Here is a 72,089-nt window from a genome sequence, read left to right on the forward strand (position 1 = left end):
GCCGGCAAGGCAGCAGGTTTGGATGGTATTGCAGTGGAGTTTATTTAAAAAGGGGGTGACTGTATTGTTGACTGGTTGGTAAGGTTATTTAATGTATGTATGATTCATGGTGAGGTGCCTGAGGATTGGCGGAATGCTTGCATAGTTCCATTGTACAAAGGCAAAGGGGATACGAGTGAGTGCTCAAATTACAGAGGTATAAGTTTGTTGAGTTTTCCTGGTAAACTATATGGGAGGGTATTGATTGAGAGGGAGAAGGCATGTACAGAGTATCAGATTGGGGAAGAGCAGAGTGGTTTCAGAAGTGGTAGAGGATGTGTGGATCAGGTGTTTGCTTTGTAGAATGTATGTGAGAAATACTTAGAAAAGCAAATGAATTTGTATGTATCGTTTATGGATCTGGAGAAGGCATATGAGAGAGTTGATAGAGATGCTCTGTGGAAGGTTTTAAGAATATATTGTGTGGGAGGCAAGTTGTTAGAAGCAGTGAAAAGTTTTTATCGAGGAGGTAAGGCATGTGTAGGAAGAGAGGAAAGTGATTAGTTCTCAGTGAATGTAGGTTTGCGGCAGGGGTGTGTGATGTCTCCATGGTTGTTTGATTTGTTTATGGATGAGGTTGTTAGGGAGGTGAATGCAAGAGTTTTGGAAAGAAGGGCAAGTATGCAGTCTGTTGTGGATGAGAGAGCTTGGGAAGTGAGTCAGTTGTTGTTCGCTGATGATACAGCTCTGGTGGCTGATTCATGTAAGAAACTGCAGAAGCTGGTGACTGATTTTGGTAAAGTGTGTGAAAGAAGAAAGTTACGATTAAAGGTGAATAAGAGCAAGGTTATTAGGTACAGTTGGGTTGAGGGTCAGGTCAACTGGGAGGTAAGTTTGAATGGAGAGAAACTGGAGGACAGTATGAATTATGTACATGTGTATATATGTATATGTCTGTGTGTGTACATATATGTGTACATTGAGATGTATAGGTATGTATATTTGCGTGTTTGGACGTGTATGTATGTACATGTGTATGTGGGCGTGTTTGGCCATTCTTTCGTCTGTTTCCTTGCGCTACCTTGCTAACGCGGGAGACAGCGACAAAGCAAAATAAAATGAATAAATATAAATATATATATGTTTTTTTTTTTCATACGATTCGCCATTTCCCGCGTTTGCGAGGTAGCGTTAAGAACAGAGGACTGGGCCTTAGAGGGAAAATCCTCACCTGGCCCCCTTCTCTGTTCCTTCTTTTGGAAAAAAAAAAAAAAAAATATATATACAGACATATAAATATGTACACTTGTACATAATTCATACTTGCTGCCTTTATTCATTTCCGCCACCCCTGCAAACATGAAATGACACCCCCATGCCCCAGCACGCGCGAAGTAGCGCTAGGAAAAGACAAGAAAGGCCACATTTTTCACACTCATTCTCTAGCTGTCGTGTAAAATACATCTAAACCACAGCTCCCTTTCCATATCCAGACCCCACAAAGCTTTCCATGGTTTACCTTAGACGCTTCACATGCCTGGCTCAATCCATTGACAGCACGTCGATCACGGTATACCACATATTTCAAATTCACTCTATTCTTTGGACGCCTTTCATCCTCCTGCATGATCAGGCCCCGATTGCCCAAAGTCTTTTTCATTCCATCCTTCCACCTACAATTTGGTCTCTTTCTTGTTCCCTCCACCTCTGACACATATATCCTCTTTGGCAATCTTTCCTCACTCATTCTCTCTATGTGACCAAAGCAAAACTTGGTATTTGTAGTTATACTCCATTTAAATGCAAAAATCAATCAAAATTTTTTATCTATGAACATACTACCTCATATTAGATTTCATACACTTTCTGATAAAGAAATCAAATTTCTATTCATCTCTACAGTACCCCTTCCATGAGAATGTTAAATGGTTTCTGAATAACGTCTATCAACCCGCCAATCTCAGGTATATTGTACCTAAGGAAGTCACATATCTCAATTCTTAACATTTTGGTTATTCAAGCGTTAACGTTAAGAAGACGTTAACAATGGCTTTGTATTTATCTTACCCTCAAACTGATCATAGAATTATCTTTACTGACTGCTTCTCGATCGACTCGTACTTTAAACATAGAAAGATGATGCTCTCTCATTGACCAACAATGATTGTATATAATCATAGGTGTACCAGCTACATTGCTACATACATTGGAAGCTTACAGCTCCAATTCAAAGTCAGAGTGGATCAAAACCTCTGTGTATTATCACGCACCATCTCTCCGCTGAAAGATGCGAGTTTTACAGCTGTCAGATATCAATTCTGATGCATCCACCAATTAGAGAGGATTTTGTGGTTGTTTCCAAGTGTACTAATAAGGTTGAAATTCAAACAATGTAAACTGCTTTGACAGTGAATAGAAAATCAGCTGTAGATGATAAGCCAGCATCAACAAAATTAAATTTGTTGTGTAATTGACTTCAAAGGTTTATGTTTTATATTGTTACTATCTTTGAAAAAATAATACCCACTTTAATCTGTATAACTCTATTTTGTGGTTTTATATCTTGCATGTATCTTATATATTAATGTAAATTGCATATATGTTATATGTATTCAATCAGATCATTTAGTGTATTTGTAATTGCAGATACTGATCATGAGATGAGCATATCTCGAAAAGTTAATACAGAAAAGTGATAATGGTGTTTGTGTATCCGTTCCTGATATAAACACATATCGTCTTTTTTTTTTTCTCTCATATTTGTTCTCTGTTTCCTGCGTCAGCGAGGTAGCGCCTGAAAAATACGAAGATAAGGTCTCATTCGCTCATTTCCATTCTCTAGCTGTCATGAGTAATGCGATGACACCACAGTCCCCTTTCCAAAACCAGGCCCCACAGACCTTTTGTGGTTTTCCTAGGCTGCATCATATGCTCTCGTTCAGTCCACTGAAGGCATGTCGCCCCTGCATACCTTATCTATTTCACTCTATCCCGTGAACGCCTTTCACCCTCCTGCAGGTTCAGACCCCGATCATTCAAAATCTTACTCATTCCATCTTTCAGTTTCGGTTCGGTGTAACTCTTCTACTTGTCCTCTCCACTTTTGACGCATTTATCCTCATTGTCAACCTCTCCTCATCCATTCTCTCCATATGTCTAAACCACTTCAACACGCCATCTTTAGCGCTCTTAACCACACTCATCTTACTTCCACACCTATCCTTAATCATACCATTACTTAATAGATCAACCCTCCAGATTCACTCTCTACAGAGCCTCGAATCCATACGACACTGTCGGAGCTATATGCCTTCATTGTTTTTGCTCTATCAGACAATGAACTTTCCACACATTTTCATTGCTCCTGGAACATTCGCCCTCTCACCCACCCTTTGACCCATTACATCTTCAATTTTTCCATTTACTGCCATGTCCATCCCTATGTATCTAAAAGCTTTCACCTCCACTTCCTTCCCTTCCTTCTTTTCCGTCTTTACCAATAACTATATAGGATCTGGCACAGTTCAAAAGAGCAGGTTTTTCACTTCCTACAAAATCCGTAAATACTTTCCCTCGTCTCTTCTTCTTCCGTGCCATAATCCTCCATAAACCTCAACTAAGGCCCCATCTTGATGTGGACTTGAGTCCGTGACTAGAGCTTCCAGCGTAACAAAAACGGAAAGGTTCTTTCCATTCGAACTCACACCCCAATTGACTTACTTCTTTGCACTCCTTAACCAAATAGCCTTATTTTCCTTTACATTTACCCCCCCACTTCCATCTCTCATACGTTCCTTGAAACTAAGTCACCACCCTCAGCGTCTGATTCAGATGTGCTTCTAGCGCCTCGTCATCAGCAAACAACAGATGACTTACGTCCCAGGTCCCACACCCACCCATGACAGAATGCATGCCTACCCCTTTCTGCAGAACTCTGCATTTACCTCCTTCACCCCTATCCGAAAACAAACTAGACAGCCATGATGTCGTCATACTCCCCTAACGCAGAGCCACCTTCACCTGGGACCACTCGCCCTGGTGTCTACATATGCTTTACTCTCTTGATGAAAACACCTCACTGCTTCCCATACCGTATATTCATAACACATTCCACAAAGCATCTTTATCAACCTTTTCATATTCTTTCTCCAGATCCATATGGCCACATATGAATCCTTCTGTTTTTTTATCACTTACACGCATTCTTTAAAGCAGACACTTGATTCACACATCCTCTACTGCTCCTAAAACCACATTGTTCCGCACCAATCTGATGCTCTGTGCATGCCACCAACCTCTCAACCACCCTACTTCCAGACTACTGACAGGGTACCCTCGAACACTCGCCTTTGTACCTGTTTTCTTTACACAATAGCACTACGCATGTATTCCGCCAATCCTCAGGTACCTCACAATGACCCATACATACAGTGAAAATCCTCACAAAACAAACAACACAGTCACTCCCGTTCTTAGGAAATTCAATTGCGATAGCTGACTTGCCTTACACCACCTTATGCAATGCTTTCATCAACTTTTCTCCTGTCACCACAACAGTCCCTATTAGTCTCCCACTTCACTTACCTCCACGATACAAACACCTTAGATCTGGCGTCCTGTCATCAAACAGATTCAACAGTATCTGAGTAATCACTCATCACTAACTGTTATCGCTCCTCCCTTTACTCCATTCGCTGACATTCCCCCTCTTTTTATATCTCACACTATTGATCTCCTTCCAAAACATCTTTCAAATTCTCCCCGAAGGTTGCAAGTACTCGCTCATCCTTACTCTTATTTGCCCTCTTTTTCAACCCACACACTTACCTCTTGACCTACCGCTTTCTATTGTACATCTCCCGGTCACTCGTACACCTTCCCTGTAAGTACCGCCCATACATCTTTTTTTTTTTCTTTCACCAGCAACTTAGCTTCGTTATCCCCCCACTCACTACCCTTTCTAATCTGCCTACCTTCCCCCTTCCGCATGTTACATATTTGTCTCGCACATGCCAACACTGCTTCCATACTTCCCTTCCTAAACCACTTCCCTAGCTTCATTTACTCAACTTTTATACTCACACTCTCTCGGCATTTCTTCTCTTGGGTCTCTTTTCCGAGCTCACTTTCTTTGATCATCCTTTTCTCGACCACATCATTTCCTCTCTCCGAACATACTTACAAACCTTCACCCTCATCTCCACCTGGTACTAGTTCAAACATCCCCTGAGCAATCCTTCTGAGGGTATTCACACTCAAGGGTCTCTCTTTTGCACGTCTATCAAAATGCACATAATCGAATAATGCCAACTGACCATCTTTCAAGTTCACCCACATACACGTCTGAAAGTTACTCTTTTTAAACCAATTTTTCCTAGTCACAGGTCTTTTTTAGCTCACAACTCCGCACGCTATTCACCATTTCTTTATATTTCTTTCCACCATAAAGAATACTATTGCCCCCTTAGAGCAAAACCCACTTCCACATTCAATCACTAATATAATGACCAATCTTGACATCAAAACTGCTTACACATTTGTTCAGTTGTTCCCAAAACTCCTACCTCTATTCATTTTTCTTTTCAGGTCCAGCTTTATCTTAACTCAGATCTAGAACAATTAGGTTCCTGCCCTGAACCATACCACCAATGTTTTCTTTCTTCTCATCTTCGTTATAACAACACACATTCAGACACCCCGGCCTGTGCTATCGAGGATGATGAGTATTTCTCGCTTGGCTATCAGCTCTCTCCCTCACATCGCTCTTAGTCGTCCTCTACGACACGCAGGGAGCAAAAATACATATATATATATATATATATATATATATATATATATATATATATATATATATATATATTTTTTTTTTTTTTTTCTTCTTTCACACACTTTACCAAACTCAGTCACCAGCTTCTGCAGGTTCTCACACGAATCAGCCACCAGCGCTGTATCATCAGCGAACAACAACTGACTCACTTCCCAAGCTCTCTCATCCACAACAGACTTCATACTTGCCCCTCTTTCCAAAACTCTTGCATTCACCTCCCTAACAACCCATCCATAAACAAATTAAACAACCATGGAGACTTCACACACACATGCCGCAAACCTACATTCACTGAGAACCAATCACTTTCCTCTCTTCCTACACGTACACATCCCTTACATCCTCGATAAAAACTTTTCACTTCTTCTAACAACTTGCCTCCCACACCATATATTCTTAATACCTTCCACAGAGCATCTTTATCAACTCTTTCATATGCTTTCTCCAGATCCATAAATGCTATATACAAATCCATTTGCTTTTCTAAGTATTTCTCACATACATTCTTCAAAGCAAACACCTGATCCACACATCCTTTACCACTTCTGAAACCAGACTGCTCTTCCCCAATCTGATGCTCTGTACATGCCTTCACCCTCTCAATCAATACCCTCCCATATAATTTACCAGGAATACTCAACAAACTTATACCTCTGTAATTTGAGCACTCACTCTTATCCCCTTTGCCTTTGTACAATGGCAAAAATCGTCCAAATGCCTCTCTCTTCTCTTTCACTAATAATCTTACTTCTTCATCCATCACTCACTACCCTTTCTAATCAACCCACCTCCCACGCTTCTCATGCCACAAGCATCTTTGGCGCACTCCATCACTGATTCCCTAAATACATTCCATTCCTTCCCTACTCCCCTTACTTCCATTGTTCTCACCTTTTTCCATTCTGTATTCAGTCTCTCCTGGTACTTCCTCACACAAGTCTCCTTCCCAAGCTCACTTACTCTAACCACCCTCTTCACCCCAACATTCATTCTTCTTTTCTGAAAGCCCATACAAATCTTCACCTTAGCCTCCCCAAGATAATGATCAGACATCCCTCCAGTTGCACCTCTCAGCACATTACCATCCAAAAGTCTCTCTTTCGCGCGCCTGTCAATTAACACGTAATCCAATAACGCTCTCTGGCCATCTCTCCTTGCGTAAGACAAGGGAACAAATGGAAACTTCAGTGGAGGGCCCTAATGGGGAGGTGATAACAAGTAGTGGTGATGTGAGAAGGAGATGGAGTGAGTATTTTGAAGGTTTGTTGAATGTGTTTGATGATAGCGAGGCAGATATAAGGTGTTTTGGTCGAGTTGGTGTGCAAAGTGAGAGGGTTAGGGAAAATGATTTGGTAAACAGAGAAGAGTTAGTAAAAGATTTGCGGAAGATGAAAGCCGGCAAGGCAGCAGGTTTGGATGGTATTGCAGTGGAATCTATCAAAAAAGGAGGTGACTGTATTTTTGACTGGTTGGTAAAGTTATTTAATGTATGTATTACTTATGGTGAGGTGCCTGAGGATTGGCGGAATGCGTGCATAGTGCCATTGTACAAAGGCAAAGGGGATAAGAGTAAATGCTCAAATTACAGAGGTATAAGTTTGTTGAGTATTCCTGGTATATTATATGGGAGGGTATTGATTGAGAGGGTGAAGGCATGTACAGAGCATCAGATTGGGGAGGAGCAGTGTGGTTTCAGAAGTGGTAGAGGATGTGTGGATCAGGTGTTTGCTTTGAAGAATGTATGTGAGAAATACTTAGAAAAGCAAATGGATTTGTATATAGCATTTATGGATCTGGAGAAGGCATATGATAGAGTTGATAGAGATGCTCTGTGGAAGGTATTAAGAATATATGCTGTGGGAGGCAAGTTCTGAGAAGCAGTTAAAAGTTTTTATCGAGGATGTAAGACATATGTACGTTAAGGAAGAGAGGAAAGTGATTGGTTCTCAGTGAATGTAGGTTTGCGGCAGGGGTGTGTGATGTCTCCATGGTTGTTTAATTTGTTTATCGATGAGGTTGTTATTGAGGTGAATGCAAGAGTTTTGGAAAGAGGGGCATGTATGAAGTCTGTTGTGGATGAGAGAGCTTGGGAAGTGAGTCAGTTGTTGTTCGCTGATGATACAGCGGTGGTGGCTGATTCATGTGAGAAACTGCAGAAGCTGGTGACTGAGTTTGGTAAAGTGTGTGAAAGAAGAAAGTTAAGAGTAAATGTGAATAAGAGCAAGGTTAATAGGTACAGTAGAGTTGAAGGTCAAGTCAATTGAGAGGTAAGTTTGAATGGAGAAAAACTGGAGGAAGTAAAGTGTTTTAGATATCTGGGAGTGGATCTGGCAGCGGATGGAACCATGGAAGCGGAAGTGGATCATAGGGTGGGGACTGGGCGAAAATCTTGGGAGCCTTGAAGAATGTGTGGAAGTTGAGAACATTATCTCGGAAAGCAAAAATGGGTATGTTTGAAGGAATAGTGGTTCCAACAATGTTGTATGGTGGCGAGGTGTGGGCTATGGATAGAGTTGTGCGCAGGAGGGTGGATGTGCTGGAAATGAGATGTTTGAGGACAATGTGTGGTGTGAGGTGGTTTGATCGAGTAAGTAATGTAAGGGTAAGAGAGATGTGTGGAAATAAAAAGAGCTTGGTTGAGAGAGCAGAAGAGGGTGTTTTGAAATGGTTTGGGCACCTGGAGAGAATTGGTGAGGAAAGATTGACCAAGAGGATATATATGTCTGAGGTGGAGGGAACGAGGAGAAGTGGGAGACCAAATTGGAGGTTGAAAGATGGAGCGAAAAAGATTTTGAGTGATCGGGGCCTGAACATGCAGGAGGGTGAAAGGCGGGCAAGGAATAGAGTGAATTGGATCGATGTGGTATGCCGGGGTTGACGTGCTGTCAGTGGATTGAATCAGGGCATGTGAAGCGTCTGGGTAAACCATGGAAAGTTGTGTGGGGCCTGGATGTGGAAAGGGAGCTGTGGTTTCGGGCATTATTGCATGACAGCTAGAGACTGAGTGTGAACGAATGAGGCCTTTGTTGTCTTTTCCTAGCGCTACCTCGCACACATGAGGGGGGAGGGGGATGGTATTCCATGCGTGGCGAGGTGGCGATGAGAATGAATAAAGGCAGACAGAGTAAATTGTGTGCATAGGTATATATGTATGTGTCTGTGTGTGTATATATATGTGTACATTGAGATGTATAGGTATGTATATTTGCGTGTGTTGACGTGTATGTATATACATGTGTATGGGTGTGGGTTGCGCCATTTCATTCGTCTGCTTCCTTGCGCTGCCTCGCAAACGCGGGAGACAGCGACAAAGCAAAATAAATGAATGAATAAATATATATATATATAAATATATATATATATATATATATATATATATATATATATATATATATATATATATATATATATATATATATATATATATATATATATATATATATATATATATACGTCCACACACGCAAATGTACATACCTACACAGCTTTCCATGGTTTACCCCAGACGCTTCACATACCCTGATTCAATCCACTGACAGCACGTCAACCCCGTTATACCACATCGATCCAATTCACTCTATTCCTTGCACTCCTTTCACCCACCTGCATGTTCAGGCCCCGATCACACAAAATCTTTTTCACTCCATCTTTCCACCTCCAATTTCGTCTCCCACTTCTCCTCCTTCCCTCCAACTCCGACACATATATTCTCTTGGTCAATCTTTTCTCACTCATTCTCTCCATGTGCCCAAACCATTTCAAAAAACCCTCTTCTGCTCTCTCAACCACGCTCTTTTTACTTCCACACATCTCTCTTACCCTTACGTTACTTACTCGATCAAACCACCACACCACACAGTGTCCTCAAACATCTCATTTCCAGCACATCCATCCTCCTGCGCACAATTCTGTCCATAACCCACGCCTCGCAACCATACAACATTGTTGGAACCACTATTCCTTCAAACATACCCATTTTTGCTTTCCGAGATAATGTTCTCGACTTCCACACATTCCTCAAGGGTCCCAGGATTTTCGCCCCCTACCCCACCCTATGATCCACTTCCGCTTCCATGGTTTCATCCGCTACCAGATCCACTCCCAGATATCTAAAACACTTTACTTCCTCCAGTTTTTTTCCATTCAAACTTACCTCCCAATTGACTTGACCCTCAACCCTACTGTACCTAATTACCTTGCTCTTTTTCACATTTACTCTTAACTTTCTTCTTTCACACACTTTACCAAACTCAATCACCACCTTCAGCAGTTTCTCACATGAATCAGCCACCAGCGCTGTATCATCAGCGAACAACAACTGACTCATTTCCCAAGCTATCTCATCCACAACAGACTTCATACTTGCCCCTCTTTCCAAAACTCTTGCATTCACCTCCCTAACAACCCCATCCATAAACAAATTAAACAACCATGGAGACATCACACACCCCTGCCGCAAACCTACATTCACTGAGAACCAATCACTTTCCTCTCTTCCTACACGTACACATGCCTTACATCCTCGATAAAAACTTTTCACTGCTTCTAACAACTTGCCTCCCACACCATATATTCTTAATACCTTCCACAGGGCATCTCTATCAACTCTATCATATGCCTTCTCCAGATCCATAAATGCTACATACAAATACATTTGCTTTTCTAAGTATTTCTCACATACATTCTTCAAAGCAAACACCTGATCCACACATCCTCTACCACTTCTGAAACCACACTGCTCTTCCACAATCTGATACTCTGTACATGCCTTCACCCTCTCAATCAATACCCTCCCATATAATTTACCAGGAATACTCAACAAACGTATACCTCTGTAATTTGAGCACTCATTCTTATCCCCTTTGCCTTTGTACAATGGGACTATGCATGCATTCCGCCAATCCTCAGGCACCTCATCATTAGTCATACATACATTAAATAACCTTACCAACCAGTCAATAATACAGTCACCTTCTTTTTTAATAAATTCCACTGCAATACCATCCAAACCTGCTGCCTTGCCGGCTTTCATCTTCCGCAAAGCTTTTACTACCTCTTCTCTGTTTACCAAATCATTTTCCCTAACCCTCTCACTTTGCACACCACCTCGACCAAAACACCCTATATCTGCCACTCTATCATCAAACACATTCAACAAACCTTCAAAATACTCACTCCATATCCTTCTCATATCACCACTACTTGTTATCACCTCCCCATTTGCGCTCTTCACTGAAGTTCCCATTTGTTCCCTTGTCTTACGCACTTTATTTACCTCCTTCCAGAACATCTTTTTATTCTCCCTAAAATTCAATGATACTCTCTCACCCCAACTCTCATTTGCCCTCTTTTTCACCTCTTCCACCTTTCTCTTGACCTCATGTCACTTTCTTTAATACATCTCCCACTCAATATATATATATATATATATATATATATATATATATATATATATATATATATATATATATATATACATATATATATATATATATATATATATATATATATATATATATATATATATATATATATATATATATATATATATATATATATATATATATATATACATACATTCTTTCTCATTGGAAAAGAAATACTTCCCACGCATTCCTCACGTGTCGTAGAAGGCGACTAAAGGGGACGGGAGCGGTTGGGCTAGAAACTCTCCTCTCCTTATATCTTAACTTTCTAAAAGGGGAAACAGAATATGGAGTCACGCGGGGAGTGCTCATCCTCCTCGAAGGCTCAGATTGGGGTGTATAAATGTGTGTGGATTTAACCAAGTTGAGAAAAAAGGGAGAGATAGTTTGTATGCTTCAGGAAAGGAACCTGGACGCTTTAGCTCTGAGTGAAGCGAAGCTCAAGGGAAAGAGGAAGAGTGGTTTGGGAATGTCTTGAGACTAAAGTCATGGGTTAGAGAGAGGATAAGAGCAAGTGAAGGAGTAGCACTACTCTTGAAACAGGAGTGGTGGGAGTATGTGATAGAGTGTAAAAAAGTAAACTATAGATTAATATGGGTAAAACTGAAAGTTGATTGAGAGAGATGGGTGATTATTGGTGCATATGCACCTGGGCATGAGAAGAAAGATCATGAGAGGCAAGTATTCTGGGAGCAGCTGAATGAGTGTGTTAGTAGTTTTGATGCACGAGAACGGGTTATAGTGATGGGTGATTTCAATGCAAAGGTGAGTAATGTGGCAGTTGTAGGAATAATTGGAGCACATGGGGTGTTCAGTGTTCTAAATGGAAATGGTGAAGAGCTTGTAGATTTATGTGCTGAAAAGGATTGGGAATACCTGTTTTCAAAAGAGAGATATACATAAGAATACGTATGTAAGTAGGAGACATGGCCAGAGAGCGTTATTGGATTGCGTGTTAATTGATAGGGGCCCGAAAGAGAGACTTTTAGATGTTAATATGCTGAGAGGTGCAACTGGAGGTATGTCTGATCATTATCTTGTGGAGGCGAAGGTGAAGATTTGTATGGGTTTTCAGAAAAGAAGAGAGATTTGTTGGGGTGAAGAGAGTGGTGAGAGTAAGTGAGCTTGGAAGGAGACTTGTGTGAGGAAGTTCTAGGAGAGACTGAGTACACAATAGAAATAGGTGAGAACAAAGGAAGTAAGGGGAGTGGGGGAGGAATGGGATGTATTTAGGGAAGCAGTCATGGCTTGCGCAAAAGATGCTTGTGTCATGAGAAGCGTGGGAGGTGGGCAGATTAGAAAGGGAAATGAGTGGTGGGATGAAGAGGTAAGATTATTAGTGAAAGAGAAGAAAGAGGCATTTGGACGATTTCTGCAGGGAAATAATGCAAATGGCTGGGAGGAAAGAGGCAAGAGGTCATGAAAAAGGTGCAAGAGGTGAAAAAGAAGGCAAATGAGAGTTGGGGTGAGAGAGTATAATTAAATTTTAGGGAGAAAAAAAACATGTTTTGGAAGGAGGTAAATAAAGTACGTAAGACAAGGGAACAGATGGGAACTTCAGTGAAGGGAGCTAATGGGGAGGTGATAACAAGTAGTGGTGATGTGAAAAGGAGATGGAATGAGTATTTTGATGGCTTGTTAAATGTGTTTGATGATAGAGTGGCAGATATAGGGTGTTTGGGTCGATGTGGTGTGCAAAGTGAGAGGGTTAGGGAGAATGATTTGGTAAACAGAGAAGAGGTAGTAAAAGCTTTGCGTAACATGAAAGTCAGCAAGGCAGCGGGATTGGATGGTATTGCATTGGATTTTATTAAAAAAGAGGGTGGCTGTATTGTTGACTAGTTGGGAAGGTTATGTAATGTATGTATGACTCATGGTGAAGTGCCTGAGGATTGGAGGATTTTTTGCATAGTGCCATTGTACAAAGGCAAAGGGGATAAGGGTGAGTGCTCAAATTACAGAGGTATAAGTCAGTTAACTATTCCTGGGAAATTATATGGGAGGGTATTGATTGAGAGGGTGAAAGCATGTACAGAGCATCAGATTGGGGAAGAGCAGTATGGTTTCAAAAGTGGTAGAGGATGTGTGGATCAGGTGTTTGCTTTGAAGAATGTATGTGAGGAATACTTAGAAAAGCAAATGGATTTGTATACAGTATTTATGGATCTGAAGAAGGCATATGATAGATAGAACTGATATAGATGCTCTGTGGAAGGTATTAAAAATATATGGTGTGGGGGGCAAGTTGTTAGAAGCAGTGAAAAGTTTTTATCGAGGATGTAAGGCTTGTGTACTTGTAGGAAAAGAGAAAAGTGATTGGTTCCCAGTGAATGCTGGTCTGCGGAAGGGGTGTGTGTGATGTTCCAAGGTTGTTTAATTTGTTTATGAATGGGGTTGTTAGGGAAGTGAATGCAAGAATTTTGGAAAGTGGTGCAAGTATGCAGTCTGTTGTGGATGAGAGAGCTTGGGAAGTGAGTCAGTTGTTGTTCGCTGATGATACATCGCTGGTGGCTGATTCGTATGAGAAACTGCAGAAGGTGGTGACTGAGTTTGGTAAAGTGTGTGAAAGAAGAAAGCTGAGAGTAAATGTGAATAACAGCAAGGTTATTAGGTACACTAGGGTTTATGGACAAGTCAACTGGGAGGTAAGTTTGAATGGAGAAAAACTGGAGGAAGTGAAGTGTTTTAGATATCTGGGAATGGATTTGGCAGCGGATGGAACCATGGAAGGGGAAGTGAATCATTGGGTGGGGGATGGGGTGAAAGTTTTGGGAGCGTTGAAGAATGTGTGGAAGTCGAGAACATTATCTCGGAAAACAAAAATGGGTATGTTTGAAGGAATAGTGGTTCCAACAATGTTATATGGTTGCGAGGCGTGGGCTATGGATAGAGTTGTGCAGAGGGGGTGGATGTGCTGGAAATGAGATGTTTGAGGACAATATGTGGTGCGAGTTGTTTGATCGATTAAGTAATAATAGGGCAAGAGAGATGTATGGTAATAAAAAGAGTGTGGTTGAGAGAGCTGAAGAGGGTGTTTTGAAATGGTTTGGTCACATGGAGAGAATGAGTGAGGAAAGATTGACCAAGAGGATATATGTGTCAGAGGTGGAGGGAACGAAGAGTGGGAGACCAAATTGGAGGTGGAAAGATGGAGTGGAAAAGATTTTGTGTGATCGGGGCCTGAACATGCAGGGGGATGAAAGGCGCGCAAGGAATAGAGTGAATTGGAACGATATGGTATACCGGGGTCGACGTGCTGTCAATGGATTGAACCAGGGCGTGTGAAGCGTCTGGGGTAAACCATGGAAAGTTCTGTGGGGCCTGGTTGTGGAATGGGACCTGTGGTTTTAGTGCATTATACGTGACAGCTAGAGACTGAGTGTGAACGAATGGGGCCTTTGTTGTCTTTTCCTAGCGCTACCTCGCGCAAATGCGGGGGGAGCGGGTTGTTATTTCATTTGTGGCGGAGTGCCGATGGGAATGAATAAAGGCAGACATTATGAATTATGTACATGTGTATATATATATATGTGTCTGTGTGTGTATATATATATGTATACGATGAGATGTACAGGTATATATATTTGTGTGTGTGGACATATATGTATATACATGGGTATATGGGTGGGTTGGACCATTCTTTCGTCTGTTTCCTGAGCTACCTCGCTAACGCGGGAGACAGCGACAAAGCAAAATAATTGAATATGTATATATATATATATATATATATATATATATATATATATATATATATATATATATTTCTTTTTTTTTTGCTTTGTCGCTGTTTCCCGCGTTTGCGAGGTAGCGCAAGGAAACAGAAGAAAGAAATAGGCCAACCCACCCCCATACACATATATGTACATACACGTCCACAGACGCAAATATACATACCTACACAGCTTTCCATGGTTTACCCCAGACGCTTCACATGCCCTGATTCAATCCACTGACAGCACGTCAACCCCGGTATACCACATCGATCCAATTCACTCTATTCCTTGCCCTCCTTTCACCCTCCTGCATGTTCAGGCCCCGATCACATAAAATCTTTTTCAATCCATCTTTCCACCTCCAATTTGGTCTCCCACTTCTCCTCGCTCACTCCACCTCCGACACATATATCCTCTTGGTCAATCTCTCCTCACTCATTCTCTCCATGTGCCCAAACCATTTCTAAACATCCTCTTCTGCTCTCTCAACCACGCTCTTTTTATTTCCACACATCTCTCTTACCCTTACGCTACTTACTCGATCAAACCACCTCACACTACACATTGTCCTCAAACATCTCATTTCCATCACATCCACCCTCCTGCGCACAACTCTATCCATAGCCCACGCCTCGCAACCATACAACATTGTTGGAACCACTATTCCTTCAAACATACCCATTTTTGCTTTCCGAGATAATGTTCTCGACTTCCACACATTCTTCAAGGCGCCCAGGATTTTCGCCCCCTCTCCCACCCTATGATCCACTTCCGCTTCCATGGTTCCATCCGCTGCCAGATCCACTCCCAGATATCTAAAACACTTTACTTCCTCCAGTTTTTCTCCATTCAAACTTACCTCCCAATTGACTTGACCCTCAACCATACTGTAACTAATAACCTTGCTCTTATTCATATTTACTCTTAACTTTCTTCTTTCACACACTTTACCAAACTCAGTCACCAGCTTCTGCAGTTTCTCACATGAATCAGCCACCACCGCTGTATCATCAGCGAACAACAACTGATTCACTTACTAAGCTCTCTCATCCACAACAGACTTCATACTTGCCCCTCTTTCCAAAAACTCTTGCATTCACCTCCCTAACAACCGCATCCATAAACAAATTAAACAACCATGGAGACATCACACACCCCTCCCGCAAACCTACATTCACTGAAAACCAACCACTTTCCTCTCTTCCTACACGTACAAATGCCTTACATCCTCGATAAAAACTTTTCACTGCTTCTAACAACTTGCCTCCCACACCATATATTCTTAATACCTTCCACAGAGCATCTCTCTATATATAAGTGAGTGAGCTTGGGAAGGAGACTTGTGTCAGGAAGTACCAGGAGAGACTGAGTACAGTATGGAAAAAGGTGAGAACAATGGAAGTAAGGGGAGTGGGGGAGGAATGAGATGTATTTAGGGAATCAGTGATGAATTGCGCAAAAGATGCTTGTGGCATGAGAAGATTGGGAGGTGGGTTGATTAGAAAGAGTAGTGGGTGGTGGAATGAAGAAGTAAGATTATTAGTGAAAGAGAAGAGAGAGGCATTTGGACGATTTTTGCAGGGAAAAAATGCAATTGAGTGGGAGATGTATAAAAGAAAGATACAGGAGGTGAAGAGAAAGTTGCAAGAGGTGAAAAAGAGGGCAAATGAGAGTTGGGGTGAGAGAGTATCATTAAATGTTAGGGAGAATAAAAAGATGTTCCTGAAGGAGGTATATAAAGTGCGTAAGACAAGGGAGCAAATGGGAACTTCAGTGAAGGGCGCAAATGGGGAGGTGATAACAACTAGTGGTGATGTGAGAAGGAGATGGAGTGAGTATTTTGAAGGTTTGTTGAATGTGTTTGATGATAGAGTGGCAGATATAGGGTGTTTTTGTCGAGGTGGTGTGCAAAGTGAGAGGGTTAGGGAAAATGATTTGGTAAACAGAGAAGAGGTAGTGAAAGCTTTGCGGAAGATGAAAGCCGGCAAGGCAGCAGGTTTGGATGGTATTGCAGTGGAATTTATTAAAAAAGGGAGTGACTGAATTGTTGACTGGTTGGTAAGGTTATTTAATGTATGTATGACTCATGGTGAGGTGCCCGAGGATTGGCGGAATGCGTGCATAGTGTCATTGTACAAAGGCAAAGGGGATAAGAGTGAGTGCTCAAATTACAGAGTATTGAGTATTCCTGGTAAATTATAGGGGAGGGTATTGAATGAGAGGGTGAAGGCATGTACAGAGCATCAGATTGGGGAAGAGCAGTGTGGTTTCAGAAGTGGTAGAGGATGTGTGGATCAGGTGTTTGCTTTAAAGAATGTATGTGAGAAATACTTAGAAAAGCAAATGGATTTGTATGTAGCATTTATGGATCTGGAGAAGGCATATGATAGAGTTGATAGAGATGCTCTGTGGAAGGTATTAAGAATATATGGTGTGGGAGGCAAGTTGTTAGAAGCAGTGAAAAGTTTTTATCGAGGATGTAAGGCATGTGTGCGTGTAGGAAGAGAGGAAAGTGATTGATTCTCAGTGAATTTCGGTTCGCGGCAGAGTTGTGTGATGTCTCCATGGTTGTTTAATTTGTTTATGGATGAGGTTTTTAGGGAGGTGAATGCAAGAGTTTTAGAAAGAGGGGCAAGTATGAAGTCTGTTTTGGATGAGAGAGCTTGGGAAGTGAGTCCGTTGTTGTTCGCTGATGATACAGCACTGGTGGCTGATTCATGTGAGAAACTGCAGAAGCTGGTGACTGAGTTTGGTAAAGTGTGTGAAAGAAGAAAGTTAAGAGTAAATGTGAATAAGAGCAAGGTTATTAGGTACAGTAGGGTTGAGGGTCAAGTCAATTGGGAGGTACGTTTGAATGGAGAAAAACCGGAGAAAGTGAATTGTTTTAGATATATTGAAGTGGATCTGGCAGCGGATGGAACCATGGAAGCGGAAGTGGATCATAGGGTGGGGGAGGGGGCGACAATCCTGGGCGCCTTGAAGAATGTGTGGAAGTCTAGAACATTATCTCGGAAACCAAATATGGGTATGTTTGAAGGAATAGTGGTTCCAACAATGTTGTATGTTTGCGAGGCGTGGGCTATGGATAGAGTTGTGCGCAGGAGGGTGGACGTGCTGGAAATGAGATGTTTGAGGACAATGTGTGGTGTGAGGTGGTTTGATCGAGTAAGTAACGTAAGGGTAAGAGAGATGTGTGGAAATAAAAAGAGCGTGGTTGTGAGAGCAGAAGAGGGTGTTTTGAAATGGTTTGGGCACATTGAGAGAATGAGTGAGAAAAGATTGACCAAGAGGATATATGTGTCAGAGGTGGAGGGAACGAGGAGAAGTGGGAGACCAAATTGGAGGTGGAAAGATGGAGTGAAAAAGATTTTGTGTGATCGGTGCCTGAACATGCAGGAGGGTGAAAGGATGGCAAGGAATAGAGTGAATTCTATCGATGTGGTATACCGGGGTTGACGTGCTGTCAGTGGATTGAATCAGGGCATGTGAAGCGTCTGGGGTGAACCATGGAAAGCTGTGTAGGTATGTATATTTGCGTGTGTGGACGTGTATGTATATACATGTGTATGGGGGTGGGTTGGGTCCTTTTCTTCGTTTGTTTCCTTGCGCTACCTCGCAAACGCTGGAGACAGCGAGAAAGCAAAAAAGAAAGATATATATATATATATATATATATATATATATATATATATATATATATATATATATATATATATATATATATATATATATATATATATATATATATATATATTTCTTTTTCTTTTAAACTATTCGCCATTTCCCGCATTAGCGAGGTAGCGCTAAGAACAGAGGACTGGGCCTTTTTTGGAATATCCTCAACTGGCCCCCTCTGTTCCTTCTTTTGGAAAATTTAAAAAAAAAAACGAGAGGGGAGGATTTCCAGCCCCCCGTTCCCTCCCCTTTTAGTCGCCTTCTACGACACGCAGGGAATACGTGGGAAGTATTCTTAATCCCCTATCCCCAGGGATAATATATATATATATATATATATATATTTATATATATATATATATATATATATATATATATATATATATATATATATATATATATATATATATATATATATATATATATATATATATATATATATATATATATTTTACTTATTTATTTTGCTTTGTCGTTGTCTCCCGCGTTAACGAGGTATCGCAAGGAAACAGACGAAAGAATGGCCCAACCCGCCCACATACACATGTATATACATACACGTCTACACACGCAAATATACATACCTATACATCTCAATGTACACATATATATATACACACGCAAACATATACATATATACACATGTACATAATTCATACTGTCTGCCTTTATTCATTCTCATCGCCACCCCACCACAAATGAAATAACAACCCCCTCCCCCCTCATGTGTGCGAGGTAGCGCTAGGAAAAGACAGCAAAGGTCCCATTCCTTCACACTCAGTCTCTAGCTGTCACGTAATAATGCACCGAAGCCACAGCTCTCTTTGCACGTTCAGGCCCCACACAACTTTTCATGGTTTACCTCAGACGCTTTACATGTCCTGGTTTAATCCATTGACAGGACGTCGACCACGGTATACCACATCGTTCCAATTCACTCTATTCCCTGCACGCCTTGCACCCTCCTGCATGTTCAGGCCCCGATCACTCAAAATCTTTTTCACTCCATCTTGCCACCTACAATTTGGTCTCCCACTTCTCCTCGTTCCCTCCACCTCTGAGACATATATCCACTTGGTCAATCTTTCCTCACTCATTCTCTCCATGTGACCAAACCATTTCAAAACGCCCTCTTCTGCTCTCTCAACCACACTCTTTTTATTTCCACACATCTCTCTTACCCTTACGTTACATACTCGATCAAACCACCTCACACCACATATTGTCCTCAAACATCGCATTTCCCGCACATCCACCCTCTTGCGCACAACTCTATCCACAGCCTACGCCTCGCAACCATACAACATTGTTGGAACCATCATTCCTTCAAACATACCCATTTTTGCTTTCCGAGATAATGTTCTCGACTTCCAGAATTTTCGCCCCCATCCCCCACCCTATGATTCACTTCCGCTTCCATGGTTCCCTCCGCTGCCAGATCCACTCCCAGATATCTAAAACACTCCACTTCCTCCAGTTTTTCTCCATTCATACTTACCACCCAATTGAATTGACCCTCAACCCTACTGTATCTAATAACCTTGCTCTTATTCACATTTACTCTTAGCTTTCTTCTTTCACACAGTCACCAGCTTCTGCACTTTCTTACATGAATCAGCCACCAGCGCTGTATCATCAGCGAACAACAACTGACTCACTTCCCAAGCTCTCTCATCCACAACAGACTGCATACTTGCCCCTCTTTCCAAGACTCTTGTATTCACCTCCCTAACAACCCCATCCGTAAACAAATTAAACAACCATGGAGACATCACACACCCCTGCCGCAAACCTACATTCACTGAGAACCAATCACTTTCCTCTCTTCCTACACGAACATTTGCGTTACATCCTCGATAAAAACTTTCATCTGCTTCTAGCAACTTGCCTCCCACACTATATATTCTTAAAACCTTCCACAGAGCATCTCTATCAACTCTATCATATGCCTTCTCCAGATTCATAAATGCTACATACAAATCTATTTGTTTTTCTAAGTATTTCTCACATATATTCTTTAAAGCAAACACCTGATCCACACATCCTCTACCACTTCTGAAACCACACTGCTCTTCCCCAATCTGATGCTCTGTACATGACTTCACCCTCTCAATCAATACCCTCCCATATAATTTACCAGGAATACTGAACAGACTTATACCTCTGTAATTTGAGCACTCACTCTTATCCCCTTTGCCTATGTACAATGGCACTATGGAAGCATTCCGCCAATCCTCAGGCACCTCACCGTGAATCATACATACATTAAATAACCTTACCGACCAGTCAACAATACAGTCATCCTCTTTTTTGATAAATTCCACTGCAATACCATCCAAACCTGCTGCCTTGCCGGCTTTCATCTTCCGCATAGCTTTTACTACCTCTTCTCTATTTACCAAATCATTTTCCCTAACCACCTCGACCAAAACACCCTATATCTGTCACTCTATCATCAAACACATTCAACAAACCCTCAAAATACTCACTCCATCTCCTTCTCACATCACCACTACTTGTTATCACCTCCCCATTAGCCCCCTTCACTGAAGTTCCCATTTGCTCCCTTGTCTTACGCACTGTATTTACCTCCTTCCAAAACATTCTTTTATTCTCCCTGAAATTTAATGATACTCTCTCACACCAACTCTCATTTGCCCTCTTCTTTACTTCTTGCACCTTTCTCTTGACCTCCTGTCTCTTTCTTTTATACCTCTCCCACTCACTTGCATTTTTTCCCTGCAAAAATCGTCCAAATGCCTCTCTCTTCTCTTTCACTAATAATCTTACTTCTTCATACCACCACTCACTACCCTTTCTGATCAGGCCACCTCCCATGCTTCTCATGCCACAAGCATCTTTTGCGCAAGCCATCACTGCTTCCCCAAACACATCCCATTCCTCCCCCACTCCCCTTACCTCCTTTGTTCTCACCTTTTTCCATCCTGTAGTCAGTCTCTCCTGGTACTTCCTCACACAAGTCTCCTTCCCAAGCTCACTTACTCTCACCACTCTCTTCACCCCAACATTCTCTCTTCTTTTCTGGAAACCCCCACAAATCTTCACTTTCGCCTCCACAAGATAACGATCAGACATCCCTCCAGTTGCACCTCTCAGCACATTAACATCCAAAAGTCTCTCTTTCGTGCGTCTATCAATTAACACGTAATCCAATAACGCTCTCTGGCCATCTCTCCTACTTACATACATATACTTATGTATGTCTCGCTTTTTAAACCAGGTATTCCCAATCACCAGTTCTTTTTCCAGACATAAATCTAGAAGCTCTTCACCATTTCCATCTACAACACTGAACACTCCATGTATACCAATTATTCCCTCAACTGTCACATTACTCATCTTTGCATTCAAATCACCCATCACTATAACCCGGTCTCGTGCATCAAAACCACTAACACACTCATTCAGCTGCTCCTAAAACACTTGCCTCTCATGATCTTTCTTCTCATGCCCAAGTGCATATGCACCAATAATCACCCATCTCTCTCCATCAACTTTCAGTTTTACCCATATCAATCTAGAATTTACTTTCTTACACTCTATCACATACTCCCACAACTCCTGATTCAGGAGTAGTGCTACTCCTTCACTTGCTCTTGTCCTCTCACTAACCCCTGACTTTACTCCCAAGACATTCCCGGATCACTCTTCCCCTTTACCCTTGAGCTTCGTTTCACTCAGAGCCAAACATCCAGGTTCCTTTCCTCAAACATACTACCTATCTCTCCCTTTTTCTCATCTTGGTTACATCCACACACATTTAGGCACTCCAATCTGAGCCTTCGAGTAGGATGAGCACTCTTCGCGTGACTCCTTCTTCTGTTTCCCCTTTTAGAAAGTTAAAATACAAGGAGGGGAGGGTTTCTCGCCCCCTGCTCCCGTCCCCTCCAGTCCCCTTCTAAGACACGTGAGGAATTCGTGGGAAGTATTCTTTTTCCCCTATCCCCAGGGATATATATATATATATATATATATATATATATATATATATATATATATATATATATATATATATATATATATATATATATATATATATATATATATATATATATATATATATATATATATATATAAGTTACTCGAACCTGAAGCATTTGCGGAGTAGCTAGGAACGCTAACTGCTCGGATATGATCGCCCCTAATATAGAAATGACTAACTGTTTTTAAGTAATCGAATACCCTTCGTCTCACATCCATGAGCAACGAGTCTACACCTGTCAAATCCCATCGGGCTCACATCAACAGTAGTCAGCAATTTCACAGAATTTACTGTCATACGCGGAGGTATATGAACACGAATATAGTGCATATGAACGCGCAATTATATGTTCTATGAAACCAGGTTCTAGAATGACGCCAGGACCATATCAAGATAGGAGTCCTGGAGCAATCATATATTAACAAATACTCAGACCATAGAAGCAGCTCACATAATAAATACGTCGAAGGTCATGAGGACATTGAGGCACTTCCGCTTATGGTAGCCACTCACACCTGCCGCTTTAGGTTTATATATACTTTTGGTATATTTCATGTTCGAAGTTATATACAGACTCTGGCGTAATGATTTTTGGTCATGGTAGCCGTCAAATTCAGCACCATATATAATGATACTTTGCTCTAGGCATATTTTCTTTTTTTTTTTTCGTTAAATGATCATATCTATGGGCTATATTTTTCCCATCAGTAATCCAGATCTGCATTCAAATACTATCTTAGCCTAACACTGAGATTTACATTTGTCCACTTGTCATCTCGCTCCCCTCCAGCCTCTAACTGTTCCCAGCAAAAGATTAATTACTATATGTTTTCCTGTATGAGAAACATGGAATTGCTGGTCAGTGTACAGACGACACAAATGGACAGAACTGAGCTTAACAAATCATTCTAGCCTTCAACGTATCACCACATGCGTATATTCTATATAGTCATATTACTGTCCTGTCAATCATTTATCCACATCTAATGTGGAAAGTGTAAAAGAAAAGGCTTAGACCCTGGAGATCACCACACAAACATGATTGACCTGGGTTCGAATCCTGGGCGCGGCGGTTAGCTCACATTCAACTTAGCTATTTATCTTTTCATCCTCGGTTGGTTGTCGATAAATGGGTACCTGGCAAAGGCTGTTGTGTATGTACACTTAAGAGTAAAGATGTGGCAGTTATATACAAGACGGGCAACACGAGTGCAAAACTCTCTCCCTGTAACACACACACACACACACACACACACACACACACACACACACACACACACACACACACTAGCTTGTTATCAAAGCCAACCGACGAAATCAACAAAAAACGGAACCCAAGATTACAAAGCAAAATAAGGAATATTGGAACTTAATTATCCCTGTTGATTATTCTCTTATCAGGATGATGATCGTGGGCAGAGGCCGGTCTGACTGAGCCAAACATGAGAAGCTTAATACGGTGCTCCAACACCACCAGCACCACCAGCACCACCAGCACCACCAACACCACCAGCACCACCAGCACCACCAACATCACCTGCATTACTAACATCAGCACCAACAGTACCACCAACACTCTTCTTTGAGTCTCATTTTGACTCCCGCTGTTGGGGGAACTCTCTCATTCCCTCATACACGTCGTGTCAGTACTTCAGCAAAGATGGGTGTAAGAATGTTTGGCTATGTTATCGAGACCCATCTTACAATGGTTAGGTATGATACGGTATATCCCATTGAATGTCAATTGCCTTTGCGTATATCGCAATCAACAGCCATCTATCTTAAGAAGGGAGTTCGTAGGAGTTAATAATCATCAATATCTCAAGGACAATTGATATTTGAAGCAATGTGGCAACATTCTCTGGTAGTCTATATCAGTTAACGGGCCGTTCATTCCTAACCATTGGTACCTCTCGATCCTCCTCGTTAACCACAATTTAACGTTGTTACGTGAGGCAGTAATCATGGCTGTGTGTTTAGTCGAGATTCTAATGGTCATTATTTGCCAATTAATAAACATGCTGATAGAAATGATGTTATCTCTGTAATGAAGCAAGGGAACATTAATTACTATTTACCAATCAGGAACACATGGTCGCGCAGTCTGCTTCTAATATATGTTCCAGTGGCTCCAGGCAGATCTGGCGAGTACCTAGAATTGTTTACACTATCACATGTTCCTTTAGGCGTCACCAGACTCCACCAGCTTGTGGATACACAGCGAGCGAAAAGCCGTCTTTGTCGAGGTTTTATGAACGGGATGCAATCTCGTCAAAGACCCTCTCTCTTCAAAGAACTGTATCTTTTTCCTGCTCCTGTCTGTAACGCAGCCTTAAAGCTATAGAAATCCCAGGAGAAGGTTTCCTTGGGTTATATAACAATGAGCATAATAATGATAATGATAATAGTGATAATGATAATAATAATGATGATAAAAATAGTAATAAAATGATAATATCATAATAATGATAATGAAATAAAAATGATAACAATAATGAATTTTCTTTATTTGTTCACCTTATGCATGTGGATTGCCTAGAGAAAGTTAACTGGGTAATAAAGTTGTTGAAGGGACTTCATGCAACAATTTTTTTTTTCTTTTTTTGCAGCGATGTCATCAGGTAAGTGTTCACTGTTAACTCTCTTCTAGTGAACCAAACATCAGTATTTATCTTATCTCTGTTCAAAGTCTACTGCAAAACACCTGAGAATCTTTTCGTCTTGTGGTCAGGGAGAGTCGAGGACTTAGACCTAACAGGCTCTTACTGTATCAGACAGGTTCAGGAGGTACTGGAGGAGGGAGATGATCTCTGCCCACCTCAGAGGGAATTTGTGGTCGATACGCCGGCCATAGTCGTGTACCGTCGAGTCATTATCATCATATTATGCCACCTTTGCCTCTGCACATAATCATCAAGCCTACTGGCCAGAAACAACTGGAATACATACATCCACCAAAGACACTCATTTCATAACTTTCGTTTTAAAACCAATTGTCATTTACCTTTGCTTCAGCTGATGAGGATATTTACCTCAAAGACCCTGACATATAAACTGGCTAATGTTTTGTCGCGGCACAACGTCAAGTCATGAATAAGGATGCCTGATATCAGGTCCAACGAGTCAACCAACCAGTGGTTTGAGAGCAGTTGTTCTCACTTCATTATCTGCTACTTTACAATAAGCTGGTCGCCTGAAACACCAGGTTAGGAAGGATATCTTCACCAAATAACAAGTCTAACCATCGACCAAAGACAGGATTCAGCAACGTAACAAATGTAAACACATCAAAATTCAATCATATCAAATTACATTTACAAGGATGAGGTTAAGATGGGTAATGATGGGTCAGAATTATCAAGGGTCGTACCGATTACATCTGGGTTATGTTGGGACTGGAGTCTGGCAATTGCAAGCTCCTAGTTACCTTGATCTTGTCTAATGTACTAGACGAACATATGCTCTGATATGCTAGATTAAAGATGCTCCACACATATTGAGGAGCTACCCGCCTTGAGGAGGAGCAAACCTGATTTAGAATATGGATCAACACGACGTTACTCTTTTCTCACTGTTCATAAAAATTGTGTTGTTAAGTGGTTGGTAAAGGTTTTCAGCGTATAAATGGATCATGGTGAGGTGCCTAAGGATTGGCGGAACACATGCATAGTGACTGCATAAATTTAGGCAACAGAGATGGTGTGTTCCAACTACAGAGGCATAAGTTTGTTGAGTATACCTGGTAAGTTGTAAGGGAAGGTAGTAATTGAGAGGGTGAAGGCACGTACAGAGCATCAGATTGTAGAGGAGCAGTGTGGTTTCAGAAAAGGTAAAGGATGTGTGGATCAGATGTTTTCTTTAGAGACTGACATACCTACAAAAATAGACGGATTCGTATGTCGCATTTATGGATCTTGAGAAGGTATGTGATAGTATTGTTGACGATACTTTGTAGAAGGTCTTAAGAATATACGGTGTGGCAGAAAAATTGCTAGAAATGGTAGTTTTATGAAGGGTGTAAGGCTTTTGTGCGAGCAGGGAGAGAGAAGATTGACTGGTTCCAAGTAAAGGTTGGTCTAAGGCAGTGATATGTAATGTCGCCATGGTTGTTCAGCTTGTTTATGGATGGAGTGGTGAGGGAGGTAATGTGAGAGTCTTGGAGAGAGGGGCGAGTATGCAGTCTGTGGGGGATGAGAGGGCCTGGAAAGTGAGTCAGTTGTTGTTTGCTGATGATACAGCACTGGTGGCTGATTCGAGTGAGATACTGCAAAAGTTGGTGACTGAGTTTAGAAGAAAGTGTGAAAGGAGAAAGTTGAACGCAAATGTTTATTAAAGCAAAAAGGTCCAGCAAGGATGAGGGACAGGTTAGTTGAGGTGAGTTTGAACTAATATATACTGGAGGCAGTGAAGCGTTTAAGATATCTGGGAGTGGATAAGGAAATGAATGGAACTATGGAAGTGGGAGTGAGTCAGAGGGTGGGGGGGAAGGGTGAAGGTCCTAAGAGCCCTGGAGAATGTGTGGAGAGAACGATATGTGGGAGGGCAAAGATGGCTATATTTGAAGGAACAGTAGCCCCAACAATATCATAAGGATGTGAGGCTTAGGCTATAGTTAAGATTATGCGGATGTTGGATGCATAAGAAATAAGATGTTTGAGGACAATATGTGATGTGAGGTGGTTTGATCGAGTGAGAAATGAAAGGGTAAGAGAGATATATGGAAACAGAAAGAGCGTGGTTGAGAGAGCAGAAATGTTTGCACATATGGAGAGAATGAGTGATGAAAGACTGAAAACGTGGATATATGTTTCAGAAGTTCTTGGAACAAGGGGGAAGGAGAGACCAAATTGGAAATGGAATGATAGAGTAATAGACGTGCAAGGGGTAGAGTAAATTAGAACGATCCGGTCTCTAGGGGTCGACGTGCTGTTAGTGGACAGAACGAAGGCATGTGAAGCGTCCAGTGTAAACCAATGAAAGGCCTTCGATAGGAAGCTTTAGTTTCGTTGCATTACAAATGACATCAAGAAAATGGATGTGAGCGGAGGTTGCGTTTCTAAGTGTAACCGTGCCGCAGTCTCTCTAACGCAGGAAACAGCGATCAAGTATGATACAGCGCTGGTGGCTTATTCGGGTAAGAACCTGCAGAAGTTGGTGACTGAGTTTAGTATAGTATGTGAAAGAAGAAACTTAAGAGTAAATGTGAATAAGAGCAAGGTTGTTAGATTCAGTAGGGTTGGGGGACAAGTTAACTGGAAGGAAAGTTTGAATGGAGAAAAACCGGAGGAAGTGAAGTGTTTTAGATATCTGGGAGTAGACATAGCAGCGGATGGAACCATGGAAGCGGAAGCGAGTCACAGGGTGGGGGAGAGGACAAAGGTTCTGGGAGCGTTGAAGAATGTGTGGGAGGCGAGAACGTTATCTAGGAGAGCAACAGTGGGTATGTTTGAAGGTATAGCTAGTTCCAACAATGTTATACGGTTGTGAGGCATGAGCTGTAGATAGGATTGTGCGGAGGAGGGTGGATGTGTTGGACATGAATTGTTTGAGAACAATATGTGGTGTGAGGTGGATTGATCGGATAAGTCTTGAAATCATAAGAGAGATATGTGGTAATAAAAAGAGCGTGGTTGAGAGAGCAGAGGTGCGCTGAAATGGTTTGGCCACATGAAGAGAATGAGTGAGGGAAAGATTGGCAAAGCGGATATATGTGTCAGAGGTGGAGAGGAAAAGGTGAAGCGGGAGGCCAAATTGGAGGTGGAAGGATGGAGTGAAAAAGATTTTGAGCAATTTGGATCTGAGCATAGAGGAGAGTAAAAGGCGTGCAAGGAATAGAGTGAATTGGAACGATATGGTATACCGGGGTCGACGTGCTGTCAAAGAATTGAACCAGGGCATATGAAGTGTCTGGGGTAAAACATGGAAAGGTGTGTATAGCCTGGATGGCGAAAGGGTGCTGTGGTTTTGGTTGCATCACAAATGACAGCTAGAGACTGATTGTGAACGAATGTAGCCTTTTTTGTCTGTTCCTGGTGCTGCCTCGTTGGATGGGGGGAATTCTATTTTCTGTATAGCGGGATGGCGACGAGAATGGATGAAGGCAGCAAGTATGGATATGTACATGTGCATATATGTACATGCTTTGTGTTTGTATATGTATGTAAACTTTGAAATGTATATGCATGCATATGTGCGTGTGTGGCGTTTATGCATATACAGTGCATTTGGGTAGGTTGTGCCATTCCTCGTGTGTATCCATGTCATACCTCGCTAACGCGGGAGACGACGGTTAAGTATAATAGATAAATGAATATATAAATTAATATATATATAGATATATGTATACATATATATATATATATATATATATATATATATATATATATATATATATATACATATATATATATATATATATATATATATATATATATATATATATATATATATATATATATATATATATATATATATATATATATATATTATTTATTTATTTATTTTGCTTTGTCGCTGTCTCCCGAGTTAACGAGGTAGCGCAAGGAAACAGACGAAAGAATGGCCCAACCCACCCTCATACACATGTATATATATGCACGTCCACACATGCAAATATACATACCTATACATCTCAATGTACACACATATGTATATACACACACAGACATATACATATATACACATGTACACAATTCATACTGTCTACCTTTATTTATTCCCATCGCCACCTCGCCACACATGAAATAACAACCCCCTCCCCCTCATGTGTGCGAGATAGCGCTAGGAAAAGACAACAAAGGCCCCATTCGTTCACACTCAGTCTCTAGCTGTCATGTAATAATGCACCGAAACCACAGCTCCTTTTCCATATCCAGGCTCCGCACAACTTTCCATGGTTTACCCCAGACGCTTCACATGCCCTGGTTCAATCCATTGAGAGCACGTCGACCCAGGTAAACCACATCGTTCCAATTCACTATATTCCTTGCACGCCTTTCACAATCCTGCATGTTCAGGCCCGATCACTCAAAATCTTTTTCACTCCATCTTTCCACCTCCAATTTGGTCTCCCACTTCTCCTCGTTCCCTCCACCTCTGACACATATATCCTCTTGGTCAATCTTTCCCCACTCATTCTCTCCATGTGACCAAATCATTTTAAAACACCCACTTCGGCTCTCTAAACCACACTCTTTCTATTTCCACACATCTCCCTTACCATTAATTACATACTCGATCAAACCACCTCACACCACATATTGTCCTCAAACATCTCATTTCCAGCAAATCCACCCTCCTGCGCACAACTCTATCCATAGCCCACGCCTCGCAACCATACAACATTGTTGGTACCACTATTATATCAAAAATAGCCTATTTTTGCTTTCCGAGATAATGTTCTCGACTTCCACACATTCTTTAAGGCTCCCAGAATCTTTGCCCCCTCCCCCACCCTATGATTCACTTCCGCTTCCATGGTTCCATCCGCTGCCAGATCCACTCCCAGATATCTAAAACATTTTACTTCCTCCAGTTTTTCTCCATTCAAACTTACCTCCCAATTGACTTGAACCTCAACCCTACTGTACCTAATAAACTTGCTCTTATTCAAATTTACTCTTGACTTTCTTCTTTCACACACTTTACCAAATTCAGTCACCAGCTTCTACAGTTTCTCATATGAATCAGCCACCAGCGCTGTATCATCAGCGAACAACAACTGACTCACTTCTCAAGCACTCTCGTCCACAACAGACTGCATACTTGCCCCTCTTTCCAAAACTCTTGCATTCACCTCCCTAACAACCCCATTCATAAACAAATTAAACAACCATGGAGACATCACACACCCCTGCCGCAAACCTACATTCACTGAGAATCAATCACTTTCCTCTCTTACTACACGTATGCATGCCTTACATCCTCGATAAAAAACTTTTCACTGCTTCTAACAACTTGCCTCCCACACCATATATTCTTAATACCTTCCACAGAGCATCTCTATCAACTCTATCATACGCCTTCTCCAGATCCATAAATGCTACATACAAATCCATTTGCTTGTCTAATTATATCTCACATACATTCTTCAAAGCAAACACCTGATCCACACATCCTCTACCACTTCTGAAACCACACTGCTCTTCCTCAATCTGATGATCTGTACATGCCTTCACCCTCTATATCAATACTCTTCCATATAATTTACCAGGAATACTCAACAAACTTATACCTCTGTAATTTGAACACTCACTTTTATCCCCTTTGCCTTTGTACAATGGCACTATGCAAGCATTCCGCCAATCCTCAGGCACCTTACCGTGAACCATACATACATTAAATAACCTTACCAACTAGTCAAAAATACAATCACCCCCTTTTTTAATAAATTCCACTGCAATACCATCCAAACCTGCTGCCTTGCCGGCTTTCATCTTCAGGAAAGCTTTTACTACCTCTTCTCTATTTACCAAATCATTCTTCCCAACCCTCTCACTTTGCACACCACCTCGACCAAAACACCCTATATCTGCCACTCTATCATCAAACACATTCAACAAATCTTGAAAACACACACTCCATCTCCTTCTCACATCACCACTACTTGTTATCACCTCCCCATTAGCCCCATTCACTGAAGTTCCCATTTGCTCCCTTGTCTTACGCACTTTATTTACCTCCTTCCAAAACATCTTTTTATTCTCATTAAAAGTTAATGATACTCTCTCATCCCAACTCTCATTTGCACTCTTTTTCACCTCTTGCACCTTTCTCTTGACCTCCTGCCTCTTTCTTTTATATATCTCCCACTTTTTTGCATTTTTTTCCCTGCAAAAATCGTCCAAATGCGTCTTTCTTCTCTTTCACTAATAATCTTACTTCTTCATCCCATCACTCACTTCCCTTTCTAATCAACCCACCTCCCACGCTTCTCATGCCACAATCATCTTTTGCGCAAGCCATCACTGCTTCCCTAAACACATCCCATTCCTCCCCCACTCCCCTTACCTCCTTTGTTCTCACCTTTTTCCATTCTGTACTCAGTCTCTCCTGGTACTTCCTCAAACAAGTCTCCTTCCCAAGCTCACTTACTCTCACCGCTCTCTTCACCCCAAGATTCTCTCTTCTTTTCTTACAGCCCCTACAAATCTTCACCTTCACCTCCACAAGATAATGATCAAACATCCCTCCAGTTGCAACTCTCAGCACATTAACATTGAAAAGTCTCTCTTTCGCGCGCCTATCAATCAACACGTAATCCAATAACGCTCTCTGGCCATCTCTCCTATTACAAACGTGTACTTATGTATATATCGCTTTTTAAACCAGGTATTCGAAATCACCAGTCCTTTTTCAGCACATAAATCTACAAGCTCTTCACCATTTCCATTTCCAACACTGAACACCCCATGTATACCTATCATTCCCTCAACTGCCACATTACTCACCTTTGCATTCAAATCATCCATCACTATAACCTTGTCTTGTGCATCAAAACCACTAACACACTCATTCAGCTGCTCCCAAAACACTTGCCTCTCATGATCTTTCTTATGCCCAGGTGAATATGCACCAATAATCACCCATCTCTCTCCCTCAACTTTCAGTTTTACCTATATCAATCTAGAATTTATTTTTTTACACTTTATCACATACTCCCACAACTCCTGTTTCAGGAGTAGTGCTACTCCTTCCCTTGCTCTGGTCCTCTCACTAACCCCTGACTTTACTCCCAAAACATTCCCGGACCACTCTTCACTTTTACCCTTGAGCTTCGTTTCACTCAGAGCCAAAACATCCGTGTTCCTTTCCTGAAACATACTACCTATCTCTCCTTTTTTCTCATCTTGGTTACATCCACACACATTTAGACACCACAATCTGAGCCTTCGAGGAGGATTAGCACTCTCCACGGGTCTCCTTCTTCTGTTTCCCCTTTTAGAAAGTCAAAATAAAAGGAGGGTACGGTTTCTGGCCCCCGCTTCCGTCCCCTTTAGTCGCCTTCTACGGCACGTGAGGAATCAGTGGGAAGTTATATATATATATATATATATATATATATATATATATATATATATATATATATATATATATATATATATATATATATATATATAATATATATATTTTTTTTTCTTTTTTTTTTTTTTTTTTTGCTTTGTCGCTGTCTCCCGCGTTTGCGAAGGTAGCGCAAGGAAACAGACGAAAGAAATGTCCCAACCCACCCCCACACACATGCACACACATACGTCCACACACGGCAAATATACATACCTACACAGCTTTCCATGGTTTACCCCAGACGCTTCACATGCCTTGATTCAGTCCACTGACAGCAGGTCAACCCCGGTATACCACATATATATATACCACATATATATATATATATATATATATATATATATATATATTTTTTTTTTTTTTTTTTGCTTTGTCGCTGTCTCCCGCGTTTGCGAGGTAGCGCAAGGAAACAGACGATAGAAATGGCCCAACCCACACCCATACACATGCCTTGATTCAATCCACTGACAGCACGTCAACCCCGGTATACCACATCGCTCCAATTCACTCTATTCTTTGCCCTCCTTTCACCCTCCTGCATGTTCAGGCCCCGATCACACAAAATCTTTTTCACTCCATCTTTCCACCTCCAATTTGGTCTACCTCTTCTCCTCGTTCCCTCCACCTCCGACACATATATCCTCTTGGGCAATCTTTCCTCACTCATTCTCTCCATGTGACCAAACCATTTCAAAACACCCTCTTCTGCTCTTTCAACCACGCTCTTTTTATTTCCACACATCTCTCTTACCCTTACGTTACTTACTCGATCAAACCACCTCACACCACACATTGTCCTCAAACATCTCATTTCCAGCACATCCATCCTCCTGCGCACAACTCTATCCATAGCCCACGCCTCGCAACCATACAACATTGTCGGAACCACTATTCCTTCAAACATACCCATTTTTGCTTTCCGAGATAATATTCTCGACTTCCACACATTCTTCAAGGCTCCCAGAATTTTCGCCCCCTCCCCCACCCTATGATCCACTTCCGCTTCCATGGTTCCATCCGCTGCCAGATCCACTCCCAGATATCTAAAACACTTCACTTCCTCCTGTTTTTCTCCATTCAAACTCACCTCCCAACTGAATTGACCCTCAACCCTACTGTACCTAATAACCTTGCTCTTATTCACATTTACTCTTAACTTTCTTCTTTCACACACTTTACCAAACTCAGTCACCAGCTTCTGCAGTTTCTCACATGAATCAGCCACCAGCGCTGTATCATCAGCGAACAACAACTGACTCACTTACCAAGCTCTCTCATCCCCAACAGACTTCATACTTGCCCCTCTTTCCAAAACTCTTGCATTCACCTCCCTAACAACCCCATCCATAAACAAATTAAACAACCATGGAGACATCACACACCCCTGCCGCAAACCTACATTCACTGAGAACCAATCACTTTCCTCTCTTCCTACACGTACACATGCCTTACATCCTCGATAAAAACTTTTCATTGCTTCTAACAACTTGCCTCCCACACCATATATTCTTAATACCTTCCACAGAGCATCTCCATCAACTCAATCATATGCCTTCTCCTGATCCATAAATGCTACATACAAATCCATTTGCTTTTCTAAGTATTTCTCACATACATTCTTCAAAGCAAACACCTGATCCACACATCCTCTACCACTTCTGAAACCACACTGCTCTTCCCCAATCTGATGCTCTGTACATGCCTTCACCCTCTCAATCAATACCCTCCCATATAATTTGCCAGGAATACTCAACAAACTTATACCTCTGTAATTTGAGCACTCACTCTTATCCCCTTTGCCTTTGTACAATGGCACTATGAACGCATTCCGCCAATCCTCAGGCACCTTACCATGAGTCATACATACATTAAATAACCTTACCAACCAGTCAACAATACAGTCACCCCCTTTTTTAATAAATTCCACTGCAATACCATCCAAACCTGCTGCCTTGCCGGCTTTCATCTTCCGCAAAGCTTTTACTACCTCTTCTCTGTTTACCAAATCATTTTCTCTAACCCTCTCACTTTGCACACCACCTCGACCAAAACACCCTATATCTGCCACTCTATCATCAAACACATTCAACAAACCTTCAAAATACTCACTCCATCTCCTTCTCACATCACCACTACTTGTTATCACCTCCCCATTTGCGCTCTTCACTGAAGTTCCCATTTGTTCCCTTGTCTTACGCACTTTATTTACCTCCTTCCAGAACATCTTTTTATTCTCCCTAAAATTTAATGATACTCTCTCACCCCAACTCTCATTTGCCCTCTTTTTCACCTCTTGCACCTTTCTCTTGACCTCCTGTCTCTTTCTTTTATACATCTCCCACTCAATTGCATTTTTTCACGGCAAAAATCGTCCAAATGCCTCTCTCTCCTCTTTCACTAATAATCTTACTTCTTCATCCCACCACTCACTACCCTTTCTAATCAACCCACCTCCCACTCTTCTCATGCCACAGGCATCTTTTGCGCAATCCATCACTGATTCCCTAAATACATCCCATTCCTCCCCCACTCCCCGTACTTCCATTGTTCTCACCTTTTTCCATTCTGTACTCAGTCTCTCCTGGTACTTCGTCACACAAGTCTCCTTCCCAAGCTCACTTACTCTCACCACCCTCTTCACCCCAACATTCACTCTTCTTTTCTGAAAAACCATACAAATCTTCACCTTAGCCTCCACAAGATAATGATCAGACATCCCTCCAGTTGCACCTCTCAGCACATTAACATCCAAAAGTCTCTCTTTCGTGCGCCAGTCAATTAACACGTAATCGAATAACGCTCTCTGGCCATCTCTCCTACTTACATACGTATACTTATGTATATCTCGCTTTTTAAACCAGGTATTCCAATCACCATTCCTTTTTCAGCACATAAATCTACAAGCTCTTCACCATTTACATTTACAACACTGAACACCCCATGTATACCAATTATTCCCTCAGCTGCCACATTACTCACCTTTGCATTCAAATCACCCATCACTATAACCCGGTCTCGTGCAGCAAAACCACAAACACACTCATTCAGCTGCTCCCAAAACACTTGCCTCTCATGATTTTTCTTCTCATGCCCAGGTGCATATGCACCAATAAACACCCATCTCTCTCCATCAACTTTCAGTTTTACACATATTAATCGAGAATTTACTTTCTTACATTCTATCAAATACTCCCACAACTCCTGTTTCAGGATTACTGCTACTCCTTCCCTTGCTCTTGTCCTTTCACTAACCCCTGACTTTACTCCCAAGACATAACCCCAATCCACTCTTCCCCTTTACCCTTGAGCTTCATTTCACTCAGAGCCAAAACTTCTAGTTTCCTTTCCTCAAACATACTACCTATCTCTCCTTTTTTCACATCTTGGTTACATCCACACACATTTAGACACCCCAGTCTGAGCCTTCGAGGAGGATGAGCACTCCTCGCGTGACTCCTTCTTGTGCTTCCCATTTTAGAAAGCTAAAAAATACAAGGAGGGGAGGATTTCTGGCCCCCCGTTCCCGTCCCCTCTAGTCGCCTTCTACGACACGCGAGGAATGCGTGGGAAGTATTCTTTCACCCCTATCCCCAGGGATAATGTATATATATATATATATATATATATATATATATATATATATATATATATATATATATATATATATATATATATATATGTATATATATTTATTTATTTATCCCTGGGGATGGGTATCCCTAGGGATGGGGAGAAAGAATACTTCCCACGTATTCCCCGCATGTCGTAGAAGGCGACTAAAAGGGAAGGGAGCGGGTGTCTGGAAATACTTCCCTCTCGCTGTTTTTTAAATTTTCCAAAAGAATGAACTATGAAGGGGGCCAGGTGAGGATATTCCCTCAAAGGCCCAGTCCTCTGTTCTCAACGCTACCTCGCTAATGCGGGAAATGGCGAATAGTAGGAAAGAAAGAAAGAAAAAGAATATGCATATATATATATATATATATATATATATATATATATATATATATATATATATATATATATATATATATATATATATATATATATAGTGGTTCCAACAATGTTGTATGGTTGTCAGGCGTGGGCTATGGATAGAGTTGTGCGCAGGAGGATGGATGTGCTGGAAATGAGATGTTTGAGGACAATGTGTGGTGTGAGGTGGTTTGATCGAGTAAGTAACGTAAGGGTAAGAGAGATGTGTGGAAATAAAAAGAGCGTGGTTGAGAGAGCAGAGGAGAGTGTTTTGAAATGGTTCGGGCTCGTGGAGAGAATGAGTGAGGGAAGATTGACCAAGAGAATATATGTGTCGGAGGTGGAGGGAACGAGGAGAAAAGAGAGACCAAATTGGATGTGGAAAGATGGAGTGAAAAAGATTTTGTGTGATCGGGGCCTGAACGTGCAGGAGGGTGAAAGGAGGACAAGGAATAGAGTGAATTGGAGCGATGTGGTATACCGGGGTTGACGGGCTGTCAGTGGATTGAATCAAGGCATGTGAAGCGTCTGGGGTAAACCATGGAAAGCTGTGTAGGTATGTATATTTGCGTGTGTGGACGTATGTATATACATGTGTATGGCGGGGGGCGGTTGGGCCATTTCTTTCGTCTGTTTCCTTGCGCTACCTCGCAAACGCGGGAGACAGCGACAAAGCAAAGAAAAAAAAAAAAAAAATATATATATATATATATATATATATATATATATATATATATATATATATATATATATATATATATATATATATATACAAATATATATATATATATATATATATATATATATATATATATATATATATATATATATATATATACAAATATATATATATATGTATATATATATATATATATATATATATATATATATATATATATATATATATATATATATATATATATATATATATATATATATATATATATATATATATATATATATATATATATATATATATATATATATAAAGATATAGATATAGATATATATATATATATATATATATATATATATATATATATATATATATATATATATATATATATATATATATATATATATATATATATATATATATATATATATATATATATATATATACATATATATATATATATATATATATATATATACAAATATATATATATATATATATATATATATATATATATATATATATATATGTATATATATATATATATATATATGTATATATATATATATATATATATATATATATATATATATATATATATATATATATATATATATATATATATATATATATATATATATATATATTTTTTTTTTTTTTTTTTTTTTTATACTTTGTCGCTGTCTCCCGCGTTTGCGAGGTAGCGCAAGGAAACAGACGAAAGAAATGGCCCAACCCCCCCCCCCCCATACACATGTACATACACACGTCCACACACGCAAATATACATACCTACACAGCTTTCCATGGTTTACCCCAGACGCTTCACATGCCTTGCTTCAATCCACTGACAGCACGTCAACCCCTGTATACCACATGACTCCAATTCACTCTATTTCTTGCCCTCCTTTCACCCTCCTGCATGTTCAGGCCCCGATCACACAAAATCTTTTTCACTCCATCTTTCCACCTCCAATTTGGTCTCCCTCTTCTCCTCGTTCCCTCCACCTCCGACACATATATCCTCTTGGTCAATCTCTCCTCACTCATTCTCTCCATGTGCCCAAACCATTTCAAAACACCCTCTTCTGCTCTCTCAACCACGCTCTTTTTATTTCCACACATCTCTCTTACCCTTACGTTACTTACTCGATCAAACCACCTCACACCACACATTGTCCTCAAACATCTCATTTCCAGCACATCCATCCTCCTGCGCACATCTCTATCCATAGCCCACGCCTCGCAACCATACAGCATTGTTGGAACCACTATTCCCTCAAACATACCCATTTTTGCTTTCCGAGATAATGTTCTCGACTTCCACACATTTTTCAAGGCTCCCAAAATTTTCGCCCCCTCCCCCACCCTATGATCCACTTCCGCTTCCATGGTTCCATCCGCTGACAGATCCACTCCCAGATATCTAAAACACTTCACTTCCTCCAGTTTTTCTCCATTCAAACTCACCTCCCAATTGACTTGACCCTCACCCCTACTGTACCTAATAACCTTGCTCTTATTCACATTTACTCTCAACTTTCTTCTTCCACACACTTTACCAAACTCAGTCACCAGCTTCTGCAGTTTCTCACATGAATCAGCCACCAGCGCTGTATCATCAGCGAACAACAATTGACTCACTTCCCAAGCTCTCTCATCCCCAACAGACTTCATACTTGCCCCTCTTTCCAGGACTCTTGCATTTACCTCCCTTACAACCCCATCCATAAACAAATTAAACAACCATGGAGACATCACACACCCCTGCCGCAAACCTACATTCACTGAGAACCAATCACTTTCCTCTCTTCCTACACGTACACATGCCTTACATCCTCGATAAAAACTTTTCACTGCTTCTAACAACTTGCCTCCCACACCATATATTCTTAATACCTTCCACAGAGCATCTCTATCAACTCTATCATATGCCTTCTCCAGATCCATAAATGCTACATACAAATCCATTTGCTTTTCTAAGTATTTCTCACATACATTCTTCAAAGCAAACACCTGATCCACACATCCTCTACCACTTCTGAAACCGCACTGCTCTTCCCCAATCTGATGCTCTGTACATGCCTTCACCCTCTCAATCAATACCCTCCCATATAATTTACCAGGAATACTCAACAAACTTATACCTCTGTAATTTGAGCACTCACTCTTATCCCCTTTGCCTTTGTACAATGGCACTATGCACGCATTCCGCCAATCCTCAGGCACCTCACCATGAGTCATACATACATTAAATAACCTTACCAACCAGTCAACAATACAGTCACCCCCTTTCTTAATAAATTCCACTGCAATACCATCCAAACCTGCTGCCTTGCCGGCTTTCATCTTCCGCAAAGCTTTTACTACCTCTTCTCTGTTTACCAAATCATTTTCCCTAACCCTCTCACTTTGCACACCACCTCGACCAAAACACCCTATATCTGCCACTCTGTCATCAGACACATTCAACAAACCTTCAAAATACTCATTCCATCTCCTTCTCACATCACCGCTACTTGTTATCACCTCCCCATTTACGCCCTTCACTGAAGTTCCCATTTGCTCCCTTGTCTTACGCACCCTATTTACCTCCTTCCAGAACATCTTTTTATTCTCCCTAAAATTTACTGATAGTCTCTCACCCCAACTCTCATTTGCCCTTTTTTTCACCTCTTGCACCTTTCTCTTGACCTCCTGTCTCTTTCTTTTATACTTCTCCCACTCAATTGCATTTTTTCCCTGCAAAAATCGTCCAAATGCCTCTCTCTTCTCTTTCACTAATACTCTTACTTCTTCATCCCACCACTCACTACCCTTTCTAAACAGCCCACCTCCCACTCTTCTCATGCCACAAGCATCTTTTGCGCAATCCATCACTGATTCCCTAAATACATCCCATTCCTCCCCGACTCCCCTTACTTCCATTGTTCTCACCTTTTTCCATTCTGTACACAGTCTCTCCTGGTACTTCCCCACACAGGTCTCCTTCCCAAGCTCACTTACTCTCACCACCTTCTTCACCCCAACATTCACTCCTCTTTTCTGAAAACCCATACTAATCTTCACCTTAGCCTCCACAAGATAATGATCAGACATCCCTCCAGTTGCACCTCTCAGCACATTAACATCCAAAAGTCTCTCTTTCGCACGCCTGTCAATTAACACGTAATCCAATAACGCTCTCTGGCCATCTCTCCTACTTACATAAGTATACTTATGTATATCTCGCTTTTTAAACCAGGTATTCCCAATCATCAGTCCTTTTTCAGCACATAAATCTACAAGCTCTTCACCATTTCCATTTACAACACTGAACACCCCATGCATACCAATTATTCCCTCAACTGCCACACTACTCACCTTTGCATTCAAATCACCCATCACTATAACCCGGTCTCGTGCATCAAAACCGCTAACACACTCATTTAGCTGCTCCCAAAACACTTGCCTCTCATGATCTTTCTTCTCATGCCCAGGTGCATATGCACCAATAATCACCCACCTCTCTCCATCAACTTTCAATTTTACCCATATTAATCGAGAATTTACTTTCTTACATTCTATCACATACTCCCACAACTCCTGTTTCAGGAGTATTGCTACTCCTTCCCTTGCTCTTATATATATGTATATATATATATATATATATATATATATATATATATATATATATATATATATGTATATATATATTTGTATATATATATATATATATATATATATATATATATATATATATATATATATATATATATATATATATATATATATATATATATATATATATATATATTTTTTTTTTCTTTTTTATTTTGCTTTATCGCTGTCTCCCGCGTTTGCGAGGTAGCGCAAGGAAACAGACGAAATAAATGGCCCAACCCACCCCCATACACATGTATATACATACGTCCACACACGCAAATATACATACCTACGCAGCTTTCCATGGTTTACCCCAGACGCTTCACATGCCCTGATTCAATCCACTGACAGCACGTCAACCCCGGTATACCACATCCATCCAATTCACTCTATTCCTTGCCCTCCTTTCACCCTCCTGCATGTTCGGGCCCCGATCACACAAAATCTTTTTTACTCCATCTTTCCACCTCCAATTTGGTCTCCCACTTCTCGTTCCCTAAACCTCCAACTCATATATCCTCTTGGTCAATCTTTCCTCACTCATTCTCTCCATGTGCCCAAAGCAATTTAAAAGACCCTCTTCTGCTCTCTCAACCATGCTCTTTTTATTTCCACACATATCTCTTACCCTTACGTTACTTACTCGATCAAACCACCTCACACCACACATTGTCCTCAAACATCTCATTTCCAGCACATCCATCCTCCTGCGCACAACTCTATCCATAGCCCACGCCTCGCAACCATACAACATTGTTGGAACCACTATTCCTTCAAACATACCCATTTTTGCTTTCCGAGATAATGTTCTCGACTTCCACACATTCTTCAAGGCTCCCAGGATTTTCGCCCCCTCCCTCACCCTATGATCCTCTTCCGCTTCCATGGTTCCATCCACTGCCAGATCCACTACCAGATATCTAAAACACTTTACTTCCTCCAGTTTTTCTCCATTCAAACTTACCTCCCAATTGACTGGACCCTCAACCCTAGTGTACCTAATAACCTTGCTCTTATTCACATTTACTCTTAACTTTCATCTTTCACACACTTTACCAAACTCAGTCACCAGCTTCTGCAGTATCTCACATGAATCAGCCACCACCGCTGTATCATCAGCGAACAACAACAGACTCACTTCCCAAGTTCCATCATCCCCAACAGACTTCATATATATATATATATATATATATATATATATATATATATATATATATATATATATATATATATATATATATATATATATTATCCCTGGGGATAGGGGATTAAGAATACTTCCCACGTATTCCCTGCGTGTCGTAGAAGGCGACTAAAAGGGGAGGGAGCGGGGGGCTGGAAATCCTCCCCTCTCGTTTTTTTTTTTTTTTTTTTCCAAAAGAAGGAACAGAGGGGGCCAGGTGAGGATATTCCAAAAAAGGCCCAGTCCTCTGTTCTTAACGCTACCTCGCTAACGCGGGAAATGGCGAATAGTTTAAAAGAAAGAAAAGATATATATATATATATATCTATCTATCTATATATATATATATATATATATATATATATATATATATATATATATATATATATATATATATATTTTTTTTTTTTTCGCTGTCTCCCGCGTTTGCGAGGTAGCGCAAGGAAACAGACGAAAGAAATGGCCCAACCCACCCCCATACACTTGTATATACATACGTCCACACACGCAAATATACATACCTACACAGCTTTCCCTGGTTTACCCCAAACGCTTCAAATGCCCCAATTCAATCCACTGACAGCACGACAACCCCGGTATACCACATCGCTCCAATTCACTCTATTCCTTGCCCTCCTTTCACCCTCCTGCATGTTCAGGCCCCGATCACACAAAATCTTTTTCACTCCATCTTTCCACCTCCAATTTGGTCTCCCTCTTCTCCTCGTTCCCTCCACCTCCGACACATATATCCTCTTGGTCAATCTTTCCTCACTCATTCTCTCCATGTGCCCAAACCATTTCAAAACACCCTCTTCTGCTCTCCCAACCACGCTCTTTTTATTTCCACACATCTCTCTTACCCTTACGTTACTTACTCGATCAAACCACCTCACACCACATATTGTCCTCAAACATCTCATTTTCAGCACATCCATCCTCCTGCGCACAACTCTATCCATAGCCAACGCCTCGCAACCATACAATATTGTTGGAAGCACTATTCCTTCAAACATACCCATTTTTGCTTTCCGAGATAATGTTCTCGACTTCCACACATTCTTCAAGGCTCCCAGGATTTTCGCCCCCTCCCCAAGCCTATGATTCACTTCCGCTTCCATGGTTCCATCCGCTGCCAGATCCACTCCCAGATATCTAAAACACTTTACTTCCTCCAGTTTTTCTCCATTCAAACTTACCTCCCAATTGACTTGACCCTCAACCCTACTGTACCTAATAAGCTTGCTCTTTTTCACATTTACTCTTAACTTTCTTCTTTCACACAATTGTATTTTTTACCTTTCTAAAATGGGAAACAGAAGAAGGAGTCACGCGGGGAGTGCTCATCCTCCTCGAAGACTCAGATTGGGGTGCCTAAATGTGTGTGGATGTAACCAAGATGTGAAAAAAGGAGAGCTAGGTCGTCTGTTTGAGGAAAGGAACCTGGATGTTTTGGCTCTGAGTGAAACGAAGCTCAATGGTAAAGTGGTTTGGGAATGTCTTGGGAGTAAAGTCAGGGGTTAGTGAGAGGATAAGAGCAAGGGAAGGAGTAGCAGTACTCCTGAAACAGGAGTTGTGGGAGTATGTGATAGAATGTAAGAAAGTAAATTCTCGATTAATATGGGTAAAACTGAAAGTTGATGGAGAGAGATGGGTGATTATTGGTGCATATGCACCTGGGCATGAGAACAAAGATCATGAGAGGCAAGTGTTTTGGGAGCAGCTGAATGAGTGTGTTAGTGGTTTTGCTGCAGGAGACCGGGTTATAGTGATGGGTGATTTGGATGCAAAGGTGATTAATGTGGCAGTTGAGGGAATAATTGGTATACATGGGGTGTTCAGTGTTGTAAATGGAAATGGTGAAGAGCTTGTAGATTAATATGCTGAAAAAGGACTGATGATTGGGAATACCTGCTTTAAAAAGCGAGATATACATAAGTATACTTATGTAAGTAGGAGAGATGGCCAGAGAGCGTTATTGGATTACGTGTTAATTGACAGGCGCGCGAAAGAGAGACTTTTGGATGTTAATGTGCTGAGAGGTGCAACTGGAGGGATGTCTGATCATTATCTTGTGGAGGCTAAGGTGAAGATTTGTATGGGTTTTCAGAAAAGAAGAGTGAATGTTGGGTGGTGAGAGTAAGAGAACTTGGGAAGGAGACTTGTGTGAGGAAGTACCAGGAGAGACTGAGTACAGAATGGAAAAAGGTGAGAACAATGGAAGTAAGGGGAGTGGGGGAGGAATGGGATGTATTTAGGGAATCAGTGATGGATTGCGCAAAAGATGCTTGTGGCATGAGAAGAGTGGGAGGTGGGTTGATTAGAAAGGGTAGTGAGTGGTGGGATGAAGAAGTAAGAGTATTAGTGAAAGAGAAGAGAGAGGCATTTGGACGATTTTTGCAGGGAAAAAATGCAATTGAGTGGGAGATATATAAAAGAAAGAGACAGGAGGTCAAGAGAAAGGTGCAAGAGGTGAAAAAAAAAGGGCAAATGAGAGTTGGGGTGAGAGAGTATCATTAAATTTTAGGGAGAATAAAAAGATGTTCTGGAAGGAGGTAAATAAGGTGCGTAAGACAAGGGAGCAAATGGGAACTTCAGTGAAGGGCGCAAATGGGGAGGTGATAACAAGTAGTGGTGATGTGAGAAGGAGATGGAGTGAGTATTTTGAAGGTTTGTTGAATATTTTTGATGATAGAGTGGCAGATATAGGGTGTTTTGGTCGAGGTGGTGTGCAAAGTGAGAGGGTTAGAGAAAATGATTTGGTAAACAGAGAAGAGGTAGTAAAAGCTTTGCGGAAGATGAAAGCCGGCAAGGCAGCAGGTTTGGATGGTTTTGCAGTGGAATTTATTAAAAAAGGGGGTGAATGTATTGTTGACTGGTTGGTAAGGTTATTTAATGTATGTATGACTCATGGTGAGGTGCCTGAGGATTGGCGGAATGCGTTCATAGTGCCATTGTACAAAGGCAAAGGGGATAAGAGTGAGTGCTCAAATTACAGAGGTATAAGTTTGTTGAGTATTCCTGGTAAATTATATGGGAGGGTATTGATTGAGAGGGTGAAGGCATGTACATAGCATCAGATTGGGGAAGAGCAGTATGGTTTCAGAAGTGGTAGAGGATGTGTGGATCAGGTGTTTGCTTTGAAGAATGTATGTGAGAAATATTTAGAAAAGCAAATGGATTTGTATGTAGCATTTATGGATCTGGAGAGGGCATATGATAGAGTTGATAGAGATGCTCTGTGGAAGGTATTAAGAATATATTGTGTGGGAGGCAAGTTGTTAGAAGCAGTGAAAAGTTTTTTTCGAGGATGTAAGGCATGTGTACGTGTAGGAAGAGAGGAAAGTGATTGGTTCTCAGTGAATGTAGGTTTGCGGCAGGGGTGTGTGATGTCTCCATGGTTGTTTAATTTATTTATGGATGTGGTTGTTAGGGAGATGAATACAAGAGTTTTGGAAAGAGGGGCAAGTATGAAGTCGGTTGGGGATGAGAGAGCTTGGGAAGTGAGTCAGTTGTTGTTCGCTGATGATACAGCGCTGGTGGCTGATTCATGTGAGAAACTGCAGAAGCTGGTGACTGATTTTGGTATATATATATATATATATATATATATATATATATATATATATATATATATATATATATATATATATATATATATATATATATATATATATATATATATATATATATATATATATATATATATATATATATATATATATATATATATATATATATATATATATATATATATATATATATATATATATATATATGTATATATATATATATATATATATATATATATATATATATATATATATATATATATATATATATATATCTTTTTTTTTTTATTTTGTCGCTGTCTCCCGCGTTAGCGAGGTAGCGCAAGGAAACAGACGAAAGAATGGCCCAACCCACCCACATACACATGTATATACATACATGTCCACACACGCACAATATACATACCTATACATCTCAATGTACACATATATATACACACAGACATATACATATATACACATGTACATAATTCATACTGTCTGCCTGTATTTGTTCCCATCGCCAACTCGCCACACATTGAATAACAGCCGCCTCCCCCCTCATGTGTGCGAGGTAGCGCTAGGAAAAGACACCAAAAGGCCCCATTCGTTCACACTCAGTCTCTAGCTGTCATGTAATAATGCACCGAAACCACAGCTCTCTTTCCACATACATGCCCCACAAACTTTGCATGGTTTACCCCAGACCGCTTCACATGCCGTGGTTCAATCCATTGACAGCACGTCGACCCCTGTATACCACATCGTTCGAATTCATTCTATTCCTTGCACGCCTTTCACCCTCCTGCATGTTCAGGCCCCGATCACTCAAAATCTTTTTCACTCCATCTTTCCACCTCCAATTTGGTCTCCCACTTCTCCTCGTTCCCTCCACCTCTGACACATATATCCTCTTGGTCAATCTTTCCCCAATCATTCTCTCCATGTGACCAAACCATAATCACATCATTAGGGGAGATACAAGAGAGAAATATAAGTCAGTTGATATGCATCGAAGAGAAGAAGCTAGGACGCCATTTGGGAAAAATGCGATTGTGCAAGACATACAACAAGTGTTCATAGACTTATCCTTTTACAAATTTTGTCAACAATAAAGTTATCTAATTTTTATAGACCATCACTAATGTTAAGATTATAATTGTTTGTGTATTTAATGATAACTGAGATGGCATTACTGCAATCAGTACAATGATCATAGCTTTTAACGTGATTATACAAGGCATTTGATCTTGTCCCGTTCTTATACTACATTTATGCTGCTTAAGTCTAACATAAAGATCCTCACAAGTCTGCCCAACATAAGATGTATCACAATTTCCACATGGCAATTTATCGGTGCATCCATGAGAATTTTCTGGTGAATTCCCGATTAAGATATTCTTTATAGTATTATTGTTGCTGAAGGCAACATTTACATTAAAGGATTTAAGCAATATGGGAATTAAAGTGAAATTATTATCAAAAGGGGAAAACTAAAAGATTCTTGGTGTCAATTTGAGGTGTGGGCTCAACTCTATGAAATAATTTTCCTGCCAACATAAGGATTTATCAATGAAAGATCTAGAGTACTTTAACTTAGACCTAATAGAATATATCTTCTCAAACTCATCATCAATAAACTCTGGACTGCAAATACGTAATGACCTAAGGAATATAGATTGAAATGATGATGATTTAAGTCTGTCATGTTGAGATGAGTAATGATGGATATATGAGCATACATTGGTAGGTTTTCTGTATATGCTGAATTAAACTTGTTTCCTTGCCTATGGATCATGCAATCTAAAAATGGTAACATACCATTATTTTCTTTTTCTACAGTAAATTTCATGGAAGGTACTAGATTGTTAAGTAAAGGGGGAAATACTTGTAAATTTCCATTTGTTGGCCAAACACAAAGAACGTCATCTACTTACCTGAACCAAATTGCATTAGAAGGTAAGATATCCTTTAGTAATATTCTTTCAAAAATATCCATGTAAAGATTACTTAGTACAGGTGAAAGAGGGTTACCCATTGTCATACCATATTTTTGAGCATAATAATGTCCATTGAATTTAATACACAGTCTTTTATACACAATTTTATCAGTTCAATGAAAACAGACTTTGAAACAGGTAAATGAATATCATCCAAGACATCAAATAATTATTCTAAAAGGTCATTAACTGGAACTTTAGTGAAAAGTGATAAAACATCAAAGCTAACTAGTTTGATCAAAATTAACATTGATATTGTTTAGCTTGTTGACTAAATCTACATTGTTCACGATACTAAAATTTGATACTTTACCCATTAAAGGGATTAATAAAGAAATTAACCATTTTCACAATTTGTATGTGATGGAGCCTACTGTACTCACTATAGGTCTTGCTGGAAAATTCTGTTTATGTGTTTTGATAAGTCCATACATATATGGCAATGAAGGGGTCAAAGATGACAAACCTTTGATGAGAGAACTATTACCTTTCAACAACAACTTCATTTCTTTATTGAAATGGGAATTAACTGCTTCTATGGGATTTTTAATAAGTTCAGATTTGTTTTGTCATCATTTAAAAGATCATTCATTTTAGATAATAGTTACTTTTGTCTAAAATCACAACAGTGTTAGCCTTATCTGCTTTAGTAATATGTATATCCTTGTCTTTTTTTAAGGTGTTAATAGCTCTTATAAATCGTTTACGGCAATCAGGTTCCACTGGTTTTGACAAACTGACATACACTAAACCCTTACAAATATTAATTTCATAATTACTTAGATAACTGTAAACTCTAAATCACAAAAAGACTGTGCATCAACACAGCTTGCTTCCCTGTTAAAGCACACAAAACTTAAACCATAGCCTATTGCACACAAGGAATCCTTATGTGGTTGTTTATTAAATAGGTTTATCACAAAAGAAGGGTTTGTGTTTTTAGTCTAGTCGCTGTTTTTAATACGATGGTCCAACTTACAATTTAGTGACATTTGTAGCCTATTGCGTTCATTCTTTAACCTATCATAGCAATAGTCTAACATCCGGTTCTTCCAGTATGTTGATATTGCCATTTGAAAGGTACGTTTCTTCTCTCATGAAATGCGAAAAGCCTCCCCCATTTCAAGTTTCTTTAATTCAATGTTTTTCTTTAAAATAGTATTTTGGAATTGGTCAAATTGTCGACCAGACAACTGCAACAATCGTTGAGGTAGGACAGATCTTGGCATCAATTGTTCATGAAGGCATTTCCTAAGAAATCCACATCGTAACTTCAGTTGGTGGGCCTTGATTACCGATATGAAGAAAGGAGTAACGAAAAGAAAAAGTCCAGGACAGCTTGTAGAGAAGTAATAGAAGAGCCGTGTGGAATGCATGTTGGAAAGGATCACAATTTTGCGCGTGATCTAGATATTCCTATGAGTCCACGGAGAAAATGAAACACGATAAGTTCCCAAGGGCACTTTCGTGTAATAATCACATCATCAGGGGAGACACAAGAGGGAAATATAAGTCAGTTGATATACATCGAAGCGAAGAAGCTAGGACGCCACTTGGTAAACATGCGATTGTCCAAGACATTCACCGAGCGTTCATAAACTTATCATTTTACAGATTTTATCAATAATAAAATTCTCAAATTTGTATAGACCATCACAAATATTAAGCTTATAATTCCTTGTGTATTCAGTAATAGAAAATCAATGATATTTCTCGTGGTAATAGAGTTAGAGTTAATAGCTGAGATGGCATTACTCCAGTCAATACAATGATCATAGTTTTTAACGTGATTAAGCAAGACATTTGATTCTTGTCCCATTCTTATACTATACCTATGTTGCTTAAGTCTAACAGAAAGATCTTTACCACTCTGCCCAACATAAAATTTATCACAATTTCCACATGGCATTCTATAGATGCATCCAAGAGAATTTTCTGGTGAATTTCTGATTAAGATATTCTCTATAGTATTACTGTTGTTGAAGGGAAACTTTACATTATAGGATTTAAGCAATATGGGAAGTAAAGTGAAATTATTATGAGAAGTGAGAACTAAAAGATTCTTGGTGTCAATGGAATGTTTGGGCTCAGCTCTATAAGATGATTTCCTTGCTAACTTAAGGGATTTGTCGATGAAAGATCTAGGGTACTTTAACTTAGATCCAATAGAATACATCTTCTCAAACTAATCATCAATAAACTCTGGACTGCAAACGCGTGATACCCTAAGGAATATAGATTGAAATGATGATAAGTTAACTCTGTCATGTTGAGATGAGTCATAATGGATATATAAGCATACATTGGTAGGCTTTCTGTACATGCTAAACTTAAACTTGTTTCCTTGACTATGGATCATGCAATCTGAAAATGGTAACATACAATTATTTCCATTTTCCATAGTAAACTTGATGGAAGGTACTAAATTGTTAAGTAAAGGGAGCAATATTTGTAAATTTTCATTTGTTAGCCAAACACAAAGAGCATCATCTACATACCTAAGCCAAGTTGCATTAGAAGGTAACATATCCTTTAGTAATTTTGTCTCAAAAATTTCAATGTAAAAATTACTTAGTACAGATGAAAGAGGGTTACTCATTGCCATACCAAATTTTTGGGAATAATAATATCCATTGAATTGAAATACAGTCTTTTATACACAATTTTTTCAGTTCAATGATAACAGACATTGAAACAGGTAAATGAATGTCATCGAAGACATCAAATACATATTCTAAAAGGTCATCAACTGGAAGTTTAGTATAAAGAGAGGAAACATCAAAGCTAACTAGTTTGAAATCAAAATTAATATTGTATTGTTCAATTTGTTGACCAAATCTACATTGTTCATGATATTAGAATTTGATTCCTTACCCACTAAAGTTTTGTGGGGCCTAGATGTGGAAAGGGAGCTGTGGTTTCGGTGCATTATACATGACGACAGCTAGAGACTGAGTGTGAACGAATGTGGCCTCTGTTGTCTTTTCCTAGTGCTACCTCGCGCACATGCGGGGGAGGGGGTTTTCATTTCGTGTGTGGCGGGATGGCGAAGGGAATGAATAAGGGCAGACAGTATGAATTATGTACATGTGTATATATGTATATGTCTGTGTGTGTATATATGTATACGTTGAGATGTATAGGTATGTATATGTGCTGTGTGTGGACGTGTATGTATATACATGTGTATGTGGGTGGGCTGGGCCATTCTTTCGTCTGTTTCCTTGCGCTATCTCGCTGACGCGGGAGACAGCGACAAAGTATAATAAATGATAAATATATATATATATATATATATATATATATATATATATATATATATATATATATATATATATATATATATATATATATATATATATATATATGTATATATATATATATATATATATATATATATATATATATATATATATATATATATATATATATATATATATATATATATATATATATATATATATATATTAGAGAGAGAGAGACAGATGAACACTTGTACAAGCTGCAACAGATTTAGAGTCTCATTGTTTGGCTTCCAGATGACGTCCCAGACATCTGGCCGTGAACCGGGCCTTAAAAACCGCTATTTGGTCTACCATTATTCTCGTAAACTGGTATATCATAACACCGAGAATAAACTACCCAAATCATATGATAATATTGCCGTTCATTCAGCCCCATTCTGCTCTCCGGTTTGAATGAGTTGACGTTGCAGTTCAGTGGGAAGAGAAAACAAGTTTAACACAATAGTTGCTTATCCAGGTTACTAACCACGTCTCACGCAGACGCTATTTTGTTACCTGAATGGAATAGTTAAATCAGTCCGCTATATTCATGAATTTTCTCGTGTCCTGCTGAGAGAAGCTGTCTGTTTACTTCCTTCACCTCGGCTGAAAACATCTTCCCGGCCACTCATGTAAGGGTGCCATAATCTCTCTATCTTCGGGATGACGGAGGTGTACAGAGATATGTTTTAGATGACACGACATGGCAAATATTTATAATGGTCACATATTTGAAAGAAACAAAATACTGTATACATATCTATCTATCTATCTATCTATCTATCTATCTATATATATATATATATATATATATATATATATATATATATATATATATATATATATATATATATATATATATATATATATATATATATATATATATATATATATATATATATATATATATCCCTGGGGATAGGGGAGAAAGAATACTTCCCACGTATTCCCTGCGTGTCGTAGAAGGCGACTAAAAGGGAAGGGAGCGGGGGGCTGGAAATCCTCCCCTCTCAATTTTTTTTTCTTTTTTATTTTCCAAAAGAAGGAACAGAGAAGGGGGCCTGGTGAGGATATTCCCTAAAAGGCCCAGTCCTCTGTTCTTAACGCTACCTCGCTAATGCGGGAAATGGCGAATAGTATGAAAGAAAAAAGATATATATATATATATAAATATATATATATATATATATATATATATATATATATATATATATATATATATATATATATATATATATATATATATATATATATATATATATATATATATATATGAACGTCACATAATGGTTCAACCTCTGGCTATGGAAAAGGAAATGTACAATTTATTCACACAAACGTCAATAGCAGTTCTCATCAATTTCACCACTGAATCAATAAGCTTCAATGTCTAAGCTACATTTTTCTCCAACTTCACTATTTTCTTGTCAAAACACCATGCATGAAAACTATCACTCCAGTAACACAACTATAAACATTTACTTCCCCTTTAAAAAGTTCTGGGGAAGTCTGTCTCGATACACTGCGGCGAGGCGACGCGACGCTGACACAATCACTGTCACAATATCACTTCTGCCTCCTTCCAAGCGTTGTTTCAGGGAATAATTCCGGGTTGCTGAAGTGCCGCATAGGCTGGCACGATAGCCCGGGCCACATGGAAGACGTTATGAGCCCGGCCGTTGTCCACAGATTCGAACGCAGCGTCGAGTCTCCTGTGTATAAGATGTCGATCGTCCTACGCCCCTTACTCCTCTACGGCAAAAGATGATACAATGCCTACCGACACTTGAAAGTATGGCAGGATCTAATTCATCTAATTTCAAGCTAAAAGTTTGTTTTCTAAATTGTTTCTTACATTTTTCATATGTATATATATGTATGTGAGTGTGTGTGTGTGTGTGCGCGCGCGTGTGTGTGTGTGTGTGTGTGTGTGTATATATATATATGTATATTATCCCTGGGGATAGGGGTGAAAGAATACTTCCCACGTATTCCTCGCGTGTCGTAGAAAGCGACTAGAGGGGACGGGAGCGGGGGGCCGGAAATCCTCCCCTCCTTGTATTAACTTTCTAAAATGGGAAACAGAAGAAGGAGTCACGCGGGGAGTGCTCATCCTCCTCGAAGGCTCAGAGTGGGGTGCCTAAATGTGTGTGGATGTAACCAAGATGTGAAAAAAGGAGAGATAGGTAGTATGTTTGAGGAAAGGAACCTGGATGTTTTGGCTCTGAGTGAAACGAAGCTCAAGGGTAAAGGGGAAGAGTGGTTTGGAAATGTCTGGGGAGTGAAGTCAGGGGTTAGTGAGAGGACAAGAGCAAGGGAAGGAGTAGCAATACTCCTGAAACAGGAGTTGTGGGAGTATGTGATAGAATGTAAGAAAGTAAATTCTCGATTAATATGGGTAAAATTGAAAGTTGATGGAGAGAGGTGGGTGATTATTGGTGCATATGCACCTGGGCATGAGAAGAAAGATCATGAGAGGCAAGTGTTTTGGGAGCAGCTAAATGAGTGTGTTAGCGGTTTTGATGCACGAGACCGGGTTATAGTGATGGGTGATTTGAATGCAAAGGTGAGTAATGCGGCAGTTGAGGGAATAATTGGTATGCATGGGGTGTTCAGTGTTGTAAATGGAAATGGTGAAGAGCTTGTAGATTTATGTGCTGAAAAAGGACTGATGATTGGGAATACCTGGTTTAAAAAGCGAGATATACATAAGTATACTTATGTAAGTAGGAGAGATGGCCAGAGAGCGTTATTGGATTACGTGTTAATTGACAGGCGTGCGAAAGAGAGACTTTTGGATGTCAATGTGCTGAGAGGTGCAACTGGAGGGATGTCTGATCATTATCTTGTGGAGGCTAAGGTGAAGATTAGTATGGGTTTTCAGAAAAGAAGAGTGAATGTTGGGGTGAAGAAGGTGGTGAGAGTAAGTGAGCTTGGGAAGGAGACCTGTGTGAAGAAGTATCAGGAGAGACTGTGTACAGAATGGAAAAAGGTGAGAACAATGGAAGTAAGGGGAGTGGGGGAGGAATGGGATGTATTTAGGGAATCAGTGATGGATTGCGCAAAAGATGCTTGTGGCATGAGAAGAGTGGGAGGTGGGCTGTTTAGAAAGGGTAGTGAGTGGTGGGATGAAGAAGTAAGAGTATTAGTGAAAGAGAAGAGAGAGGCATTTGGACGATTTTTGCAGGGAAAAAATGCAATTGAGTGGGAGAAGTATAAAAGAAAGAGACAGGAGGTCAAGAGAAAGGTGCAAGAGGTGAAAAAAAGGGCAAATGAGAGTTGGGGTGAGAGACTATCAGTAAATTTTAGGGAGAATAAAAAGATGTTCTGGAAGGAGGTAAATAGGGTGCGTAAGACAAGGGAGCAAATCGGAACTTCAGTGAAGGGCGTAAATGGGGAGGTGATAACAAGTAGTGGTGATGTGAGAAGGAGATGGAATGAGTATTTTGAAGGTTTGTTGAATGTGTCTGATGACAGAGTAGCAGATATAGGGTGTTTGGGTCGAGGTGGTGTGCAAAGTGAGAGGGTTAGGGAAAATGATTTGGTAAACAGAGAAGAGGTAGTAAAAGCTTTGCGGAAGATGAAAGCCGGCAAGGCAGCAGGTTTGGATGGTATTGCAGTGGAATTTATTAAAAAAGGGGGTGACTGTATTGTTGACTGGTTGGTAAGGTTATTTAATGTATGTATGACTCATGGTGAGGTGCCTGAGGATTGGCGGAATGCGTGCATAGTGCCATTGTACAAAGGCAAAGGGGATAAGAGTGAGTGCTCAAATTACAGAGGTATAAGTTTGTTGAGTATTCCTGGTAAATTATATGGGAGGGTATTGATTGAAAGGGTGAAGGCATGTACAGAGCATCAGATTGGGGAAGAGCAGTGTGGTTTCAGAAGTGGTAGAGGATGTGTGGATCAGGTGTTTGCTTTGAAGAATGTATGTGAGAAATACTTAGAAAAGCAAATGGATTTGTATGTAGCATTTATGGATCTGGAGAAGGCATATGATAGAGTTGATAGAGATGCTCTGTGGAAGGTATTAAGAATATATGGTGTGGGAGGCAAGTTGTTAGAAGCAGTGAAAAGTTTTTATCGAGGATGTAAGGCATGTGTACGTGTAGGAAGAGAGGAAAGTGATTGGTTCTCAGTGAATGTAGGTTTGCGGCAGGGGTGTGTGATGTCTCCATGGTTGTTTAATTTGTTTATGGATGGGGTTGTTAGGGAGGTAAATGCAAGAGTCTTGGAAAGAGGGGCAAGTATGAAGTCTGTTGGGGATGAGAGAGCTTGGGAAGTGAGTCAGTTGTTGTTCGCTGATGATACAGCGCTGGTGGCGGATTCATGTGAGAAACTGCAGAAGCTGGTGACGGAGTTTGGTAAAGTGTGTGGAAGAAGAAAGTTAAGAGTAAATGTGAATAAGAGCAAGGTTATTAGGTACAGTAGGGTTGAGGGTCAAGTCAATTGGGAGGTGAGTTTGAATGGTGAAAAACTGGAGGAAGTGAAGTGTTTTAGATATCTGGGAGTGGATCTGTCAGCGGATGGAACCATGGAAGCGGAAGTGGATCATAGGGTGGGGGAGGGGGCGAAAATTTTGGGAGCCTTGAAAAATGTGTGGAAGTCGAGAACATTATCCCGGAAAGCAAAAATGGGTATGTTTGAAGGAATAGTAGTTCCAACAATGTTGTATGGTTGCGAGGCGTGGGCTATGGATAGAGTTGTGCGCAGGAGGATGGATGTGCTGGAAATGAGATGTTTGAGGACAATGTGTGGTGTGAGGTGGTTTGATCGAGTAAGTAACGTAAGGGTAAGAGAGATGTGTGGAAATAAAAAGAGCGTGGTTGAGAGAGCAGAAGAGGGTGTTTTAAAATGGTTTGGGCACATGGAGAGAATGAGTGAGGAAAGATTGACCAAGAGGATATATGTGTCGGAGGTGGAGGGAACGAGGAGAAGAGGGAGACCAAATTGGAGGTGGAAAGATGGAGTGAAAAAGATTTTGTGTGATCGGGGCCTGAACATGCAGGAGGGTGAAAGGAGGGCAAGGAATAGAGTGAATTGGAGCGATGTGGTATAAGGGGTTGACGTGCTGTCAGTGGATTGAATCAAGGCATGTGAAGCGTCCGGGGTAAACCATGGAAAGCTGTGTAGGTATGTATATTTGTGTGTGTGGACGTGTGTATGTACATGTGTATGGGGGGGGTTGGGCCATTTCTTTCGTCTGTTTCCTTGCGCTACCTCGCAAACGCGGGAGACAGCGACAAAGTATAAAAAAAAAAAAAAAAAAAAAAAAAATATATATATATATATATATATATATATATATATATATATATATATATATTTATTTTTTTTTAATTTTCAATTTTTAATTTTTAATTTTCCAAAAGAAGGAACAGAGGGGGCCAGGTGAGGATATTCCGAAAAAGGCCCAGTCCTCTGTTCTTAACGCTACCTCGCTAATGCGGGAAATGGCGAATAGTTTGAAAAAAAAAATATATATATATATATATATATATATACATATATATATATATATATATATATATATATATATATATATGTATGTATATATTTTCCTTTTTTTCAAACTATTCGCCATTTCCCGCGTTAGCGAGGTAGTGTTGACAACAGAGGACTGGGCCTTCGAGGGAATATCCTCACCTGGCCCCCTTCTCTATGCCTTCTTTTTGGAAAATAAAAAAAAAAAAACGAGAGGGGAGGATTTCCAGCTCCCCGCTCCCTTCCCGTTTAGTCGCCTTCTAGGACACGCAGGGAAGTGGGAAGTATTCTTTCTCCCCTATCCCCAGGGATATATAATTCATATATATATATATATATATATATATATATATATATATATATATATATATATATATATATATATATATATATATATATATATATATATATATATATATATATATATATACAATATATATATATACAATATATATATATATATATATATATATATATATATATATATATATATATATATATATATATATATATATATATATATATATATATATATATATATATATATATAATCTTTTCTATATACTTTCGCCATTTACCGCATTAGCGAGGTAGCGTTAATAACAGAGGACAGAGCCTGAGAAAAAATATCCTCACTTAGCCCCCTCCTCTGTTCCTTCTTTTGGAAAATTAAAAACGTAAGGGGAGGATTTCTATCCCCCCGCTCATACATCTTTTATGTTTTATTAGGTACCGTAAGTAAACAGACGAAAGAATATCCCAACCTACCCACATACACATGTATATACATACACGTCCACACACGCACATACTCATACCTATACATTTCAACGTATACATACATACAGACATATACATATATACATATGTACATAATTCATACATGCTCCCTTTATTCATTTCCGTCGCCACCCTGCCACACATTAAATGACAACTCCTTCCCCCCCTCATGTGAGCGAGGTAGCTCTAGGAAGACAACAAAGGCCTCATATATATATATATATATATATATATATATATATATATATATATATATATATATATATATATATATATATATATATATATATATATATATATATATATATATATTTAGTTGGGATGAGAGTGTATCATTAAATTTTAGGGAGAATAAAAAGATGTTCTGGAAGGAGGTAAATACAGTGCGTAAGACAAGGAAGCAAATGGGAACTTCAGTGAAGGGCGCAAATGGGGAGGTGATAACAAGTAGTCGTGATGTGAGAAGGAGATGGAGTGAGTATTTTGAAGGTTTGTTGAATGTGTTTGATGATAGAGTGGCAGATATAGGGTGTTTTGGTCGAGGTGGTGTGCAAAGTGAGAGGGTTAGGGAAAATGATTTCGTAAACAGAGAAGAGGTAGTAAAAGCTTTGCGGAAGATGAAAGCCGGCAAGGCAGCAGGATTGGATGGTATTGCAGTGGAATTTATTAAAAAAGGGGGTGACTGTATTATTGACTGGTTGGTAAGGTTATTTAATGTATGTATGACTCATGGAGAGGTGTCTGAGGATTGGCTGAATGCGTGCATAATGCCATTGTACAAAGGCAAAGGGGATAAGAGTGAGTGCTCAAATTACAGAGGTATAAGTTTGTTGAGTATTCCTGGTAAATTATATGGGAGGGTATTGATTGAGAAGGTGAAGGCATGTACAGAGCATCAGATTGGGGAACAGCAGTGTGGTTTCAGAAGTGGTAGAGGATGTGTGGATCAGGTGTTTGCTTTGAAGAATGTATGTGAGAAATACTTAGAAAAGCAAATGGATTTGTATGTAGCATTTATGGATCTGGAGAAGGCATATGGTATAGTTGATAGAGATGCTCTGTGGAAGGTATTAAGAATATATGGTGCGATAGGCAAGTTGTTAGAAGCAGTGAAAAGTTTTTATCGAGGATGTAAGGCATGTGTACGTGTAGGAAGAGAGGAAAGTGATTGGTTCTCAGTGAATGTAGGTTTGCGGCAGGGGTGTGTGATGTCTCCATGGTTGTTTAATTTGTTTATGGATGGGGTTGTTAGGGAGGTAAATGTTTGGAGTTTTGGAAAGAGGGGCAAGTATGAAGTCTGTTGGGGATGAGAGAGCTTGGGAAGTGAGTCAGTTGTTGTTCGCTGATGATACAGCGCTGTTGGCTGATTCATGTGAGAAACTGCAGAAGCTGGTGACTGAGTTTGGTAAAGTGTGTGGAAGAAGAAAGTTAAGAGTAAATGTGAATAAGAGCAAGGTTATTAGGTACAGTAGGGTTGAGGGTCAAGTCAGTTGGGAGGTAAGTTTGAATGGAGAAAAACTGGAGGAAGTAAAGTGTTTTAGATATCTGGGAGTGGATCTGGCAGCGGATGGAACCATGGAAGCGGAAGTGGATCATAGGGTGGGGGAGGGGGCCAAAATCCTGGGAGCCTTGAAGAATGTCTGGAAGTCGAGAACATTATCTCGGAAAGCAAAAATGGGTATGTTTGAAGGAATAGTGGTTCCAACAATGTTGTATGGTTGCGAGGCGTGGGCTATGGATAGAGTTGTGCGCAGGAGGGTAGATGTGCTGGAAATGAGATGTTTGAGGACAATGTGTGGTGTGAGGTGGTTTGATCGAGTAAGTAACGTAAGGGTAAGAAACATGTGTGGAAATAAAAAGAGCGTGGTTGAGAGAGCAGAAGAGGGTGTTTTGAAATGGTTTGGGCACATGGAGAGAATGAGTGATGAAAGATTGACCAAGAGGATATATGTGTCGGAGGTGGAGGGAACGAGGAGAAGTGGGAGACCAAATTGGAGGTGGAAAGATGGAGTGAAAAAGATTTTGTGTGATCGGGGCCTGGACATGCAGGAGGGTGAAAGGAGGGCAAGGAATAGAGTGAACTGGATCGATGTGGTATACCGGGGTTGACGTGCTGTCAGTGGATTGAATTAGGGCATGTGAAGCGTCTGGGGTAAATCATGGAAAGCTGTGTAGGTATGTATATTTGCGTGTGTGGACGTATGTATATACATGTGTATGGGGGTGGGTTGGGCCATTTCTTTCGTCTGTTTCCTTGTGCTACCTCGTAAACGCGGGAGACAGCGACAAAGCAAAAAAAAAAAAAAAAAATATATATATATATATATATATATGTATATATATATATATATATATATATATATATATATATATATATATATATATATATATATGTATATATATATATATATATATATATATATATATATATATATGTACATATATATTATATTTTTTTTTTATTATACTTTGTCGCTGTCTCCCGCGTTTGCGAGGTAGCGCAAGGAAACAGACGAAAGAAATGGCCCAACCCCCCCCATACACATGTATATACATACGTCCACACACGCAAATATACATACCTACACAGCTTTCCATGGTTTACCCCAGACGCTTCACATGCCTTGATTCAATCCACTGACAGCACGTCAACCCCGGTATACCACATCGCTCCTATTCACTCTATTCCTTGCCCTCCTTTCACCCTCTTGCATGTTCAGGCCCCGATCACACAAAATCTTTTTCACTCCATCTTTCCACCTCCAATTTGGTCTCCCTCTTCTCCTCGTTCCCTCCACCTCCGACACATATATCTTCTTGGTCAATCTTTCCTCACTCATTCTCTCCATGTGCCCAAACCACTTCAAAACACCCTCTTCTGCTCTCTCAACCACGCTCTTTTTATTTCCACACATCTCTCTTACCCTTACGTTACTCACTCGATCAATCCACCTCACACCACACATTGTCCTCAAACATCTCATTTCCAGCACATCCATCCTCCTGCGCACAACTCTATCCATAGCCCACGCCTCGCAACCATACAACATTGTTGGAACCACTATTCCTTCAAACATACCCATTTTTGCTTTCCGAGATAATGTTCTCGACTTCCACACATTCTTCAAGGCCCCCAGAATTTTCGCCTCCTCCCCCACCCTATGATCCACTTCCGCTTCCATGGTTCCATCCGCTGCCAGATCCACTCCCAGATATCTAAAACACTTCACTTCCACCAGTTTTTCTCCATTCAAACTCACCTCCCAATTGACTTGACCCTCAACCCTACTGTACCTAATAACCTTGCTCTTATTCACATTTAATCTTAACTTTCTTCTTCCACACACTTTACCAAACTCAGTCACCAGCTTCTGCAGTTTCTCACATGAATCAGCCAACAGCGCTGTATCATCAGCGAACAACAACTGACTCACTTCCCAAGCTCTCTCATCCCCAACAGACTTCATACTTGCCCCTCTTTCCAAAACTCCAAGCATTTACCTCCGTAACAACCCCATCCATAAACAAATTAAACAACCATGGAGACATCACACACCCCTGCCGCAAACCTACATTCACTGAAAACCAATCACTTTCCTCTCTTCCTACACGTACACATGCCTTACATCCTCGATAAAAACTTTTCGCTGCTTCTAACAACTTTCCTCCCACACCATATATTCTTAATACCTTCCACAGAGCATCTCTATCAACTCTATCATATGCCTTCTCCAGATCCATAAATGCTACATACAAATCCATTTGCTTTTCTAAGTATTTCTCACATACATTCTTCAAAGCAAACACCTGATCCACACATCCTGTACCACTTCTGAAACCACACTGCTGTTCCCCAATCTGATGCTCTGTACATGCCTTCACCCTCTCAATCAATACCCTCCCATATAATTTACCAGGAATACTCAACAAACTTATACCTCTGTAATTTGAGCATTCACTCTTATCCCCTTTGCCTTTGTACAATGGCACTATGCACGCATTCCGCCAATCCTCAGGCACCTCACAATGAGTCATACATACATTAAATAACCTTACCAACCAGTCAACAATACAGTCACCCCCTTTTTTAATAAATTCCACTGCAATACCATCCAAACCTGCTGCCTTGCCGGCTTTCATCTTCCGCAAAGCTTTCACTACCTCTTCTCTGTTTACCAAATCATTTTCCCTAACCCTCTCACTTTGCACACCACCTCGACCAAAACACCCTATATCTGCCACTCTATCATCAAACACATTCAACAAACCTTCAAAATACTCACTCCATCTCGTTCTCACATCACCACTACTTGTTATCACCTCCCCATTTGCGCCCTTCACTGAAGTTCCCATTTGCTCCCTTGTCTTACGCACCCTATTTACCTCCTTCCAGAACATCTTTTTATTCTCCCTAAAATTTAATGATACTCTCTCACCCCAACTCTCATTTGCCCTTTTTTTCACCCCTTGCACCTTTCTCTTGACCTCCAGTCTCTTTGTTTTATACATCTCCCACTCAATTGCATTTTTTTCCCTGCAAAAATCGTCCAAATGCCTCTCTCTTCTCTTTCACTAATACTCTTACTTCTTCATCCCACCACTCACTACCCTTTCTAATCAACCCACCTCCCACTCTTCTCATGCCACAAGCATCTTTTGCGCAATCTATCACTGATTCCCTAAATACATCCCATTCCTCCCCCACTCCCCTTGCTTCCATTGTTCTCACCTTTTTCCATTCTGTACTCAGTCTCTCCTGGTACTTCCTCACACAGGTCTCCTTCTCAAGCTCACTTACTCTCACCACCCTCTTCACCCCAACATTCACTCTTCTTTTCTGAAAACCCATACAGATCTTCACCTTAGCCTCCACAAGATAATGATCAGACATCCCTCCAGTTGCACCTCTCAGCACATTAACATCCAAAAGTCTCTCTTTCGCACGCCTGTCAATTAACACGTAATCCAATAACGCTCTCTGGCCATCTCTCCTACTTACATAAGTATACTTATGTATATCTCGCTTTTTAAACCAGGTATTCCCAATCATCAGTCCTTTTTCAGCACATAAATCTACAAGCTCTTCACCATTTCCATTTACAACACTGAACACCCCATGTATACCAATTATTCCCTCAACTGCCACATTACTCACCTTTGCATTCAAATCACCCATCACTATAACCCGGTCTCGTGCATCAAAACCACTAACACACTCATTCAGCTGCTTCCAAAACACTTGCCTCTCTTGATCTTTCTTCTCATGCCCAGGTGCATATGCACCAATAATCACCCACCTCTCTCCATCAACTTTCAGTTTTACCCATATTAATCGAGAATTTACTTTCTTACACTCTATCACATACTCCCACAACTCCTGTTTCAGGAGTATTGCTACTCCTTCCCTTGCTCTTGTCCTCTCACTAACCCCTGACTTTACTCCCCAGACATTCCCAAACCACTCTTCCCCTTTACCCTTGAGCTTCGTTTCACTCAGAGCCAAAACATCCAGGTTCCTTTCCCCAAACATACTACCTATCTCTCCTTTTTTCACATCTTGGTTACATCCACACACATTTAGGCACCCCACTCTGAGCCTTCGAGGAGGATGAGCACTCCCCGCGTGACTCCTTCTTCTGTTTCCCATTTTAGAAAGTTAATACAAGGAGGGGAGGATTTCTGGCCCCCCGCTCCCGTCCCCTCTAGTCGCTTTCTACGACACGCGAGGAATACGTGGGAAGTATTCTTTCACCCCTATCCCCAGGGATAATATACATATATATATACATATACACACACATACACATACATACGCACATATACACACACACACACATACATATATATACATATGAAAAATTGTAAGAAACAATTTAGAAAACTGAAACTTCTAGCTTGAAATGAATGGAAAAAAAAAGAATGTCACATAATGGTTCAACCTCTGTCTGTGGAAAAAAGGAAATGTATAATTTATTTACACAAACGTCAATAGCAGTTCTCATCAATTTAACCACTGTATCAATAAGCTTCAATGTCTAAGCTACATTTTTTTCCAATTTCACTATTTTCCTTCACATTTTCAATTGTGTCTGAAGGTTCTACTTCAAGAGTGATTGTTTTTCCAGTAAGGGTCTTCACATCTTGGTTACATCCACACACATCCATTTTTTTGCTGGGTTGTGGTGGTGAGTGACGGTCATGCGATGAGGGTTCCAGCAAGTGAAGTGGTGGAGCCGTCACTTTAGCGAGGCTTGTGTGAGGTGGGCAATCCTGGGGGTAGACCAGTCACCGTGTCTTGACCTGAGATATCCTTTGATTCCACACCCGCCTTCCGCAAGATGAATCTGGTTCGCACAAGTTCAGAACCTACCTGCTTTCCACGGACCCTGCCTCTGTGGATTTTGCTTAGCACTAAGCCCATCGAAGTCTTCATTCACGTAACGTATTCTATCACACACGTCCCCACCTTCCGGCAGGTGCAGGTCCTCGGAAACCATATCTCACGAGACACGACACTCCGGAAAGTGATCATTCTCCATCTATTCCAGGCAATTACGCTACATTTAGGCTTTGGGTATAATTTCTGAAAGTTGTTTTATACTGAAGCCATTCATCATTGCTATATAATGCAATGTCTCACTACATTTTTCATTAAGTACTAACTGCTCCTAATTTCCATGCACTAATCATCAGTTACGATATAACACAATGACTAACTATTATTTCTATCACATTGTTCACTAATCACTGACCCACACAAGAATAGATTTTACAAAATCTATATATATATATATATATATATATATATATATATATATATATATATATATATATATATATATATATATATATATATATATATATAATTTGTTTATGGATGGGGTTGTTAGGGAGGTAAATGCAAGAGTCTTGGAAAGAGGGGCAAGTATGAAGTCTGTTGGGGATGAGAGAGCTTGGGAAGTGAGTCAGTTGTTGTTCGCTGATGATACAGCGCTGGTGGCGGATTCATGTGAGAAACTGCAGAAGCTGGTGACGGAGTTTGGTAAAGTGTGTGGAAGAAGAAAGTTAAGAGTAAATGTGAATAAGAGCAAGGTTATTAGGTACAGTAGGGTTGAGGGTCAAGTCAATTGGGAGGTGAGTTTGAATGGAGAAAAACTGGAGGAAGTGAAGTGTTTTAGATATCTGGGAGTGGATCTGTCAGCGGATGGAACCATGGAAGCGGAAGTGGATCATAGGGTGGGGGAGGGGGCGAAAATTTTGGGAGCCTTGAAAAATGTGTGGAAGTCGAGAACATTATCCCGGAAAGCAAAAATGGGTATGTTTGAAGGAATAGTAGTTCCAACAATGTTGTATGGTTGCGAGGCGTGGGCTATGGATAGAGTTGTGCGCAGGAGGGTAGATGTGCTGGAAATGAGATGTTTGAGGACAATGTGTGGTGTGAGGTGGTTTGATCGAGTAAGTAACGTAAGGGTAAGAGAGATGTGTGGAAATAAAAAGAGCGTGGTTGAGAGAGCAGAAGAGGGTGTTTTGAAATGGTTTGGGCACATGGAGAGAATGAGTGAGGAAAGATTGACCAAGAGGATATATGTGTCGGAGGTGGAGGGAACGAGGAGAAGAGGGAGACCAAATTGGAGGTGGAAAGATGGAGTGAAAAGGATTTTGTGTGATCGGGGCCTGAACATGCAGGAGGGTGAAAGGAGGGCAAGGAATAGAGTGAATTGGAGCGATGTGGTATACAGGGGTTGACGTGCTGTCAGTGGATTGAATCAAGGCATGTGAAGCGTCCGGGGTAAACCATGGAAAGCTGTGTAGGTATGTATATTTGCGTGTGTGGACGTGTGTATGTACATGTGTATGGGGAGGGTTGGGCCATTTCTTTCGTCTGTTTCCTTGCGCTACCTCGCAAACGCGGGAGACAGCGACAAAGTATAAAAAAAAAAAAAAAAATATATATATATATATAGAGGATGTGTGGATCAGGTGTTTGCTTTGAAGAATGTATGTGAGAAATACTTAGAAAAGCAAATGGATTTGTATGTAGCATTTATGGATCTGGAGAAGGCATATGATAGAGTTGATAGAGATGCTCTGTGGAAGGTATCAAGAATATATGGTGTGGGAGGAAAGTTGTTAGAAGCAGTGAAAAGTTTTTATCGAGGATGTAAGGCATGTGTACGTGTAGGAAGAGAGGAAAGTGATTGGTTCTCAGTGAATGTAGGTTTGCGGCAGGGGTGTGTGATGTCTCCATGGTTGTTTAATTTGTTTATGGATGGGGTTGTTAGGGAGGTAACTGCAAGAGTTTTGTTAAGAGGGGCAAGTATGAAGTCTGTTGGGGATGAGAGAGCTTGGGAAGTGAGTCAGTTGTTGTTCGCTGATGATACAGCGCTGTTGGCTGATTCATGTGAGAAACTGCAGAAGCTGGTGACTGAGTTTGGAAAAGTGTGTGGAAGAAGAAAGTTAAGAGTAAATGTGAATAAGAGCAAGGTTATTAGGTACAGTAGGGTTGAGGGTCAAGTCAATTGGGAGGTAAGATTGAATGGAGAAAAACTATATATATGTACATATATATATATATATATATATATATATATATATATATATATATATATATATATATATATATATATATATATATATATATATATATATATATATATATATATATATTTTTTTTTTTTTTTTTTCAAACTATTCGTCATTTTCCGCATTAGCGAGGTAGCGTTAAGAACAGAGGACTGGGCCTTTTTCGGAATATCCTCACCTGGCCCCCTCTGTTCCTTCTTTTGGAAAATTAAAAAAAAACGAGAGGGGAGGATTTCCAGCCCCCCGCTCCCTCCCCTTTTAGTCGCCTTCTACGACACGCAGGGAATAAGTGGGAAGTATTCTTAATCCCCTATCCCCAGGGATAATATATATATATATATATATATATATATATATATATATATATATATATATATATATATATATATATATATATATATATATATATCCCTGTCGATAGAGGAGAAAGAGCACTTCTCACGCATTCCTCTTGTGTCATAGAAGGCGAATAAAGGGGACGAGATCGGGGGGCTAGAAACCATCCCTTCCTTATATTCTAACTTTCTAAAAAGGGAAGGAGTAGCACTGCTCCTGGAACAAGAGTGGTGGGAGTATGTGATAGAGTGTAAGAATATTAACTCTAGATTGATATGGGTAAAACTGGAAGTGGATGGAGAGAGATGGGTAATTATTGGTGCCTATGCACCTGGGCATGAGAAGAAAGATAATGAGAGGCAAGTGTTTTGGGAGCAGCTGCGTGAGTGTGTTATTTGTTTTGATGCACTAGACGGGTTATAGTGATGGGTGATTTGAATGCAAAAGTGAGTAATGTGGCAGTTGAGGGAATAATTGGTGTACATGGAGTGTTCAGTGTTGTAAAGGGAAACGTTGAAGAGCTTGTAGATTTGTGTGCTAAAAATGGACTTGTGACTGGGAATACCTTGTTTAAAAAGAGAGATATACATAAGTGTACGTGTTTAAGTAGGAGAGATTGCCAGAGAGCGTTACTGAATTACCTGTTAATTGATAAGCGCGTGAAAGAGAGACTTTTGGATGTTAATGTGCTGAGAGGTGCAACTGGAGGGATGTCTGACCATTATCTTGTGCAGGCGAAGGTGAAGATTTGTATAGGTTTTCAGAAAACAAGAGAAAATGTTGCGATGAAGAGTGTTGAGAGTGAGTGAGCTTGGGAAGGAGATTTGTTTGAGGAAGTACCAGGAGAAACTGAGTGCAAAATGGAAAAAGGTGAGAGCAAATGACGTAAGGGGAGTGGGGAAATGGGACGTATTTACGGAAGCAGTGATGGCTTGCACAAAAGTTTCTTGTGGCATTAGAAGCGTGGGAGGAGGGGAAATTAGAAAGGGTAGTGAGTGGTGGGTCAGGGAGAATGGTTTGGTAAAGAGAGAATAGGTAATGAATGTTTTGCGGAAGATGAAAGCAGGCAAGGTTGCGGGTTTGGATGATATTGCAGTGGAATTTATTAAAAAGGACAGTGACTGAGTCGTTGACTGGTTGGTGAGGAAATTCACTGTATGTATGACTCAAGAAGTGCCTGAGAATGCACGCATAGTGCCATTGTACAGTGCCAAAGGGGATAAAGGTGAGAGTTCAAATTACAGACATATATGTTTGTTGGGTATTCCTGGGAAATTATATAGCAGGGTACTGATTGAGAGGGTAAAGGCATGTACAGAGCATCAGATTGGTGAAGAGCAGTGTGGTTTCAGAAGTGGTAGAGGATATGTGGATCAGGTGTTTGCTTTGAAAAATGTATGTGAGAAATACTTAGAAAAACAAATGGATTTGTATGCAGCATTTATGGATATGGAGAAAGCATATGTTAGAGTTGATAAAGATGGTCTGTGGAATGTATCAAGGGTATATGGTGTGGGAAGCAAGTTGACAGAAGTAATGAAAAGTTTTTATCAAGGATATAAGGCATGTGTACGAGTAGGAAGAGAGGAAAAGTGATTAGTTCCCAGTGAATGTCGGTTTGCGGCAGGGGTGTGTGATGTCTCCATGTTTGTTTAATCTGTTTATGGAGGGGGTTGTTAGGGAGGTGAATGCAAGAGTTTTCGAGGGAGGGGCAAATATGCGGTCTGTTATGGATGAGAGAGCTTAGGAATTGAGTAAGTTGTTGTTCGCTGATGATACAGCGCTGGTGGCTGAATCGGGTGAGAAACTGCAGAGGCTGGTGACCGTGTTTGGTAAAGTAAGTGAAAGAAGGAAGCCAAGAGTAAATGTGAATAAGAGCAAGGTTATTAGGTACAGTTGGGTTGAGGGACGAGTCATTTGGAAGGAATGTTTGAATGGAGAAAAACTGGAGGAAGTGAAGTGTTTTAGATATCTGAGAGTGGATTTTTCAGCAGATGGAACAATGGAAGCGGAAGTGAGTCACAGGGTGAGGGAGTGAGCGAAGGCTCTGGGAGCGTTGAAGAATGTGTGGAAGGCGAGAACTTTATCTTGGAAAGCAAAAATGGGTATGTTTGAAGGAATAGTGGTTCCAACAATGTTATATGGTATTGAGGCATGGGCTATAGATAGTTTTGTTCAGAGGAGGGTGGCTGTGTTATCATTAATATGTTTCAGGACAATATGTGGTGTGAGGTGGTTTGATCGAGTAAGTAATGGAAGGGTAAGAGAGATGTGTGGTAATAAATAGTGTGTGGTTGAGAGAGCAGAAGAGAGTGTTGCTTAAATGGTTTGATCACATGTAATGACAACCCCCTCCCCACGCATACGCGCGAGGTAGCGCTAGGAAAAGACAACAAGGGCCACATTCGTTCATACTCAGTCTCCAGCTGCCATGTATAATGCACCGAAAGCACAGCTCCCTTTCCACATCCAGGCCCCACAGAACTTTCCATGGTTTACCCCAGACGCTTCACATGCCTTGCTTCAATCCATTGACAGCACGTCGACCCCAGTATACAACATCGTTCCAATTCACTCTATTCTTTGCATGCCTTTCACCCTCCTGAATGTTCAGGCCCCGATTGCTCAAAATCTTTTTCGCTCCATCCTTCCACCTCCAATTTGGTCTCCCACTTTTCCTCGTTCCCTCCACCTCTGACACATATATCCTCTTGGTCAATCTTTCCTCACTCATTCTCTCCATGTGACCAAACCATTTCAGAGCACCCTCTTCTGCTCTCTCAACCACACTCTATTTGTTGCCACACAGCTCCTTTACCCTTTCATTATATTATATATATATATATATATATATATATATATATATATATATATATATATATATATATATATATATATATATATATATATATATATATATATATATATATATATATATGAGAGAGAGAGAGAGAGAGAGAGAGAGAGAGAGATTGCAAAATGTTTTTGTTTGTGTCCATATATCTGACACACACACACACACTTGCCCAACAAAGGAGCAGGGCAGCACTTGGGGTATGTGGTGTGGGCAGGGCGGAAAACTGGCAGCGTCCGCGAGGCTGGCCAGCAGCCTGATGACAGGATAAACACGAGACGCTAGAAAAACAGGCAGGCCAGCCTAGCCCCGGGCCATGATTATTGGCCAGCGGGGGAAAAGAATCTGTTATACAGTAATTATGAGCAAGAGGCACAAGAAAAAATGGAAGTTATCTTTGGCGCGTGTGGACGGTAGCTCGGCCTCCTTGTATAGTGTGAGACGTAGGTGATTATGGTGGGCGGGACTGCAGTGTAGGTAGATTACGCAAACGCCACACGACTGGAAACTGAAAATCTAGCTGAGTTATACTTCCACACTAAACATGGTCTAAGCTGCTCATCAACTTTGTTAGATAAAACGGTGATGATGGAGGGATTTAACCAAAGTAATCAATGTTAATGTTAATATTTGGTGGATTTTTTTTCGTTGGCGTAATGTTATATTTGTTCAGTGATGTGATAATTTCAAATGATTATCATTTTGTTCTGAAAAAAAGCTGAGAGAAGTTGTGGCTCTTAATTTTACATCAGCAGACAGGTGATGGGTTATCAATAGACGGGCTCTGGTTTTCAACAGGCAAGCTATGGAAAATTGACACGCAGGCTATTGAAGTTTAACTGACAGGCAAGAGGAGATTAACAAACGGGATACAGAAGATTAACAGTTACGCTACGAAAGATTAAGAGACAGGGTAGGGGGGGGGGATGGTTTCTTTTGTTCTGGACAATTATACAACGACCACTGAAAGACAGGTGGATGGCTATGGAAGCTCAAAGGATATGTTACAGAGCATTAACATACAGGCCATAGAAGGTTAACATACAGGCTACCAAAGAGTAACAGACAGGCCATAGATTAACATACAGACTATGAAAGATTAAGAGATAGGCCATGGAAGGTTAACAGACAGCTAAAGGAAGATTAACAGACAGGTTATATAAGATTAAGACACGATATGGAAGGGTATGAGCTTTAAACTATGAAAAGCATACAGACAGATCAAGAAAGGTTAACAGACAATGGCAGATCAACAGAGAAGCGATGAAATATTGACAGATAGGTCATGAAAAATTTAGTCTATGTTTTGTTCATGAGTAGATTTCCTCCACAGACTAAAGTGATATAAAATGAAGCTTGATGGATACCCTGTGTGTAAACTCTCAAACAAGAGAGTCATTCTTTTAAGGTTTTATGACTCGACCCTCAAGTGGATGCTGACGTGTGAAGCAGGATGAGCTCTTGGATGCAGCTGACTTGAACAACTGGAGGTGATCCCCTCTTAGTTTTCCCATACGATAAGATGTGAGATATATTTGGGGCTTTAGTCTGACCTATCATTTCTGGATTCTTCTCTTTATTCTATCATTTATTCAGTTTCAATAGTATCAATGATGTTCTATAAGAAACCTCCGAGGGATTTATCTGGTGTTTGTCCGGTTGAACATTGGCTGATGTGAGGTAGCTCTGGGATTTTTGGTATATCATTAATAAAAAAAAAAATCCAGCAATTTGCATTACACGAGCGTGATCGTTTTGTGGTAAACGTCTGTATTGTCCATGGACAGGCTGAAGTCTGCAGGACCTGAGGTGAGAAAGGGACTATATCTTTCCTCTGTCTGGGGCACAGGAAGCAAGCCCCGCCCACACGGTATCCGGCACAGTATTTTGTAACGAGGAAATAATATTTGGGTTTTATGTGACACATTTCCCCTGTATATGCTTCTCGTCAGATGTTCTCTCTCTCATTTTACTCTGTCATTCCTTCTTTTCTTTGTTACTTTATGGTTTGTTCTTTCTCTGTTAACGTTTATGTCCTTTATCTTATCTCATTCTCTAGTTGTCATTTTCATTTGTTTACTGTCATTCTGTATTGTTTCCTTTATCTTTATATCTGTCCGTCTATCAGTCTATATCTAAGCTTTGTCTGTTAACCTATCCAGTTATATTCCTGCATTGGCGTTACCGGACTCCGCCTGCCATTGAAAAGTCACCTTTGGCAAGGCCGTATCACTGGGAGAACAGTCACATGGAGGAGCTTCCCGATACAAAGGAGTCCACATTTCCCTGATACTGAGAATAGCGTAGCCATGGGCTGCAAGAGCATATGGAAAGAACAGTTCTTTTTCTGGGCTCTCTTGGAGCCAGAAGTTTAGGGTTACAGGAACATAGTCTGTGGCTGAGGTGAACCAACGATATCTGGATTGCTAATCCACGCTTGCAGCGAGGGACGGTCAGTTCCTTGTGAGTCATCCATGGAGGCTACTTCCTATTAAGTCAAGAGATGACCATTGCTCAGAACTCTCGCTCGGTGCACCTCGGCTGTTCTAAGATCTAAAAGAGTCTGATGACGTAATTTTGAGATTCTTTCTCGCGCGTCAAATACCAGGTCCATAGCCAATGTCAGAAAGTGTCCGAAGGCGATATTTAATTTCTTTTTCTTTCAGTTTAATCATGGCCGGCTCCTTCATACAACTCCTGATAACTTCGGTAATCATAGTACTGATCAGGTGACAGATCGGTAATGTCTCAGAAAATCGATGGGCAACTTTATGATCATTGGCTTGGACAATACCAGTGATACTATGACTTTCGCAAGTCTCTTGATATCTGTGTATGGAGATGTTTCCTACTGAACGAGCAAGATGAACCTTTGGAGACTATAAGTGTCACGGTCTACAGCCAATATCTATATCTATTGGAACTCAGTAGATGCGGCTGCCCAGTCAACCATTGTATGCTTCAAAGATATTGACATCTCGGATGATTTTACGCATTTTAGAGTTGTGATCCACAGCAACAGTACCGCTGACAGAGAAGGCTGGAGTTTT

Source organism: Panulirus ornatus, chromosome 11, assembly GCF_036320965.1.
Source record: "Panulirus ornatus isolate Po-2019 chromosome 11, ASM3632096v1, whole genome shotgun sequence".
Taxonomy (NCBI): domain Eukaryota; kingdom Metazoa; phylum Arthropoda; class Malacostraca; order Decapoda; family Palinuridae; genus Panulirus; species Panulirus ornatus.